This window comes from Scatophagus argus, chromosome 16 (genome assembly GCF_020382885.2).
Source record: "Scatophagus argus isolate fScaArg1 chromosome 16, fScaArg1.pri, whole genome shotgun sequence".
In the NCBI taxonomy this organism is placed as follows: Eukaryota; Metazoa; Chordata; class Actinopteri; family Scatophagidae; genus Scatophagus; species Scatophagus argus.
The window spans coordinates 16,719,501-16,781,540 of record NC_058508.1 but is presented as its reverse complement, the minus strand read 5'-3'; the positions used below and the strand labels follow the sequence as shown (position 1 = coordinate 16,781,540).

At 40.0% G+C, this 62,040-nt stretch overlaps 6 protein-coding genes across 9 annotated transcripts; 2 read left to right on the top strand and 4 right to left on the bottom strand.

The window, feature by feature from the left end:
* Positions 1-4,048: 4,048 nt before the first annotated feature.
* Positions 4,049-8,199, bottom strand: pla2g10 (phospholipase A2 group X). Its single transcript, XM_046415609.1, has 4 exons — positions 8,095-8,199; positions 6,935-7,103; positions 6,175-6,281; positions 4,049-4,955 (listed from the first exon to the last, which is right to left on the bottom strand). The coding sequence occupies exons 1-4, from the start codon at positions 8,156-8,158 to the stop codon at positions 4,807-4,809; spliced, it is 489 nt and encodes a 162-aa protein (XP_046271565.1). The 5' UTR covers positions 8,159-8,199; the 3' UTR covers positions 4,049-4,806.
* A 2,929-nt stretch (positions 8,200-11,128) lies between these two features.
* Positions 11,129-23,219, top strand: zc3h7a (zinc finger CCCH-type containing 7A). 2 transcript variants are annotated; one of them, XM_046414060.1, is made up of 23 exons: positions 11,129-11,284; positions 12,629-12,732; positions 14,184-14,223; positions 14,431-14,634; positions 16,038-16,196; positions 17,635-17,715; positions 17,919-17,972; positions 18,056-18,095; positions 18,201-18,544; positions 18,670-18,922; positions 19,058-19,092; positions 19,189-19,333; positions 19,477-19,635; positions 19,914-20,119; positions 20,309-20,409; positions 20,550-20,731; positions 20,882-20,955; positions 21,138-21,271; positions 21,358-21,463; positions 21,552-21,660; positions 21,759-21,892; positions 22,263-22,426; positions 22,524-23,219. In XM_046414060.1, exons 2-23 carry the CDS (start codon positions 12,665-12,667, stop codon positions 22,711-22,713), a joined length of 2,982 nt encoding a protein of 993 aa, XP_046270016.1. In that variant the 5' UTR covers positions 11,129-11,284; positions 12,629-12,664; the 3' UTR covers positions 22,714-23,219. The 2 variants fall into 2 exon arrangements, with proteins under 2 accessions (XP_046270016.1, XP_046270015.1); XM_046414059.1 differs by having other exon boundaries at positions 21,135-21,271.
* Positions 23,220-23,531: 312 nt separating this feature from the next.
* On the bottom strand, positions 23,532-26,037 carry rmi2 (RecQ mediated genome instability 2). Its single transcript, XM_046414067.1, has 2 exons — positions 25,637-26,037; positions 23,532-24,321 (listed from the first exon to the last, which is right to left on the bottom strand). Exons 1-2 carry the CDS (start codon positions 25,923-25,925, stop codon positions 24,170-24,172), a joined length of 441 nt encoding a protein of 146 aa, XP_046270023.1. The 5' UTR covers positions 25,926-26,037; the 3' UTR covers positions 23,532-24,169.
* Positions 26,038-26,655: 618 nt separating this feature from the next.
* ubfd1 (ubiquitin family domain containing 1) lies at positions 26,656-31,547 on the bottom strand. Its single transcript, XM_046414066.1, has 7 exons — positions 31,292-31,547; positions 29,225-29,497; positions 28,929-29,137; positions 28,782-28,847; positions 28,529-28,634; positions 28,355-28,437; positions 26,656-27,075 (listed from the first exon to the last, which is right to left on the bottom strand). The coding sequence occupies exons 1-7, from the start codon at positions 31,305-31,307 to the stop codon at positions 26,965-26,967; spliced, it is 864 nt and encodes a 287-aa protein (XP_046270022.1). The 5' UTR covers positions 31,308-31,547; the 3' UTR covers positions 26,656-26,964.
* Positions 31,548-32,491: 944 nt separating this feature from the next.
* LOC124072576 (UNC93-like protein MFSD11) lies at positions 32,492-42,015 on the top strand. The gene is made up of 13 exons (XM_046414061.1): positions 32,492-32,979; positions 33,553-33,608; positions 33,720-33,827; positions 33,914-33,993; positions 35,138-35,234; positions 37,013-37,071; positions 37,254-37,398; positions 38,415-38,464; positions 39,457-39,522; positions 39,612-39,737; positions 39,827-40,001; positions 40,108-40,243; positions 41,213-42,015. Exons 1-13 carry the CDS (start codon positions 32,890-32,892, stop codon positions 41,363-41,365), a joined length of 1,341 nt encoding a protein of 446 aa, XP_046270017.1. The 5' UTR covers positions 32,492-32,889; the 3' UTR covers positions 41,366-42,015.
* A 1,996-nt stretch (positions 42,016-44,011) lies between these two features.
* Positions 44,012-48,862, bottom strand: kdm8 (lysine (K)-specific demethylase 8). 3 transcript variants are annotated; one of them, XM_046414063.1, is made up of 8 exons: positions 48,740-48,862; positions 46,917-47,391; positions 46,196-46,368; positions 45,306-45,438; positions 45,148-45,198; positions 44,489-44,638; positions 44,301-44,393; positions 44,012-44,216 (listed from the first exon to the last, which is right to left on the bottom strand). In XM_046414063.1, exons 2-8 carry the CDS (start codon positions 47,370-47,372, stop codon positions 44,052-44,054), a joined length of 1,221 nt encoding a protein of 406 aa, XP_046270019.1. In that variant the 5' UTR covers positions 47,373-47,391; positions 48,740-48,862; the 3' UTR covers positions 44,012-44,051. The 3 variants fall into 3 exon arrangements, with proteins under 3 accessions (XP_046270019.1, XP_046270020.1, XP_046270018.1); XM_046414064.1 differs by having other exon boundaries at positions 44,301-44,456; positions 44,539-44,638; positions 48,721-48,826; XM_046414062.1 differs by having other exon boundaries at positions 48,721-48,824.
* Between the last annotated feature and the right edge of the window lie 13,178 nt (positions 48,863-62,040).

Genomic DNA, 62,040 nt, shown 5'->3' with positions numbered 1-62,040 from the left:
AGATCTTTAAAATTGAAATTGAAAGACAGCTGTCACGTTTTGAAGATTGCAGGTAAATCCACCTGCCCAATCTGCATCAATCAAGTGACTGGTAGCAATATTCTATTACGTCTCCTGTGAAAACATGTTCACATCACTTTGTGATAATTTCATGACAGGCTGATTATGCACGCTCAGCTGACACTCATGTAGAACGCCAGCACAGTTTCCTGGGTAACGCTCCGTAATGCAGCATCAATGATTTATATCTGGTTCACGCTGCAGCATATCATCATGTTCCATCTGTTGAAGTGACCCTTTGTAAACTGACACATGGTGAATGGAAGGAAACAACTGGAGGCTGATGCAGACTTCGCTACACTAGTGGATGATGTCCAACCTCTGACTGCCGTTGTTGTGAAGTAAACTGCTACATTTAGCACATAAATCAGTACCTTAGTCGTTGAAAATAAAACCCTGATGCCAAAATTGCTTCTGAAGGTAATTTGTCATAATGGGCCAATGCATACTGTCCTTATATTGTGGGAAGCGGGTGTAAGGCAGGTTGCTTAGGGGGAAATACGTTCCAATCCAACACCATTTCTGACATGAGCACTAAACAAATGGCTCATATGCACTGTGCTGTCAAGGCCATTGTGATTGACATCTATTAGCGAGCTCATGCTGCAATGCCAGTAGCTTGTTTCCACGGCAACCGGAGTGATTTTTTTTTGTGAATAGTTTCATTTATTATGAAAAGGCACTGAATCCAAAATCCATGAAAGTATTATGAGATAATACTTTATTTCTCAGTATTCCTCCCCAAGAGGACAATCACAGATTACTTGACAGATGGTGATAGAATAAATAAACAAATAAGGTAAACCTTAGCTGATTACTTGGTTAGAGTTGGTCAAACAAATCTGGAGGCAGTTTAAATTAGAGAGGAACATCATCTCGAAAGCATGTTTACCATAAGAGTATATGTACACCTACGTAAGCATGAGACAATCTCACAGCAGTGGAAATGAGTGTGGCTCATAACATTCCCTTCAACAGGATTAGGAAAGCAATTATCAGAACCCTTCGAAATAGTTTTACCTTTCACAGTTACTATTTAAGTTCCAGAAGTAGCGACAGAAAAAGTGTCTCCATTCCTTATGTTTTAATTATCAAACTGTTTTTTTTTCCTTTTCCAAGTCTTTTTGAAATGCACATGGAGGATTTGTGTGGCTAGCTTGAGCTGGTCAACAATTAAAACAAACAAACAAACAAACAAAAAAGCACCTTGAAAATTGGAGGTAATCATCCAGATGGAGTCACGTGAAACAAACACTAATTTGCTAATTTTCCTCTTAAGACTTCAATCTCAAAATATTGAGATATAATTTTGGACCTTACTCCTCATACGCCTCACTCTAACTCTGAGTCCCACCGGACATTTTTGTCTACTTCTTTTCTTCCTTCCTAAACTTTGTTATTGATCAGTATACTTAGTGTACTCTCATTATAGTGTCACGTATTAGTAGTTTTAGTATGATAGTATGATTTCTTATAATTATCATAAATATTAAACTGTAGCTGATATTTGTCTTCCATCTTGACCTTTCTGTATAGTATTTGGGCAAAATTACTTGTTTGCACAAAGCATTTAAAATTGTGCACATTTAAATATAATCTGCTTGGCCTGAGCGTTTATACAAGCATTTTTACCGCGGGACTTCTTTTGTTAACTCTTCATTTTACTCTCCTTTAATTTCTCCTCCTCTGCCACCTGCAGATGAAAGGACTTTCAATGAAAAAAAAATAACACAAAGGAGAATAAAATTGTAGGAGGGGAACAAAAGAGTCTGTAACATGCAGTATATTGGCAGCAGGTCCAGGTCTGCTGTGGGCTGCACACGCATTGATTTTCTTGTTTGCGTGGGTGGTTGCATTCTGAACTCTTTTCTTTTTTCCACAATAATGCATTAGATTTTAGACCATCAAAAACCTGTATTCAACTGCTTTTAAGCTATTATTTCTGAATGGTATGATTAAAAAATACACAGCACATCAGGAGATAGTTGAAGGCAGAGACTTGAAGACCATATCTATGCCTGAACATAACAGTCCAAACAGGAATACGGATCTTATGCTACTAAGAAGTCCCACTTTGTTCTGCACATGGTTGTTATTGTTTACGTTTTAAGCCGTTTAAGCCAAGACTTCACTGTGTGCCATCTGGCTCTCAGCTGGGGAGCCAAACAGTTGATTAAAGGGCGCAATTAGCGTGGAACAGGTTCTGTCAGCTCACCCGGCAGGGATTTAAGAATGCGCTCATTCATTGTGACAAACACGCAGTTACGCATATGTTGGATAACTGCATGGCATTTCTTTAATCACAGGACTTCCTCAAGAGCACCATACTGCTCCAGAAATATTAACATGAGGTCACCGGACTCGTTTTGTTTTTACCCAGGATTTGTACGTCATCTGCTGGCAGTCTCAAGTACTTGCTGATGGTTATTGTAACACTGGATTATTGTGTGGCTGATTCTCAGCACAGTGTGGACAGTTAAATTTGGTGCCGGACGCAGTGCACAGGAGGCAACTTGTCAGCCAGAAATGACACGCAGAGGGGTAGGATAAGGGTGAGATCACCAGCAAAGTCAAGAGTTGAAATCCCTGAAAGGCTGCTTCCAGACAGCTGGAACAGAGGAGAGGAATGTGCTCCCAGAAAACCACTCTGAGGAAAATCCTCATCAGCTTTCACAGGCAGAGGGGAAAAGGAAAGCACCAGCATTCAGGATAGCCTCATGGCCTCACAAGACATCTGTCTGGACGGAAATTAAATGTGAACCCCGTGTGATGTAAAGAAACATTCAGAGATTTACCGTTCAAACATCTCTCAGCAGCCCCGATGAATTAAACTGTTCTCTGCAATCAAAATCAAAATATGATTATATGAAATTAAGATATTTTTTACATGAGAAAGCGCAGCCTGTGTCACACCAGGAGGAACGATGAATGGATGAGGGCACTGCGTTTGTGTGAAGCCATTTTTCAGTTTCTGACCACATCATCTCAAACAGCTGCTGTACTGACTCATTCTGCACTTCAGCAAAGAAAAATACAACAAGTTGTTTTCAACCGTAGCACCGCAGAGATTAGAGGCAGAACAACATACACAGACAGGTAACCCGGACTGTGAAGCAGCCTCTTGGATGAAGGCTATGACTTCCCACTGAAGGTTGGACACAAGCGGGCAAGTGTTTGTAGGCCATGACCCAGATGCTTACTTCCAATCCTGGACTTTGGACTGTACGCCACTGCATTATCTCCCATCTCAGTTCAAAGTCATGAGCGCCGCGCTTGCTCAACAAACAAACGGTGTTTCCTGTGTGAAGTTTTAAAGCTCACTTGAGTGGTCACATCTGGGTTTTGAGGGTTTTGTTTACAGTGCTTACTGCCTTGACGGTAGGATTGTTTACCGGGTGTCAAAGGGGAAATGAAGGCTTTGACTAAGTGGGACTTAGTGTGGGACTTCCTCCAATTTGATCTGAAGGAGGTTCCTAAGCTGAACCCAAAACCAACTGTGGTGGACCAAAATAGAGTAATTTACTGCACGGAAAAGCATTTACACTCACAGTCTGTAATATGCACCTCGTTTACACTAACTTCAGCACACAAAATCTTTTTATTTGTAATAATGATTAGTTTTAGTCTCTCATTGCTCAGGTGTGTATACAGAAATGCTCAATTGTGTGCTTCAGTGTGCCCCAGTGTGCTTCAAAGAAAGTACTTATGGCACCATCTACAGGTGAATAGTTAGCATTAAAAAACCAGTGATGTCCTGCTGATTTGATGAGACTCTTCTGCAGAAGCATCCCACTATGCAAAAGTTGTAGATGTGAGATGCGTTTCTTATGTTTTGTACTGTAAAAAAACTGTGAAATAGCCAATGAGGGCGTGCATATGGTCATAATATCAAGGTATATGAGATCACTTAATTGCTATTTAGCGACTGCAGACTTAATGAGAAAGTTCCTGAAGCACAACAGTGTTTATTGAGATGCTATCAAACCCCAAAAGAAAGTGAACATGCAACACACACACTTTTTTGAAGTTTTTAAATAAGGTCTGAATCAGGCAGCTGTAGTTGTCGTGATCCTGAAACAGTGCAGACAACGTAGCTGAAATATCAATACATGGACTGTGGGGGGAAAAAAAGAAAAGAAAGAGACTCATGTCACAGCAGGCTTTAAAATAGAACTGCAGTGGAAACCTCAGTTTGCTTATTAGCTCACTACATTTCCAAATATCTTTTTTTAAAAACCCCAGTGAATGAAGTGTAGTCACAGGGAGCTGACTTCACCTTTATAAGGCAGGCATTGCCCTGCACAGTATTTCAACAAGCCCTGCTTGTGGTCAGGGCTGAATATCTGATCTTTCCCTTGCTGATTAACATCTGACCTGACCTTCAGTCTAAGATTTAGCTTTAGTTCCAGCAGAGGAACTCTCAAGCTGCCTTCTCTTTGAATGAATCTACTGCATCTGTATCCACAGTACTTTCCAGGCAGCCACAGGAAAATCCAAACTCATAATGAACAAAACAAAATATTTTGATAAGGTATCTGCAAAAACACAACACTGTGCTTTCGCAACTTAATTAAAATAGCCTGATAATTATGTATATTGAAAACAGTAGACACACACACTCACACACACACAGAAAATAAGCAAAAATTTAGTGTCTCTGACAATTTTACAGCATTGCCATAGTGATTATTACTGTAAAATGTTCTGTTTACAAAAGGCATACAAGATTTGCAGATCTTTATTGTGTCAGTAAATATTACACATTGGCTGTTCATAACCACAGAGGAAATCTGGCCATAGGGCATATTTCTGGATGAAAGGTGCTTTTCTCAAACATTTGGCAGCTTCTCTGTCACACTTGCACAGCAACTTTTCACATTTGTCCTTCAAATCATCTGCAAAGAAGAACACACATGTAAATTTATTACTGTCACTTGTCGTATGGTTTGCAAACTCAAAGGCTTGTTATTCTTGCTAAACTTGTTTTGCCTCCTAATGGTTCATTTGGGACATTTCTCAGAAAATTGGAGGGATTTGGCTGCTGTTTTGGGGACTATGATAAGTTAATTTCACGACTCATAAACAACACACTACTTTTGGCGCTACAATGTGTGTAAATGTGTGTGCTAAAATCATTAGCACTGTTATAATCAGCAACTACTGTAATTTATGGGGACAAAAAAAACAACATAAAAAATACACAATATAGACAAAAGTATTTGGACAAACTTATTAATTATTGTATTCAGAGGTTGGGCTTGCCCCCTTACTTCCAGTGAAGGGAACTCACCCTTTATTAGTCCCACTGTGGGACTAATAAAGGTTTCTCTTCTCTTATCTTAATACTTTACTTCAGCATACTGGGACATTTTGGACAATGCTATGCTTCCAACTTTGTGGCAACAGTGTGGTAGAGGCTCTGCTGGATTAGTCCAGCATGACTGTGCCCCAGTACACAAAGCAAAGCTCCATAAAGACATGGTTGGATGAGTTTGGTGTGGAAGAACTTGACTGGCCCACGCAGAGCCCTGACCTCAACCCCATCCAGCACCTTTGGGATGAACTGGAACGGAGATTGTGAGCCAGGCCTTTTGATCCAACATCAGTGTCTGACCTCACAAATGCTCTATTGCATGAATGGGCAAAAATTCCCACAGAAACACTCCTGCATGTTGTGGAAAGCCTTCCCAGAAGAGCGGAAGCTGTTAGGGCTGCAAAGAAGGGATCAACTCCATGTGTCCCAATACTTTTGTCTGTGTAGTCAAAGTTAATTTCACGCCTGTTTTTTTCAAGAATCATAACCAGCACACTACCACTGGCATTTAAATGTGTAAACTTCATTAAGGCTGTTTTAATTAGCAATTACTGTGGTTTATGGGGATGAAAAATATAAAAAATATATTGCAAGCTTCCTGTCTTTAGCTTCCAATAAGCTGTCTGCACACTGTTTTCATTCAAATTATGGGTGTCAGTAGATCTCAGCCAACCCGATCTGTGTCTCACTTCCAAGTTGACCCACATCAGTTTGTTACACTGGAAAGCATCACGTTTTCTTGCTGCCTTATTTTCCAAATACAAACACAAATCTCTGCATGAGCATTAAAAATGCATTACCGCACTCGGCTGTCTTGTCCTCACACGTCCACTGATACCTGTCTATTTTGGTTTGGCAGCCAAGTCTCTCTGCGACTCCATAACAGCAGTCATGTCTGTGACAACACCTGCAGATAGAGAGATTAACAGTGTGATAAATGTTTTATTTTCAGGGCTGAACTCCAGTCAAGACAGGGTCAAGGAAGCAGTAGGTGGATAGTCACGGCCCTGTGGTTTAACTCACACCACGGCTATTTTAAAGACAAGGCAGGGGTTTTCACAACAGATGGTTACCAGTTAACTGGTTTGAGGGGGTTAGACGGCTTGTGGCAAAGAAGGAAAAGATGAAGACGGCAATTAGGATTTGGGTGTGGAATTTTTGGACCTATTTTGAAGTACCCATTAGACCCTGTGAGCCTGCTGAGTTTGGTCACCATCCCCTCATTCCGTCCCATCGTCCAGCATTTGTGGTTCAGTCGGCTCGTTCACAAACGGAAACTGTGCGTACTCGAGCAGGGTGTAGGATGATTGGGAAGAACCAAAGGCGTCTGCGGAGGAGGAAATAATATGTACACACCATCCATAGAGTGGAGGGCTCAACATCACCACCTCCTGCTGAATTATATCTTCTGCACTGCATAATGTATAGGTGGACCATATATAGACTGTCAACTGAGGGTTGTAAACCGTTCGAGTACACGCTATCATCTGGGGTCCAGCTGTGAATTCTGTCTCGATTCTGTCAGGTTGGAGAAGAGTGTGATTAAATCTGCTTCCTCACCAGTCTGCCTTGTCTCTCGGCCAGCCTTGACCACCCACTCCGCAGTAGCATCCGTACATCACGTAAGACAAGGCAGATCTCCCTGTGCTGCATTTGATGATTCCTGCCAACTCCAGTAGCCCTCTTTTTGTCCGCTGAGACCTGCGTGTCGCCGCAGAGGCCACAGCCACTGCAAAGAGAAACAAACAAGAAAAAAGGAGGAGTAAACTCACATTTCTCCTTGTAAACAAGTCTTGGCTTCTTTCAACCAATCCACATTCTTCAGTATAGTTCTGTCCTTGTTTGTGTTTTTTTTTTTTGTTGTTGTGAAGATTTGATATATAACAAAGTATTCTGGGGTGGATGCAATAATAAAAACACTTCTGTAACAGTCAGGAAGCCATCTTTACATTATCAATATGACTTGTGCTTGACTGTTAAGTGTTCCTTTTCTTTCATCCACCCTTTATACTCCCTGTTGACACTGTGTTACACAAACCTGACCAAAACTAATGCAGTTACAACAGTTCAGTAATGAATCATACCATCATGAATGTTGTCTTGTTCAGTTTTTGTTGAGACCCAGAAGTGCTGTTTCAACTTTCTGATCTTTTTAGGGGCTGTGTTTTGTGTGCCCCGCCTGTACACAATCACCTCTCTGTTTTACAGCCTTCATGAAGGATTCATGATTTATTGAAGGACTGTTGTATTGGACTGCATTAGATCCAGCTGGGTGTACCTAATAAACTGGCAAATAAGCGCATGTATAAAGTTCCATCCATAAACTACAGAATCAAAGCATTCAGGAAACATGTCCATCTGGTTCTTCACAAGACATACGCCTGTGTTTGTACAGTCCAACTGAAACCCACAGAGCCACAGTACACGAGGACTGACATACCCACAGCTCATGAACACCAGAAAGCCACACTCCAAGTTCAGACATTTTTAAATGATGGGAAAGTTGATAATCTTAAAGGGCAAAATTCATTTTCTTTATTTGCACCTGCTCCCCTCTGAAGACCAGTTCTCTCTGAGCGCTTTCTCCATATGTAAACACAAGTGGTTTCCCTTCAAGGCTGTTACCTTGCACAGACTCCTGCTGTGTCTTTAAATTAATTTAAGACTACTGCAAGTCATCTCAAACTGGAGCTCCACTATGAATGACATGCTTAACTCACCAGATAACAGGAGAAAGATCCGGTAAAACGCAGCCATGGAATGCAACAGGCAGGTGAACTCCATACAAGTGTCGCTTAAACTCTGTGAGTGTAGCACTGAGTGGAGGGCTGTTTTTAGATGCTATTTGAATAATCTCCTGCGCATCACCATTGGCCAGGGGCTAATCCAGTGTTTGTCCAAGTGTGCGCCCCCTAGTGGAAACAGCCGGATTCTTTTCACTGTATCTTCTCAACCGGACCAGAGTTTGTGTGGTTGCATTTCCAGGCATTAACATGTTTTGTACCAGATGTAATAGATTGTTTTTCTACAGGTAACGATGAAAACATATCTATCTGTCACTGAGCGCTTGTATCATTTATGCATTAACAACACTCCTTCTTGCCCAAATGCTCTTTTGTCTTTGTTGTGGCTTCTAAAAATCACAGACAATAAAACAATAGGATGATCCTCAACACACCAAACACTATCAATTTTACAGGCTGGAGTCACTCGAGATGCTGGTCTTAATTCTAGATTGTGTGATTTTGAGCTTTCTAAACAGTCTGTGTTCAGCAGATTTACAGAATAGAGAAATGAATTAAACACATACAAACACTGAGCTCCAGGGTTAATTTTTGCTCACACAGCACCTTTCTACTTACTATAAACAGTACACAATTTATGGTTCCAGTTCCTCACAACAAATGCACCTAGACTTACAGATTATGGTAATTATACTCTAAAAATATAGTTTTCCCTTCAGACTCATGCCTCTCATTCATCTTCTTCCACTTGTAAATAAACATGTCAGCTGGGTGAAAAGAACAGGCCGTCTCTCCATAAAACAAACACTCAAACATAGTGGAGCTGTTATTATTGTCAGTGTGATTTACTGAGCAGCACTTCAAATGTCTAAGTTTAACAGCTGAGATTGTTTATTTGACAAATTGCACACCTGGTCTGAAAATGGCACGGATTGTTTCGTATCATTGCATTTCATCTTTTTATTATGATTCCTGAGCGTATATTTTTCGGCTCTGCCACAGTGGACTCTATTGTCATTCATAATGTGGTGAAGTCAGGGCGGCTAGATCACAAAAAAAACACACGCTTTGGGTTTTGATAACAGGAGACATATTCACAGTGTTTTTTTTATGATTTAGTTCCTCTGTGATGCTTCTGCACAGTGTGAGATAAGCGCCTCCTCCTGGCAGTTACTATGGCTGCCAGGATGGCTGCGCCGCATGAGAGGAGACAGATCCCTCTATCCCTGTATATCTGATTATTTTCCACCCAACCAATCCGTTGTCACAAAACATCCAGTCGACGTTTAGATTGCATCGAGCTGAACACCTGACTGCAAATCTTAATATCAATGTGAAACCAGAATAAGCTATAAATGTGCAATGAACTGTACAGAAAGCTAAAAAATCCCAGACTGTTTATGACGTTTAATACTCGCTTTTCTGGCATTAGCCTCCCAGAAGACTGAGCGTGGTGCAAATAAGAGATTGTGCATAAATAAACAACAACAACAACAAAAAAACCTTTTTCAGAGAAAGCACTGGACAGTCACAAAACACAGCTGCAAAAAAAAGCAAAATGACTAAACTCTGGACTGTTGTTTTCGGTTTGGCATAATAGGTTTGACATTTCACACACGAAAACTTCAGAAAAGGGAAGACCCTCTACAGAGTACCCTTTATTGTGGTACCATAGGATAATTACTGCTGTTTAACTGTCTTTTTTTATTATTATTTAAAAGCATTTTTTCTCACTAGATGTGCTGTAACCTAAATCGTATGAGTGAACTCTAGTAACATGATAATTCATCCAGTTAGCACTGTATGCAAACGTAACAGTTATTTATTTTAGCTGAGGACCATCTGAAGCTCACTCTTGGGGCGTCCCTGGAATCTACTCTGTGATTAACAGTTCCATATCACAGGAGCACATGATCTGAGAGTCTCGGTGTGTTGATAAAATCAGAGAACGAAATTCACTATCAGAGTGGCAGAAATGAGAGTTAACAATGAGAGGAGTTTTATAGTTTTATTGCTTCAGGGTATAGTGGTGTCATGATACACCTGTAATGATACACAATAACTGTGATATAAAAAAAAATGGAAAATTGTTATTGTGTTAATAATATGTACGCAAAACTATTGTGTAAATATTGTATTTACAACAATATTATTGTGGAGGAGAAATTGGAGGAGGAGGGTCACGCCCCCCTACTCCCCCTCCACACACACACAGAGACACACAGACACACAGACACACACACCCCTTCATTAGCCGGCTGATGTGTTAGCAAGGCATCTAACCCCCAATTGCTCCCCAGGCGGCTGATAATGGCAGTGCTAATGTGTGTTTCACTGCATCTTGCACGTGTGTGTTCAGTCAGTGTTGGGTTAAATGCAGAGAAGAATTTCAGTGTATGTAAAAATATACTGATAAGGTTTGAAGCTGAAGTTAATCCAGCTAAGATGGTTTACCAGAATATCTGGTTGCCTTTATGCTGTTCATTTAGTGTAACTTTTTTTGGTATGCTTTTGTACAATCATAGTTATTACTCTCTCTCCACCTCCCTGTACTTGCATTTTAAATACAAATTCGTTTGCCAAAAATGTGCTCTGAGGTGTTCAACCTTGGCAGCAACTAACTTGATAAGCTTCTCAGAGTGAAAATGTTCACATTCCAAGGATGAAATACATTTTCTGCATACTCACAATAATGCACATGGTGTCGCTCAAAGGCAAACACATTTGATCTACATTGTCAATCATTTTCCACAAGGAAATCATCCTCGTTAGCATATAAAGAAGCGAAATTAAATGGAACTACAGCAATGTAACAAAAAAACAACAACTTAAACGCATGCCTGAAAAACTTGTGTAAATATATCAGTAATAGACATTAGCGTTATTATTACAATCACAGAATTATGGGTTCATTGGTCGATGATTGTTGTAGTCGTGTTGTCATTTTTAATGTAGAATTTTGCAATGTCCTTCCACTCTGTGTAGGGGGCAGCACCGCACTGGAGTCGGTGTTGTCTTTCCCTCAGATGACAGAAGAAGAAGAGTAAAAGGGCGGCCTTCAGCGACACCGCACATCTAGCCAAGTTATTTTAGCTATAACGAAAAATCACTTTCCCTCCTCTTAGATAACCTACGTAAGGTTTGTTGGAAATAAAGACCCATTCATGTAAGTATGTCCGGCAGTTGCTGTTTAGTAATTATTGTGGTATATACCAGCTCTCGGGCAAAAGCTGAGCATATACTGCTCGCTATTGTTTGCGCTGGGGAACTAACTTGGACATGCCTATGCTTTGTTAGGTTCAGTCTACTTCCTAGAAACTTAGTCGGGTAACGTCATGTAGCTGGTTAGGTCAGTGTGTTTCCAGCAGCGTGGAAAACTGCGGGGTTTTATCAGTTAAAGAGTATGTGTGTGGCGGCAGTGGTTAAATTCTGTGGGCTACAAATTGATAACCTTCGCTAGCACATAACGAAACGTCTACACTCGGTGGTCCCCCAAGCCGTGGGTAACACACGTGCGCTAAATGTCATACGTCCATTATCGGACACGTCCCTGGATGTGGCGCTTCGTCACCCCTAAAACTTAACCACCGGTGACGTTTTTCTACTTGGTCATCCTGTCGTTATGAAATTGACATATTGTTAAGCGACGACAACTTGTAAATACAAAAATGTTCCTGGGATAAAGTTAATTTTATCTGTGATCATCAGGAAGGAAGGAAAGTCGCACCCATCTGAAGCTAACATCATCATCATCATCTTTCTGACTCATGAGTTGTAACCCAGATCCTGCTTAACAGCTGTATAAAGAAGTTTAAAATAAAATGATCTGAACAGTAATGGCTATGAAATATCAGCTATGACGGAGCCCGATTAATATATTGATTTGGCGGTTTTACGCGGTGTCTCTTCAATCCTTCTTACCAAAACATGATAACAACAGCATAAATGGCCGATACTGTTCCAAAACGATCGAGTGCTAACTAATGGGGCACCTTAGGAAAACGTTTTTAACTTGTACTTCATTAAACACTTGAATTTCTTAAAATACTCGAAAATATTCGTTCAAAGCTGATGCTGTCGAAATCATGTCCGATAATGGACCTTCCGCTTTCAGATGTTATGATTACAGATTTTCCGCGGGCCACTTAAAGCACCCTTTATCACCCACAGCTTCAAATAAGTAGGTAACTGAGTAATATTGACTTAATTGTACATTTAATAACTGTTTTGTTAACGTTGTCAGCTCGTATGCTAACAGAGATATTTAGCCTTAATTTCCGGAACTTTACGTGTGTCGTCATTACCAAATGCGGAAGCTGTAAACACCGAAGCCGGGCAAAGTAAACCTCATGATATTACAAACATGAATCATGATCTGCCAGTCAACCAGTTTGACAACCTGCTGATGGCATTATTGACAGCCAAGGACTGTTTTCATGCCGTCATTGTTTGTGGATTTAGCCAGAACATTTTTGGCAATTAATTTTTATGTTACATATCATCATTTAAGGTGCTGACTGAGGAGTGGGTATTAAAACACGCAAACATGTCCGGAGCGGGTCAGGACAGAAGAAGCCGCTGGCAGGAGATTCAGAAGGGCCTGCAGTTCATCCAGTGAGTGTCATGTTTTTTTGTTTTTGTTAATGTTTGTTAAAGTGATTATTTATGCGATATGTCATATCCTAACAGGACAGCACACATGTTCAAAATGTATGACTGTGATTCTGTATTTCCCAGCAATATTGGATTTCATCCTGTGTTGGACATATTGTAGAGGATGAGTAAAATAATTAGCTATCATTTTCTTTTAAGATCTCATCAGCTACGAGTATATGTCTGCAGCTGTTGCATTTGTTTGTTAGTGCTTTTAACGAAAACACTTGGTTAACACAGTAGACTGCATGATTCAAAAATGATTTGTCAGCGGGCATGGTTGTTTAGATCAGCTGGGTGTCGAGGTAGCAGCTGATTGCTGGATTTACTTTAGTTTTGTTTTTAGTGTGAGGTATTTTTTGATCTGATCCGAATTATGTTTTCGTGACTCTCAGTATGTTAACACATTAGAGCTATGCCAGGCAGCACAGTGTTGCGTTTCCTCTAATAGGACACGTCCTTTTATTGTTTAAACAAAAGTGATACTTAAAATACTACTACGCACGTCACTGTTGTGCAATCAACTTGATATTTCACTTATGACATGATGTATTGTTTAGCTCTGATACACAAAACTCCGCTTTCAATCAGCCTTGGTATTTTTAGTAAATACGTGGGCATCATTTATAATACGTCAACTTAAAGACTAAAGACTAATCAGTGATGCTTGAAGTATATCGGAAAGAGAGGCAGCAGTTTTAAAATGTGTAAACAGGAATTAGATTTAATCAAATTTCACCATTTCCTGTTTTTGGAACATGAAAAGGTAAGACTTTCATATTCAGGCAGTCTTTTTGTGTTGCTGTGGCTGTTTTCCTCACTGGTTGGGTTTGAAAAAGAGCCTCACTGAAAGTGTGATGAAGTAAACTAAAACTTAGTTACCCTGTAGTCCAGTGTCCAAAGGAGGAAAGACAACTTTAAATGCCAGACAGCAGCTGAACTAGAAACCAGCACATCAAAACACACATCGCAGTTCCCAGTTCATTCGTCAGCACCTGCACACACAGCAACCTGTCTTATCAAACCACACACACACACCCCTACACCTGTCTGTTTTGATGTCCCCGTGTCTTAAGTTTAGATGTGTTTTTAATGACAATGCTGAACAGCATACGCAGTATGAACTACAAAGTAGTACTACAGATAGTAACTGATGAATCACACCAATGAAACTGAACTTTAAGCTTTATTCTTGTTTCAAAGAACTGACAACTATGCTACTATTAATGTAAATATGAAGAATAAGATGATAAGGATGACCAAATGATGCCATGCTTTGTTCTGGATGAAATTTCATTAGCTGTGAATGCTACTGAAATCTAATCAATTCTGTTGTTTCTCACTCAATTTTATACAGATTTTTTTTTCTACAAACACATTCATTTGAAACCCAAAACTTATTTTGCTTTCAGATCAACCCTTCCATTTCCCGGAAGTCAAGACCAGTATGAGGTAAGCTGTGTAAATTTTAATATGGTTTTTCTGGCTTGTAATAACAAGCGTACTGCATTGATTTAAACTGATTTGGGGACCATGACTGGGCCACATGAAAGTCAACCTGTGATGTTTCACTTTCACAAAATAAGGCTGCCTAAATGAAAGGACAAACCAGCGGCACTCATTATATTTTGCACTGATTTGCTTCTTCTGTATTCTCAGGTGTTCATTAAGGATCTTGTGTGGAATCTTTTTGGAGAAGGAAATGACGTGTTTAAAGAAGGGGAATGGACAAAATCCATCGAGATGTACACCGAAGCCTTGAGTATTGCAGACTATGCTGACTCTGAAGAAATCTGTATTCCATCAAGTTTACTGGAAAAGCTGTACGCAAACAGAGCTGCTGCGTACCTAAATATTGTTCCAGTGAGTAGGTGGTGACTGTCACACTTCAACCACTTTTCAGTTTCAGTGCCAGGTCACTCCGAGTCCCCTCCCCCTTTGCCTCCAAAACACACAGCTTACATATCTTAAACAGTATGAATAAAGCTAAAACTCAAGTCTCAACATGTCAGAATAAAGCAGGAAGTAGGTTCTTAAATGTTTCTACAGTTTCTCAACAAGAGGTCTTTAGTGTTCTCTGTTGACTTTTTACAAGAGACGCGGCTAGATTAGTTCAGAGACCCACATATCTACACTGACGGAAATAATGCCGAGCAACTGATGTCTCTTTGTTTGATTTGCACTCGACTGACCTTCTTTCTCTGCACTGAGTTGTCAGTCATACCTCATCATTTTGCAGTTTTCCTGCCCTCATTTATGCTGTAGTGTGTGTATAAGAAAAGCTTCAGGGCCCTGGCATTATGCATGTAGGCTCAGTGGAACAAAGCCACCGTTAGTGCCAGCTAAACTTGTGCCTTTTGGCGTCCTCTTAGTGATAATATGAAGCCATTGTATCCATGGTGACTATGAGGCATACAATCTTCTCATCTAACGCCGGGCAACAAAACAAACAAACGTTTCTCCCAACGTTACAAACTATCCTTTCCAAAGAAAAAAGGTTGGTGCTCTGAACTGTTGCCAGTTTATTTACCAGCCTCTTCTTTCTTTTTTTTTTTTTTTTTTCAAATTTAGTAAGGAAGGAATGGAATCTGAAACCAGTTTAAGGTTCCATGAGATGTGCAATAATTTGGTTGTGATGGGAAAAAAAAATGAATAAAAAAGAAAAATTAGGTCGTATATTAATGAATTACTTTTTTTTTTAATATCAAATAATAGCTGAAAGGTGTGAGTTGCGAGCGCACTGAAGTCATGCGATGCACAGTGACTGCTTTCAAACTCTGCAGGATCAGATCAGAACGTTTGAAGGGTCATTTTAAAGTACCGGTACTATGAGTCATTTAATCAGTGCGGTAAATAATTGCGTACTGAAAGACCAAGCAACACAGGCTGAACCTGTATACACTTTCTACCCCCACATGCACTGTAGTGATAAATCCTTTTATCTGTATGTTTGGGAGTCTTATGACAAATCCACTGTTGGCATGTCTCAGATCATTTGTCAGAGAAACTTGAATATAGGGGAAAAGTGATGCTTTCAGAGGAACATTCAGTCCCTCTTCGCTGTCATTGTTTCTGGCTGCTCTGAATCATGTTATGAAGCAGTAAAAAACACTCTCCTGTCTTCAGGGAAACTGCACCCATACCTGACTCAACCCACTGAACACGTAAACTCAATTTATGATCAAATAGCAGGTTATTTGTTTTGTGTTCACTACGCCACTTTGGTTACATGTAGCTTCTCTGACCATGGGATATGTTTTTCTTAGGGACTGTATGACCAAGCTTTAGAAGATTGTGAAAAGGCTCTCCAGTTGAACGAGGGTAACTACAGAGCACTGTACAGAAAAGCAAAATCTTTGAAGGAAATGGGGAGACATCAAGAGGCCTATGAAGCGGTTGCCAAATGCTCTCTAGCAGTGCCTCAGGTAAGACACATCTTCCACTCATTTTTTGGTATCTGCAGATTTGACAAAAACTAAAGTGGATACATTAAGTTCATTTTCACATTGTGATCGGTCACCCACTGAGCCAGCACTGAAAACACTTGTGTCATGAATATCACCAAAAGAACCGTTTCTAAGCCAAAAATGCCGACGCATCTAATAAGGAATATCATCCATGTTGGCCTCAACTTCACTATTCAGCAGACCACTAATGTTACAGCTTTGTAACCATCTTTGTACAGTGTTGGCAAACTAACGACTGGCTGTTACAGCTGTTAGGTTATACAGAGTTGCCAAGTAAATCATTTCCTTCAGTTTCACCATTTGTTGACAATGCAGTCTGTGATAAAATAATTCATCCTTGATCTTATAAAGTTGTTGGAGTGGTCTGGGAGTAAAATGCACGCCAGTATTTTTTTTTTAGCTGTCATCACAAATAAATTTAATCCAGTGGGTCAAGACATCCTCAGATTGCTAAAAGCTTTGTATTGGCTTTTGTCTGGTTTTAATGCTTACAGATGTTGAAATGTGGTCCCTGTGGTATCACGCTTACAATTGTGCAAATGCCCTGGTCCCTTGAAATATCCAGCCAAAGTTGTTTACTTTACTTGTACCTTGCACAGTTTTCACCAAGGTGGAGGACGGTCCTCGAGCTGGAGGGGGTTCTGTGTTACATAGTGAAGTTGATAAGTTTTGGAAGGAAAGTCTGGACTACTGATAGGACACAGGCAGTTCAGAAACAGCATTTTCAGTAGTACCAAACAGCTCCTTTTGGTGTGGATTTTGGGTTTATAATTCTGCAGACAATTTACATACACAAAAAGGTACATAATGCCCTAAAGGAAAGGGACAGACTGAAAAGCCTAATATGTTCACTTTAATCAAATGGCTCAAATGCTGTCCAGGCTACCTGTGGGAAGAGCACACACCCAGTCAGATCATAATGTTTATGGCTTGTTGCCTGATGCAGAGTGCAGTGCCTACATTAGAAGACCAACTCAACATTAAAAAGACAAATTTCAGGTGAAATGGGTTTGGGTCCAACTTCGGTGTAATTAATAGTCATATTTAATTTGTGTTTCAGATGTTCACATTTTACGGTTTACGAGACCTTTTGGCTGTGGCCAGTGCTGCTTAATTACATTTCTGTTGATTGTGTCATTTTAAATACCTACCTAGAAACTAGGGAAGCAGTGTGTCTGACAGCTGAGTAGCTGTGCTTTAAGAAGTTATGGCCTCACAGCTCCATCACACTGCATCACTGTCCTACAGTGTTGTATAATTCTGTGTATGCAGTCTGGGTATGCTGAGGTGGGAATGTTTGTTTGAGGTCTAAGGGCAGTTTTCAACCAACAGCACTTCAGAAGGTTGATGAAACAAGAGTTTGTTTGAATAAATCTTGTTGTTTTTGTTTCCCCAGGATGCCAGTGTCACACAGCTGACTCAGGACCTTGCCAAAATTTTGGGACTGAAAATCCGTAAAGCTTATGTAAGGAGTAAGGTATGTGTGTCAGCAGGAATGTCAAACAGTCATGACACTTGGTACATTTAGTTAAATGTGTTAGTTTTCTAAAAATGAGTTCTACATCTTACAGTTGACCTCATGACACATTTAAACCTGTGCTCTCAGATTTATGGCTTCTTCTGCATCATGAACACGGAGTAGCAATTTAATTAAGGTAATTTTTTTCCCATTTTTAATAGCCTGCCTTGAATGCTTTGCGAGGATCAAGTTATCAAGATGCATCATGTGACAAGGTAAGCAACAGCATTTCCACCACAAAATCTTAAAATCGACCACATTGTGCATTGTTCACTGAATTTACTCTGCATTTATTCAGTTTTCCCATGGCTCGTCTTCAGTTGAAGATATAGAAATAGGTAAGTTTAATGCTTAATACAGCTTGCAATTGATCATTAAAGGGAGCAGGACACCAGTCACACATCCTGTTTTGCCCTGACACGTGTGTGTGTGTGTGTGTGTAGAATTACCTCAGATGACCCAGGATAGTGGCATCACAACTCCAGTCCCAGCTCCAATCCAGTCTCCAGTGGTGGTTCACCAGCCTCTAAATGAAGCAGTGGTGGATGAACTTCCTCCCAACAACAGCATCTCTTCTGTGACCCCGTCTGAGCCGCCAGGCTTCGAGTCTGTTTCCCTGCCTGTGTCTGTGTCCACGTCGGTCGCTCTTCCTGTGCCCACATTTGTTAATGGGTGCAGAACCAGTAAACCTTGCCCGATACTTCAAAGCAGTCAAGATTTTGATGCGGACATCATTGGGGACGACCTAGATGATCTACTGGACCAAGCTGGCCCTGAATCAGCCATGGTTAGTGAGCGTATAGAGAGTTCTTGGAAGTTTGGAAAAAGCTTAATTTAAACAGTTTGTTTTCAGGGATAGGAATATGCTTGGCTTTAACTATAACTGTGTCTTTTGCTTGTCTCTTCCTTCAGGTTATACCCACAGTGAAGGGACCTCTTCCTTTGCCAACCAGTATTGCCTCGGGCAGTTCAATGTCGAGTCCATTCCTGATGCCATCTCACATCAACCCGTTTCTCAACAGCAGTGCCCAGCAGTGCACTGTAAACCTGCCCCCGCTGTATCACAAGTCGGGGTCAAGTACTTATTTTGGTATGGACACATTTGACTCTCTCCCTCCACCACTGGACTCCTTGGATAGTCTCACCATAACAGACTTTAAAACAGGTATTCTACTTTGTCGACTGCTTAATCCTGGGGCTACAATTAGTATTATGTACAATACAAAACAATACAATACAAAAAAATGTCAGCTGACCAACACTTCTTGTTCAATTTGTGTTTTTCTCCCCTCTCTTAAAGTTCCAGATTATGCTCCAAATCCATTCATTCCACAGGTAATTTGTGTTTACAGTATTAATAATTAGATATCACCAGTGTAGACCCTGTTACAGACTTATGTTCTCTCTTATTTGATTTTTTTTCTTAAACAGCTGAACAGTATTGAAACCCCAATGGGAATGGCTGTGGGTATGCCTGAAGTGAAGGGTCTTCCCGCTGCTGTGGATTTAGCCAAGAACCCCTTAGCTGAAACTCATGAATTCAAACAAGCGTGCTTGATGTGCTACGTCAAAACTGGTGAGGAATTGTTCTTCCAGTCCAGTTATGTGTGTGTGTGTGTGTGTGTGTGTGTGTGTTTGTGTGGGGTCAGTATCTTAAATGTTTGGTCTCATGTTACTTCTACTACTACTGTTATCATGATTATTATTGTATATCCACAGGGCCTGGTGTGTTAGATTACACACTCCATACAGAGGAGCACAAATGCAAAAAGGACGCTTTGCTGGGTAGAATCAAACATTCGCCGGACAAAACGTGGAAGCTCATTCGGCCCAGACCGACAAAAACCCAATATGTTGGACCTTATTACATTTGCAAAGGTAACAAGTGTATATGTTTTTGTTGTATTAGCCTTTATATTAATTTATATGCATTTTCATTAACCTTTTTTTTTATTCCAAACCCCATCATGTTGATATTTCATTTAAAAAAAAAAAAAAAACCCCACCATTTACCTACCTACACTTATTTTTTACACATAAATATTCACATGATGTAAGGAGCATTTGTTTTCTGTGTTTTGGATAATTTTTTTTTACAATTTGCATGCATGAGTCATGTGTGGATAACACTGAAGTGGTTACCTGTGTTGTTTCAGAGGTGGCTGTTGGGAAGGAGTGCCTGTACCCTGGCCACTGCACATTTGCATATTGCCAGGAAGAGATTGATGTCTGGACTCTAGAACGAAAAGGGTTTATCTCCAGAGAACTTCTCTTCGATCCCTACGGGCCCAACTCCAACATCAGGTTAACTGTCCCCAAGATCTTGCAGGAGCATCGTGGGATATTCATGTTTCTCTGTGGAGTAAGTATTTACTTCCTCACAATGAACATTTTTAGGCACTGATGTTGCTTTGTCCAGAGACAAACTGAAAAATAGGGCCATTAAATGGAAAAATGTTAATGTCATAAATGTCACTGCTGTAGAAAATCTTTGATGAAAATTTTTAATAGACTACTGAGATGTTCTAAGTGCATATTGTTTGATTTGCAGGTGTGCTTTGACCACAAACCCAGAATTATCAGCAAGACCAACAAAGACGATTCTTCACTTTGCTCTCATCCGGTGACAAAGCATGACTTTGAGAAGTTTAAGTAAGTCGTTTCACATTTTACAGCTCTAAAACCACGAGTTTGCTTATTGTCAAAGTAATCTAATGAACCAAACCAGACCTTGTGCAGAAAAGTTAGGAAATGAGAGCGGGATACACCTGTTGTCCTGTTTGTCCGTTTAGGTGCCTGGTCCACATTTTGAAAGAGAACACGGTCCGTTATTCCAAAATCAGACCGTTGAGTCCTCACTGCCAGCTAGATCTTTGTCGGCATGAAGTCCGCTACGGCTGCGTGAGAGAGGACGACTGCTTCTATGCCCACAGCCTCATCGAGCTCAAAGTCTGGATGATGCAACACGAGCTCGGTAAGACCGCTTTTTAAAATACCTGTTCAAAGGAACATTTTGGAAGAAGTGTATGCAGAGGTTCTTCTAAAACGTTCTTATATTTCCCCGCTAGCCAACAAGAAAACCCTTTGCGATATTTTTTTAAAAACATTTTATTCTACATCATAGGTATCACTCATGAAAATATTGTGCAAGAGGCAAAGAAGTTTTGGAATGCAACTGCTTCATTGCAGGGCGCTCAGGTAAGGCTGTGTCTCTGTCGCTCTCTCTCTCTCACACACACACACACACACACACACACACTGACTGGCAAAATGCAGAATTAGATTTTATTTTGCCTACATTGAAACAAGACCAGTTGTATCTCTGTTGCTTTGTGCTGATCAAAGATTTTGACCAGATTTGAATCAAATCTCCTCAGCAGATTTCCAGTGCACAGAGGAGGTTTGGGCCTCCAAATCTGAAGATGATGTTTGTCTGTGGCCAGTGCTGGAGAAATGGCCAACTCAGCGAGGCTGACAAAAGCAAGAAGTATTGCTCAGCTAAAGCGCGACACACGTGAGTATTCGCACAAACATGTGAACTGGTGAAACAGTGCGACCCAATAAGTTGCCACAAACTCAGTTTCAGAGTTTCTGTCTCAGGTGGGCAAAAGACAGGCGGGTGGTGCTTGTGAGTTCCCATGAAAGGAAAAAGTGGACAACAGTCAGACCACTTCCGACCAAAAAACCCATCCCATCTCAATTTGAGGTGCGTCAGACTTTTTACCACCACAGGTGTTAGTTTATGATTAACACAAATCTGCAGCAATGGTCAACAAATTATTCTCCTTTCTCAGATTTGCATGCATGTGACAGCTGGCAAGAAGTGTCAGTACATTGGGAACTGCACGTTTGCTCACAGTGTAGAAGAAAGAGACCTTTGGACCTACATGAAGGAAAACAACAGTGAGTTTTATCAAGGAGATGGGCTCTCGTACTTGGCAAAATTGAATTAGTATGTGATGCACCAGACGTGGTCACACTTATTTTACCTTCTCATTCAGTTCCAGATATGGATCAGCTTTATGAGCAGTGGCTGCAGTCTCAGAAGCCTGGCTGGGGTGAAGAAGCCTCCAGTAACTCTGTTAGAGAGAATGGCAAACAGATCCACATGCCAACAGACTACGCTGAAGAAGTGGTGAGTTTAAAAGTCGAGCAGATCTGACCCACTGCTTTGAGGTCTACACAAGGTTAGTGTAGAAAGTGATCAGTGGAATTTAGTGCCAGATTTTAGTTTATTTCTGTTTTGTCAGTTTAGGATCTTAAACTGTTGGCAGCTGTATTGCAAGTCTTTCTTTATATAGATCATCATTTTGTTGTCATAATCCATCAGTACAGTGGAGAAATATCAGGCTAATTGTTAATTTGCGTTAACATTTTTCAGAAACCTGTTTTTAATGTGGTTATTTTCCAAGCGCTATAAAATAAAACGTGATAAATTTAAATGTGCAACAAACAGACGGTAATTAGTCATCTGTGTAAACGAGACGGCTCTGCTGTTTTCGCAGGCTGGCAATCACTGTTGGCTGTGTGGTAAAAACTGCAACAGTGAGAAACAGTGGCAGCAGCACATCACTTCGGAAAAACATAAAGACCGAGTGTTCAACTCTGAGGATGATCAGAACTGCTGGCAGTATCGATTTCCCACAGGCACTTTCAAAGTTTGTGAGAGGTGAGCTTTATCGGCCACAGAATACTGCACGTCTCTGATTACCAGTCTGGTTCCGCTAAGTTCTGATGGTCTGACATTCGACCTCGTGTTCTCACAGGTTCCTCAAAGGCACGTGCACAGAGGAGGACTTGTGTAAGCTGGCACATGGGGAGCAGGAACTAAAAGAGTGGATGGAGCGCAGGGAATTCCTTTTGATGAAACTTGCCAAAGCCAGAAAAGATCATCTTATAGCACCAAATGACAATGACTTTGGAAAATACAGTTTTCTGCTTAAAGACATTATATAATGATGCGATGGCAATACTCAAGCTCACTTGCAGGTAATGCAGTATTGAAACAGTCTTGAGACGGGGGATCCTTCAGGGCCTCTAAAGGGTGCGCAGGAATTAGCCTGATCACAGCATGATTTTAAAGAGGGGTGTTCGGGTTCGGCCCTCTGACTGGTGGCTGGTTTACTCTGATGTGAACTACAGAAGTGTTATTGTTAACAGCAAATACTGAGTGCAAGACACTTGAAGCTTCGCTATGCGCCATGATTTCAGTAGAAAATCTGAAGATGGTGATGAAAATAGCATGTGTAAACCTTGATCAGAGACGTGTTCTTACAACTGACCTAAAAAAAAAATTTGATTTCTTTTCATAAGCAGTTTGTATATGTTAATGAACTTTACCCTTCAATAAGTTTAAAGTATCGAATACTTAAATTGAGAGTTCAGTTGACATTCTCACTTTCCATTTATCCAATAGTGTTACCAATGTAATGGGCACCACACAAAATAAAGCCTCTTTTTTTAAAATCCGTGTCTCAACTTCTCTGTGTCTTATTACACATCTGTAGCCAGTGGTGGAACAAGTAAGACCACACAGTGTTTATAATATGTTATTGTTATTATTTTACTGGTGCATTAATATGTAAGCATTATGCAAATGGTTCAAGCCATACAAATGGCTTTGTAAACTCCACCTGCCATAATTGTAGTGGAGTAAAATGTGCAATGTTTCCCACTAAACTGTGAGCAAATGTGTCAAGTGCCATGAAATTGACACACTTGAGTATATAAACGTTCCACCATTGTGTCACAGGTAGAAATTAACTTAGATATCATTGTTCCACTGTTATTTTATTAGTCGTCCACACAAATCAAGATGGAGCAGCATATTTTGTCCTTCAAAAACAGGTTTGGGTCATGTCTAACAATATGTATAAATATTTCAATTATGTTTTTAATATAGAAAAGCATATGAGCAATCTTTAACAGTTGTATAGCCACTTGGTGAGTTACATTCGCTCTAATGAAAGATAAGCTAATGATACTTTAAGAATTTTTCTTCTCACGTCAATTTTAGTGATAATTTAAGGATGGTTCTTGGAGAGACAAACTGTGTGTTAAGTGCACCTCGGCTACACACACATGCAACAAGATAAACCCTCAAAACATGTACAACAATAAATCCTGCAATACGGCAGCCAAAGACAGAAATAACTTGTGTTATTTAAGCAGCATACTTTTGAGTGTAAATGCTATTTTCTCGTGTCAACATCTTTGTCACTCACTTGCGTCGTGCTTCCCGGTCATCAGGAGCGTGAGACCTCAGGAGCACGTGCTGTTCAGTCCCGTGAGGTCATTTTTCCTTTTGTCAAGAATCACTTCAGTACTGCATGCCCAGGTGGACACGCGAGACAAGAGCAGGCCGTCCTGCCATCAGGAAGGGAAAGCGTGTTTCCTCCCAACCGCTCTGCATTCAGGCCATCACCCGCTGCAGCTCCTCCACCTCCAGCTTCCACATCCGTCTGTGAAGCGCGGCGAGCTCGGAGAGGTCTGCCATCTTCACTGCACGGATGACTGGCTCCGGAGAGACGGCCTGGATGACACCCATCACCATGACATATTTGCCTGCGAAAACAGAAGCAGGTGGTCAATTGTTCAGCGACAATAGATTCAAGGAAAAAGGAACGGCGATAATAGGGACATGTGGCTGTTTTTCAGATAAAAATATTCAGGTGCGGTCATTACTTTGAAGCCTGCTTTAGACACACAATTTGCAGCTGTTTGTTGCAGAGTGATGTGAACTGAATGATTAGACAGCAGACTACGCTGAGGTCGGATCTCAACACTAAACTGTAATAGAAACCAGACAGAACTGTTAAGACGTTTGGCATCAATCACAACACATTTTTATAGAGTTCATCATTTATTATCTTTAAGGGTTTCTATTTATCTGTGTTTATCATATTCGTATGCTGCTGGGAAATGAATAAAGAGTGTAAAATAAATATAAAATAAAAATCCTTTGTTCATCTGCCAAACTGCAGTAATGCCTAAGCTTTTGAAGATGGAGTGATAAACCGTCCATGAGAGGGTGTTAAAGCCTTAACAGACCACAGCAGATGCTTTTACTCGTCAAGCGTAGTAATAATATTAAAAATGGTTCTTAGTATTGTGCACAGGCTACTTAGCTCAGGGAAATGACATTAAGAAGGTCAGGAACCTCTTTCTCCAGCTTTGCTTTTTTGGCAGCAGCTTATTAGCAGTTTTAAGAAAAAACTTGAAATACTTCCTGACCGACTGTGGTTAAATCATTTAAAATTTCCAGTTACTAGATATTAAAGAAAATGTTTGTTTTCATACAAAAAAATGAACAAAACAGCATGAGGTTTCACAAATAAATCAGACATGGAACTATAGGTTATCAATTATAATTATAGGTTAGTCAATCAACTGAAACTGCAGCTATTTTGATAATTGATTGATCATTGTAAGTAATGCTGCTTTAGACCGTTTTGTTTTACTGTAAATATAAATAAATATTATCTTGTGAGTTCTAGACCGTTTTTTGGACAAAATAAGAAATTTGAGGACATCACTTTGTGGCTGTACTGAGAAACTGGGATGGGAATTCACAGACTAAATGGTTAATCAAGAAAATAAAGGGCTAAATAATCCACAATAAAATGAATCATTAGTTTCAGCCCTGTCGTGCATGTTCACAAATAACAATAAAACTAGCAGAGACCATTTTGGCAAACTGTGGGCCCGGATCTGAGCCCCTAAGGGCCTTGAGGCCTGGTTCAAGTACTGTTAGATCCACTCTTCTATTTCTGTAGAAAAGTGAACCATAACTATAAAACACCTGAAACCTAAATCAGTGTCCAAATCTGAATATGGCATATGTGCAAGTCAGACATCAACTACAGTCTTCTTTATTTACCTTGGGACAAACATGGCTTCCCTTTAGGGATGTTGTTGACGCCTTGAACAGCAAAGGTCCCCGTCTCGTCCATCAGCAGCGCAGTGTTCCTGTCCAGCTGCACCTCCAGCACAGTCCCCTGCATCCACACCAGAGAGACCTGCAGAGAGCGACCCATACCCAGCCGGATAACATGTCCGTCCCCGCTGTCGGCTGTCCCCCGCTTCTCCGCCGTCCTCAGTTGACTGGACGACACTTTAACGGGCGGCGGGCGTTTCCTCTCTGCGGCTGTTGGCACCGTTTTGGACATGACCAACGGCTGCTGTCTTCAAATGGTACTCAAAGGCTAGAAAACGTTGCATTACTCGCCTGCTCCGGTTTACGCTTGCCTCCCGCCAAACATTATGTTGTGGCGGAAGTGGTGGGTGTGTTTTTCACGCAGCAACCCCTTGAGTTCCGGTCTGGAATACTTCAAAGTAAGAGCATCGCCTGAGGTGCCCGGAGTGCAATTTCGTTTTATTTTAGTTCTTTTCTGTTTTACCGTCCGAAAGTCTGGTGGATCTTTAAAAACACGCTTAAAAACTATTTATTCCTATTATTTATTTCCCACAGTTTCTGTTTTTCTGTTTGCCATAACATTAAAGAATTGCAAATCTTGACTTTACACTTTTACTCCACACTGGACTGCATTTTCTTATTCATTAACAGTTTAGGCAATTTGAGTTTTACTGGTGGTGTGAACTGCAAATTCAGGGAGGTGATTAATATCGAAATGCTGGTAGGAACCTTTTGAATTTTACTCACTTACAATACAGTTTAGACTAACCTGACATGTTTATCATCTCCTGCATTCAGAGGTGCTCTGCAGATTAAATCACTTTATGTGACACACACAGAAACAAATGGAAGATAGTTCTGTGGCCTGAGACCAAGATCAAGCATTTTCACTGTCATACTAAAAGCTATGTTTAATATAAGCTAAACACACCACATAAATTGAATCATAAACAAATGTAGAAAAACAACAACGCCCCGGTGCATTCATTTCATTAAATAAGTTTTATTTCTTTAAGAATAACTGAAGAAAAGTGTTAGCAATTTCTGTACAATTGTTTCATCGTTTTCCCTTGGATTGGTTGAAAACCTTGAATGATCAACAGGGCTGAGAAATTTTATGCTGCCACATAGTGCACTTTAAACCTAAAAACAATACGATCAAGTCCACAGGCATCTGTCCGTTTCCTTCCAATATATTCAAAGAAGTTCCATAAGCCTCACTGTTGAATCCAGTTTGTTTTCACTGGCTCCTTCTCTCAATCCCAGTTCATCATCATCAAAAAAGAGGCACATTAGAAATACTGCCATTTTCCAAGGACTGTGTCTTTGATTGCATCGACAAACTGCGCAGGCACCCAGTAGACCCAATATTGAGAAGCTTCCGTTGGACCCAACTGAAAAGCCTACAAAAGTGAGAAAGGAAATCACAGTTCATCAGGTTTAATGGTTTTACAGCTCACATATTCAATAAACAGGTCTGGCTGCAACATGACATCTGTAGGGATCCAGTTACATCTAACCACTTAAAATTAGGTTAGCTGAAATGACATGTAAGATTTAGATTTTGAAATGTATGCTACGTAACCTGTAAGCAAGAAGACCTGGTTGCTGGGAACATTGTACATAATATAGTGCCTCTCAAAAGACCTTTCACTGAAAAAGACCGCCTTCGCAGTACGTCACAGCCCCCTCCAAAAGACATTCTGAAATGCAAGATTGTGGTTTTGATATGCATCCGCGCTGTTGTTTGCTTTTACAAAACATCAAGCTTACTCCTTTCCTCCTTGTTTTCAACACATGTGGCGCACATTTCATTCTTGAGCCAAACAATTACGACACAAAGTCACTGTACTTCCACTACACTGCACTGCACTACAGGTCTAACAACCCATTGGTTTAGATAAGTAAAGTGGCATCCGTCGTCAGTCTGGTGTACATACTGAGTTTCATATCATTTATCACAGCTGAACTGCACAGTCTGATCTCACCTACATGTTCAGTCAGTAGAAGGTGGTAGTAAACCACAAGAAGGCAGGAACATCTGGTAATTACCTTAAATATTCACTCATGCAGTAGCTTAGATGTTACATTTTAGGACCAACATTTCTGATTAAATGCACTTGTGGCCAAATGCCTTGACATTCACTACATTATTTTATTGAACAACATTCTCCTAAACCTTATACTCCTAAAAAAAAAATCTCCCTTGATCTCCCTGAGACAACTCCATTCAATTAAGTTACTTGTTCTGGGACTTCCATTTCACTGACAATGAAGAACAGAAGTGCCTCTAGACAGAAAGGTTAATCTAGAGAAAGCACTGACATTTCCCACTTCACTGCAGAGCCCAAAACAGCAAATGACGACCCCATCACTCCAATGCACACATACTACATCAACTCCGGTGAACAGCTCAACCAGAGCTCTTCACTTCCACAATCAATCCTTTGTAGACAAAGCCCAACCAAAATTAATACATTTAACTTTGTGTAATGATTTGCAACAAACATATCTGTTCCTCAGCTCTTACAATTATCACAAAAACTTCATTGTCTTTATTGTACTTAGTTGCATGACCCATGTGCACACTTGTGTAAGCCTCAGAGTGTTTGGCATTATAACTTTTATGACTTTTCATAATACAGACAAGTCTGACAGGCAGGAAGCCGCAAGAAGACTTACCATCATGTGATAGTCCTCATGGCCTTCAATGGGTTCAGACACTACATTTTTAATGGAGCCCATTGGGACCTTCTCTGTTCTCTCTGTAGAGAAAAACACACAAAGGAACATTTAATCGTCACTATGTTTGTGTTGCAGTGAATCTGGCAAAAGCGAGGCCAGCTGTAATCTCACCCTTTGTTCCGATCCACAACTGATCTTGCTCCAATTTGAATGTGAGTCTAACTTTTCCTCCGGATTTGTTAAACATTCCGGATAAAGGCACTGTTGGTAGTCGTTCCTGTTGGCGGGAAAAGGCAGTTAGTTACTGCGTCTGGTATAAAAATGATCAAGTCAGCACGGATCTGTGAAAAAGGCTTTGGAGTCCTGTGGCAGTCAATACAAGACAAACAGAATTAAGGACTGATCTCCCTTCATCTTCTCTCACCTTTGTTCCTTTAATAGCTGGCATAATGTCATCTGGTTTACCTTTGTCCAAAACTTTCCTGTGTTGCTGTAATAACAGTGAAGTTTAAAAAATCACAAAATTCCATAGATATTTTGCTGTATTCTGGAGAAATGTCATTAATTTCACCTTTTGCCTGCATAAAGGCTCCTTCTTGTTTTCTTCAGCTTTAACCTCCTGCTGAATGACCTCTTTGGGTGTATTCACAGCTAATACGTCATTTATTGTAGATCCTACCACCATTATTTTTGCACCATTTGTAATCTTTATTTCACGTAGTGTCTTGTCCTCTGGAAGCAATCCTTTGTACATCACTTTCTGCATTGCCGGTGGAAGACCTGGGAAAATAAAGTTTTGATCTTTGCAAATCGCTTTAAACAGTCACTAAAACATTTAGCTGGAGGTGAACTACTGCATTCTCTTACCAGTAAGAGAATGGATGCTCTCTTTTAGTTTGGCTCCGGTGTTATCAATAGGAATTTTCAAATCGTATTTATTTTTATTCCAGATAATCTTCAATTCCACCATCTCCCGCTTTTCATCTGCGTCGTCCCCGTTACTAATACTAGAGTCCTGAGTTGTGGTGTTTCCTGCATCTGTGTGAGACTTTGTTTCTGTGTCACCTCTTTCCGCATCTTCACCTTGTTGCTCAGCTTCTACTGGCTTTGCCTCAGTCTCCATTATGACTTCTTCACTCCCTGGAAGAAAATGAAAACATTTATTTAGATCCAATAAAACTGGATGAAATATAGTGGACAGTTGTTGTAACAAGACATGCATGATAGCAGTGTATCATTTCCAGTCCCAAGCACGCTGTCTTCACTAAGGGACTATTTTTTTACAGAGAGGCACAGGGCACTGATAGAGATCTTAGTCACATGGTGACTAACAATCACCTGAAGCTCAATATCAGCAAAACCAACAAGATTACTGTTTGTCTATTGGTGTGTAAGTGTACTGGGACAAACAAAAAGAGTCAACTCCTCGAATGTGTTCACATGCTTGGCCAATAAAGCGGATTATGATAAAACACAAATTCTAAAACATGGATGCATCACACACATCTTTAACCCTGTAGCACAAAAGATTTATGCAATCACCACGCATGTTTGTTTTGTGAGCTCAAAATGACCTTTGCCCACCAAATTCTAATCAGCTCATCCTTGAATCCAATTGGATGTTTCTGCCAAATTTCAAGAGATTCACAAGAATGGAACAGACTGAAGTAGACCCCAGAGCACACGATGCCTCTGGCCACAGCTACTGCCAGTGCAGAAGCATAACAACAGAATGGCCATTAATCCCTAAGAAACAGCTCAATAAAATACAACATAAACATAAAAGATGTTCCAGTGACCGTAAAGACGGCTAACGAACAAACTGACCCAGAGACAAAACATATGCTGGTATTCCTCAGGCTGTGAGACTTCTGAATTCATCTTTGATGCTCCGCCAAGAGTTAATGTTTATAACTTGATTATTTATTTATTAATTTAGAGTAGCATAAGGCACTACATCTATAAATCTGTTAAATAATCTTATTCTGGATAATGATCATTGAACTGAATCTTGAACCTAATGTGGGTGGCTTACAAGCTCTTGGGGAAAACCCTGAACGCTCTTCTATTTTTTATTTTTTTAAACTGCACCTCAAATTTTAGACAACCTTTAGGTAGAAATTTAATTTTAACTTTATACAAGATTTGTACCATTTTTAAATTTTCTTATTTAATAAACAGCGGGTTGGTTGTTTTTTTAATGAATAGTTTCTCAACGATTCATATGGCTGTCTTTTAAAATACAACAATGTAGCTGTTGCGATTCCCCTTACTTACAATACATTACTAAGGTAACGAAATGTGACGATGAGTCAACAGAAAAAGTCTGCTGTGAAGTCTGGTTTCGGTTTTTCTGTCTCTTGTGTTATTTCTAGCTCTTTCCATCGCTGATTGGAAGCAGTTCTTACTTGTGTCTTAGTTAAGGCGATAAAGAAGAGAGCGAGCCCCGGTTCAACCGAAACAAGTGTGATTTTTGAACGAAACTCTGTACTCGCAACACACATCATCTCCTAATACGGTTGGCCTTATTGGTTACAAAACTGGTAACGTGAACGTACCATACTGTACGTTAGTACTTCGTTCTTACTATTCGTAACATCACCATATTTAGTTAGCTCGTTGGCAGCAAAAAGTAACGTTCGCCAGTTGAAAAATAACATTGTTTAGATCTTCTGCCTTAACATTAACTTTAGTCCTAAACAAATACAGCTAAATTTGACTGATGTTAGCTATCGTTCACGTTAGCTAGCTAGAACACTGATGAACATTTAAAGAATCACGTTACGGTGAAACGTATACCTACATTACACCGTACAGACAATGTCATATATTAACATGCCAATTACAAACATGTATAACTTCATTAACAGTGCTTAGGCTTAATGTAATGATATTAAGGAAATACTGCTGTAACGTTATTTTCTCAGTACCCACCATCCTGGGTCGCCATGATGATTGTGTACAATCTGTTGTAGGTTGGTGCAAAGAGATACAGAGAGCAGGATGTATTCAGGAAGCAAAAGTAGACCGCAGCGAAAGACGTGTTGAAGTCCGCATTTTTGTGTGACAGCACAGCAAGCGCAAAAAATATGATTGTTTTAAAAAGGTATATCGAGAAAACTATTCTTACAGTCACAACATTAAAACATTTGTACTTTAGCCGGTGGACAGGAAAACAGAATGGGAATGCGCATGCGCCCTCGAAACTAACCGAGATAACTGAAAATAAAGTTATTCTTTGTCAAAGTCAGTTATATTTATGATAGACCAAATAACTTGCAAATAAAATACTGTCAAATAACCGTTGCACGTGAGAAAGATTCCCATTAGAGTCAATGACAACACGAGCAAAGTTGCAACATACGGGAATTTGAGCAAACCCGGAAAATAGTGGCTATGCATTCTCTTACTGTACTCATCTTTGTTCTTGTGGCAGCAAAAGCACACACCGAGAGGTGGCACTTTACTCAATGGCTATTGGTTAAGTTTGTCTTCTTCATTGATATTGTGTGACGTGTGGGGTTTAAAATGCTGCATTATCGCCAGCTACTGGATGCTATGGAGCGTGTCCAATCATGACAAATAAATTGCACCATATTCTTCTGATTAAGACCCTACCATCCTGAGTGAGAGTCGACTATTGACATGGTAGAAACACTTTTAGTTGGGCCTACTTTCGCAGACAATCTTATGGTCTTTGTATATGTCACTGATACCACCTATGCTACGTTATATTTTTGTTTCAAAATTTACAAAGGGCTGCTATTTAATGGCATTACAGTAGTTATTGTTTCACATATCCGGGCTCACTTAATGGGACTTAAATGGGATCTGTAGTCAAAGAAAAAGAAATGCTGTTAATTTGGTTTGCTTATCCTGCTTGATATTCCATGGTCGCCGTAGCCTGTTCGCCATCACTTTGTGCTTCTCTTCAATATGTGGAAACTGAAGATATGCAAATAATATTACGGCTTTCGCGAGCTTGTTCTCGATGTCCTCTAATTATCAGTCAATCAATGAGACCGAAGTTAATTTAATTTAAACGCATGGACAAACGACTTTTTCTTTCCTCTTTTAATTGGAAGGATATTCCTCCTGGTTACCTCTGGAAGGCAGCAAAGCTGAACGCGTGAAACTCACCGCAATTCGCACAAGAAGAAGAAGCAGCGGGAGAGGAGCGAGGACAAACGGAGTAACCGAGGGAGGGAAAGGAAGACCTCAAAAAAACTTGTTTTAATAAAAGTCACAAGTTGTCATGCGTACTTGGCATGACAGAAGGGAAGTGCCCCAATAACAGCGTTACTCTGTTGCTATTCGCGTCCCTCACTGTCCACCGCACGGCTGCTGTTTGTGTATTAAAGCGTAACTAAACAGTAAAGTCAACTTCAGAGGCGCGACTTTGTTCGGATGGCTCCGTCCGAACCGTTCATGGATCCTTATGGGAGTCTTTCTTAGACTAATGAGTCAGCACGTTATATCGGCGGCAATAAAAGAAATGTAAAATGTACTGCTAAAACGGATAAGAGCACGACATGGCAGACAGGCGGACGTTCAACGTTGTGATTTTGGGTTTGGGTTTTCTGTTCATTTTTACCGCCTTCACAACCTGCGGGAACGTTGAAGTAAGTTAAACTTTATTAGCAAGTTTTTAACTCATCCGAAGAAGTGATTTTTATATTGTAGGTTAGATTTGTTTGTTCCGTTGACTCTGAAAGCTCTTTTTCCGACTGCTTACAGAAGAATATTTTATTGTTTTTGGGTGGAACAGACCGTGAAGCTCAGCTCTGTAAAACTCTGTTAAATCTCGAGGATAATCTCATAATGTTCTTTGACACTTTTGTATCTGTTACGGGAAATTATTTCGGCCAAACAAAAAAAATATACAGCGTCATGTTTATGATAATTAATTAATGTTGTATAGTCGTCGCATTTCTATTCTACTGTATTTTTTGAAAGTTTGTTTCCCAAATAATTATCAAATAAAAATTGATTTGTATTTGACCGCACAGTTTGGCATTAAAGAAAATCTTACTGTGAAAAGCCACAGATTTCCAGTGGGCAGTAGGAAGCAGGTCAGGCGCATCTCGTGTTTCTAATTTGAGGACACAATTAGAACTCATTTTTCCTAATCTAACCCTGTGCTTCATCCACCACCCCACCCCACCCCATCTCACCCCACCCCATCTCATTTTCAGCAAACTGTGGTGAAGAGCCTGGGCAATGGCACTTTCAGTGGCAGTGGGTATCACAGGTAGGTCATGCACATTCATAATTCAGGAAAAATCTCGCTGTCCATCTTAAAAGAAGCAAATACGTTCTAGAGCGAAGCAAGAATAATAACCCCTTTTGCTTTCTTTTACAGTCTTGGAATCATTTATGGGGTCTTTTCTTTCTCCAATTTACTTGCACCAACAGCTGTTGCAGTAATTGGACCAAAATTTACCATGTTTTTGAGTGGCATACTCTACAGGTAAACACTGTTATGGTGATTAAATACAGGATGTCTCTGAGGCTGAGACGTGTTGCTTGATATTGTTCTCTGTGCTTTCTGTCCAGTGGGTACATCGCCGTGTTTATCCTCCCTTCGACATGGGCCTTTTACTTAACCTCCGTGCTGATTGGCATAGGAGCAGCCAGTGAGTTCCTCTCCCATTAACTTCACTGTAACATCACGTATCAGAAATTCCCCAAATGACAGAGACGATTCCGCTCATTTGAGACAACTTTGTTTTGGTTCTTCAGCTCTGTTTGTTGTCAGGTACTCTCTCGTACATTATGGTGAAGACCTGGAACATATATATATATATATATATATATAGATATATATATATATATGAGATTGTACATGGGATAGTACTCACATAAATTTAGCCTGTTCTGTGTGATTTCCTTTTGTTATTAATGTAAGAACTAATGTAATATTTTTTCACTTCTGTTCACTGAACCTTCCCTAAAACTGTTTGGAGGCCCCCTGTGGAGGCCTGCCTCCCACTGTGAAAACCTCTGCTTTATGACAAAAAAGAAAATCTTCATATTTCAGAAGATGAAACAGGGAAATGTTTGGAATTTTTATTCGGAAAATGACAGAAACAGTTAGTCTATTATGAAAATAATTAATAATGAGTTCCAATGAGTTGACTAAATGATTAATCTACTAATTGTTTCTGTTTGTTTTTTTTGTTAAAAAGGGCAGGTTTCCATTGTTAGTTTGGCTCCTACTTAATAACATCTCTTTTACAAAAACTGTGCAAATAAACATTTGAGCAGGTTACAGTGTGTTAACTATAGTCCAAGATACTGAGGCACATAAATACTTGGACTTGGTTCCTGTTGGTTTTTGCAGCCTGTACATGCTCAGTTTGTGTCTTCAGATCCAAATAGTGTTTAATCATGCATACAGGGATTATCATGACTGGGATGTGTTGATGCATAAAAACAGTATATCCCAAATTAGACCTTAAATGGGTTTGGAGCCGTTGCCGTAAATAGTGTGGAGCACTTTGAGCCTTCTGAAGGATGTTGGTGAAAACACAGAGAAATCAGCCATCCGCTCAGCATTTACTGGAAAAACGAAGAAAAATGATTTTGGGGCTGTTTTTAATGTAGCCGCAAATCATTGCAGTGTAATGAATTTTTATCGTGTCCCAGGGCTACTGTGTGGTTAGATGCATTACTTACCAACACGGAAAAGATAATTTTTCACTTCATGCCGGCAATTAATTGACTGGTTAATTCCCTCCCCCCCCTCCCCCTTTCAAATTACTTCTCACTTTTCCACAGTGCTCTGGACAGCTCAAGGGCACTTTCTTGTGGAGAACTCGGAGGCTTCCACCATCAACAGGAACACAGGAATGTTCTGGGCTCTCTTACAGTGCAGGTACTGACACACTAATGTTAGCCTCCGCTTCCCCAGTCCGTTCAGTGGCAATAGACACAACATTTTAATACTCAGATTATACTTTCTATAATATTTTTTTGTTTTTGAGAATCTATAAAACCTCCTTATTTACTTTATGCCAAGTTTAAAATAGCCTGCATTGTGTTATTTCTTCTCATCGTTACATTCAGTGCTCAAAGCACAATTCATCACAGTGTTTTTCTTGTTTTTTTTTTTCTCTCTTTTTGTTTGATGCAAGTTGATGTAGGATATAATTACACTGCAGCAGCCAAAATACTGCCCCGTCTGTATTTTTAGCCTGACAGGATATTAATGTGTGCTGTATTTTAAAATTACAAATTATCATCCGTCAAAAAATAAACAGACCTAAACTCAAAGACCAAAGACTCGAATGAAAACAGCACAAAGACAGCATATTTAATGTTTTACTTCTTTAATGACCAGCGTGCTTCAAACCAGGCTGGACCAGTTCAGAACACGGACCCAGAGCACGTCGTGAAACCATTATCGGCTCACACAGTGCATTTACAAATGATTGCATTCAGTATTTATTTACGTTTTACATGGCGTCTCAGCTTTTTTGGGATCAGGGTTGTAAAACAGACTTCTGCAGGTGAGAGTTTTGGCCTTTTCATCTCTTGCATTTGGCTCGCTGTTCTTGCACACTGGCTCAGAGGACTAATTTGTATTTGTTAAAATATGCAAATTGATTTAGTATAATAATTACTTTGGCTTACACCTGCGCCAAAGCTCACAAAAGGGCAATGCTAATCTGACTCCGCAGTGATCCTTGCCACAGTAAACTTATGAATCACTTCCTCACAGCCTGCAGACACACACACACACACACAGAATGCAGTTACTGTTATCTTTTATGAATAACTTGTTATCCTTCACTGAGGTTTTGGGACCGACTAATTGCTCATCTGCATTTTTTAGTTTAGGTGATATGTAATTAAAGACCAAAATAGACTGCAACATTTTAGAGGGCCTCGCTGTTCATCATGAAAGGAAAATAAGCAGTTTTTAAAAAATAAAAAAATAAAAGAAGTATCCTCAGAGGAAGAAATGCAGATTATCGTGTTTAGAGAATCAGCGTTTGATCCGACCAAAACAGTCCACAGTCCTTCTTGTTTTCCAAACTTGATTCCAGATAGCTTTGTGTTGCCAGCGTTAACCACTTATTTAAAGTTCAAAACTTTAAACTGTGAAAGCCCCAGAGTCCTCCATCAGAGATTTGACTCACATAAAAAAAACTTCCTGTACACAACAAACTGCATGGAGAGTGTGTTAAATCTTATGTTAAATACAGTTAAATCTTATGATAAGACCTTATTGCTATGACTATGACAAACATTTGAGGAAGGACTTATGTGGTCCCTGATTGGTCAAGAGGTGACTTGATCAAAACTGTTCAGTCCAATGAGAACTGCTGGCTTGGCTCATCACTGTGCAGTAGTGTTTCCCTGCCTGTGCCTTCCTGTTCGGCTGATAGACTTTACACAGATTTTTAAATCACGTTTGTCGGGTCAAAGAAAGTTTTCGAACTATAAAAGTACCAAAATTATGACTGAAACAGGTACTGAATTTACCTCAAGGTCAGCTTAACGAATTTGAAAAGGCTTTAATGAGAAAAAAAATTAATGAGAAAAATATATTTCTTTGAATTTTTCGTGCTGCATTGAAATGATATACTAAAGTCTTTTTGTGTTTAAGTCATTTATTCCCCCGATTAACCCATTTTGTCTTATTTACAGCATGCTGTTTGGCAATCTCTACATTTACTTTGACTGGAATGGAAGAACAGAGATATCGGGTAGGGCTAAACTGGATTAAGTAACGACGTGACTATAATAGCAAAATCTAGTGTGATGATGAAAGCAAAATTTCAAGAGGATAATGTGAGTGATTGGACATTCTGAGTATGCTCTTGCTTAATGTAGTTAATATATCTTGTGTATTTTACTTAAGCAGTTTATTTTAATCTTCCCCTCTCAGACGGCAGCAGAAAAAAGATTTTTCTGTCCCTGTTGGTCACTTCCATAGTCGGTACACTCAGCTTCCTGGTGCTGAGAAAGAGCCATCATGAAGAGGAGATGCTCTCTGAAGAGGAAGGGCAGTCACTGCTCTCAACTCGCATGATGTAAATGAATATCCTTATTATGTGTTTTTCACAAAAAACACGCAGAACGTATGAAAATGCCTGCTGAAAATGGGAACAATTTCACTATTTAGTCATCACTTTCATAACGATGTTTTAAGCTACATATATACATACATTAGAGTGAACACGACAAAAAATGTTAATTTCCCTTTCATCCAGTTGACTGTGTTAAGCTATAGCCAAAGCATCAAATAAAAAAGATTACATTTTCAAACAACCCACCTTTGCGAAATGTACCGCTGCAGTTCTGCAGGCGTTTTAAACCACTCTTGTCCTTCCTAAAAATGACACCAATCATTTTTTGCCAGATCACTACAATTTTGACAGCGAGGCCTCATCATTGCACTTCATTCAAGCGGGGTGCAATCAGACACATTTGGGGGCAGCTGGAACAGAGATGTTCTCTTTGGGAGTGATAGCAGTTAAAGACCCCAAACCCTCCAGGCGGGGCCCTCAATTTTATTTCAGGCATATTTCAATTTTTATGACTTGAATCATGAGATGAAAAAAAAAAAGAAAAGAAAAATATGGCTTGTGTCAAGTACCACTAAAAGCCGTGGGAAAAATACATGGCCAAAAAAATCCCATATGCAAGGATATGTGTTAGACATTTGAACAGAAACAGTGATGAGACTGAAATTTGTAGATGATGGAGAAATCTTGTTAGTATGCTAACTTTGGACAAAACTTGTTTCCTTTTGTGTGGCAGCAGATTGTGTTTACAAACTGTTTTGGTGCCTCAGAGATGCAGGTATTTGATCGTTGCTCATTGGCTCAGTTTGAGTGTACAACAGCGTACCATGGAATCCTACGGGGAGCCATCATTTACTGTGAAAGACTTACTCTTCACAGTGTGTTGGGATTTTCAGGAATCTAGCTAAATGCTTTTTGAATGTAAGTTACTTGTCCCTTTGAAGGAAGTTTTATCATTGTTTGTGTTTTCAGTTTATTTTTGTTGATTAACTTCTAACATTTTTCTGTTTTCTGTTGTTTAGGTATAAGCACAGAGCACACACTGCCATGCAAGACGCCAAGTCAGAATTCAGTAAGTTTTATCAGTGCTTTTAGAGTGGATATCACCTGTTTTGTTTCATACTTGGGATCATGCATATGGATACATAATTAACCATGTGTAGTAACAAGACTAATGATTGGACCGTGATTGTCTGTGTGCAAATTTCATGGCAATCAGTATTGTTTAGATTCTGTATTTTAATCTGGATAGGAGTAGTGGACCAAGCGACAGACTGACATCGCCATCCGCTGAGCCATCCGGCTGGCATGGCTAGAAATGTGCATACAGTAGAAGTGGTACTGAGCTTTTTCCTTGGAGTGTACATTTGTATCATCTAAGATACACACTTTCCTCAGCCGATACCTAAAGGACAGAAAAGGCACTAAAGATTCAAGAGAAATGTGTTATTTTCCTTTTCTTTCTCAGTTGTTCGGCCTACTGAAGGTAACCTCTGGTTGTCCACACTTCACTGCTCTTAGTCTGAAACTAGCAGGTAGTCACAGTTTTGTTTTTGTGAAAATTGCTTTCATCAAAAACTCTCCTAGCATTACAACGCACTGCTAGACTTTTCTTTAGATCATATCTCTTGTTTGTCAACAGGAAACTCTGCTGCACTTGCTCCTGCCTTCAGTGCAGCCCGGAGTTGTTTGGATGATCAGATTACTCTTTGTCTTTGGTGTTATCTTGTGTGCATGTAAACTTTTGTACACCGGCCTTAAAGGTATCAGGTTTATCGAAAATGCACACTGATTTATGTCAAGAAAAGGCGTCTGGGCATACATAAGCAAATCTGGAGGGAGTTCTTTTAAAATCTGAATTGCTCTTGGGTGGTTTTTCACCTGCATTTAAATGTAGCTTATTGAGACAGAACATTTTTCATCTTTATTCTGCATTTAACTTTAGTTGTCGGAGGGTAATGGGACCTTTGCATTTTTATCTGAACTCAAGTTAGATAAGTGGTAGGAATATAATATGCATTTATTAGCAATTTAAATCAGTGTATTGTGTGTCCTCCTGTTCAGAAACCATCCTGCAACTTCTGAAGGCTAAAACTATACTGCTCCTCGGTCCCTGCATGGCATACAGCGGTAAGTTGAATGGGGAATTCTTTAATATAATAAATGTCTTAGCCTCCAGTGAAGGCTTGCAGCTACAGATTGAACTCCTTGTTCTCCAGGCCTGGAGCTATCTTTCTACAGTGGAGTGTATGGGACGTGTATCGGAGCAACTACGCAGTTTGGAGAGGCAGCTAAAGGCTTGATTGGGATCTCTGGGATCGTGGTAGGAATTGGAGAAATTGTGGGTAAGTTTGTGTTCCTCTATCAGAGCATGCTCAGGTGATTTAAAGTCACTGGATGTAATTCAGTTCATAAATACAGTTTGTCTCATCAGGTGGAGGCTTGTTTGGATTGTTGTTTAAGAACAATCGCTTCAGACGGACCTCTGTGGTGTTTCTGGGAATGGTGGTCCATTTTGTGGCTTTCTACCTGATCTTCCTCAACATCCCAGATGATGCCCCTGTTGTCTTTCATACTACCACCCTAAAGAAGCCATATTTAACCCCAAGGTAGTTCATTTCTCTATCAATCTAACAATAAGTACGAGCGAGACACGGGGAAGACCAGTCACGATTCCGTTTTGTTTTAATGAGAACTATATGCTTTCTCTCTCAGTGTATCCATTGCCCTGCTGTGCAGCTTCTTGCTTGGACTTGGGGACAGTTGCTTCAACACACAGCTCTATAGCATATTAGGCCGTGTTTATGCTGAACAAAGCACACCTGCTTTTGCCATCTTCAAATTCATCCAGGTAATCCCAAGTTGCCAATTCTCAGACATTGTTAGCAGAGCTGAGTAAAGCTGGGTTAAAATGTTGTCTTGTCAAGTAGGAAATAAATTCACCTGGAGCCCCATTAAAAAGGAAAAGAACAAGCTACACATTTGCCACTTAATCTCCCCATTTTCTTTGCAGCAAAATTGAGTCTCTAAGAAGAAATAAACCTAAGAAATTGTGTTACTTTTCAACTGAAATTAAATTGCATTGATACAGCATATATCTGCTGTGTAATTCAGTCATCCTGTTTGAGAAGATATCAGCACCCAAAAGGGTAAATGTGTTTATTTTTTTTCTTAATAAAAAAAAATTAATATTATTATTGTAATAATCATAAAAATAATAATATAAGTATTAACAATTAATAAAAAAATAATAATTATTATTATTATTCTACTTACACAAAATGAATTGCACAAATTTGTTGCTTGCAGATTTAATCAGTAGTATTATAGCATTATAGCATCAGCTAGTATTATACTGCTAGCCAGCTAGCTAGTATTAGCTAATGCTCACACTAAAACTCTGAGTTGGTTGAATACTCCCCTTCCAGTTGACTTTTTAATAAAGTTGGAACTATCTAATACAAGTGCATTGTTCATTAGTTTCTGGTTAATGACATTTCCTCGGCTGTTATCCTGCTTATAGCACGGTTTCCGCGGAAGGAAAAGACGTTCATTAATTACTGATTAGGGACACCTCTTTGGCCATTTACACATTCATTAACTTCTCCAAAGCAAACAGCAGGACTGAAGCAGTTAGCTATGGGAAGTCGTAAGCTAGTTAGTTACGACGTACTAACGTTTGCAGCTTCCGACCTGCTGTTCTTAGTCACGCTTGGTGGGTAGGAATACAGTAAAACGTACCACTGGGATCTGTAGTGTGACAATGGAACGGTGAACTGCTTTATCAAAAGCAAATGTAAAACCAATGATTCTTTGTCAGTCTGTTTTTGCAGCTGTGGCCTTCTTCTACAGTGGTTACCTCCTGCTGATGTGGCAGCTCCTGCTGATGGTGGCCCTGGGCTTCACTGGAACACTCTGCTTCTTCGTGGTGGAGAGGATGGAGAACATCTCTGTAGATTTGCAGGAATACTAGGAAGATGACGTTTCAGGATCAGCATTGATTTATTTGTGAGACAGAGACCTAATGGGAGGAAGTGAAACCATCAGAAAAATAATCCTGTGTCTTTTATTTCATGAAGGGTTATTTTAAAATCTCTTTTTTAGTATAATGCACTGAAGATCATACAGATTTGGATAATAGTCATATTCAAAATTGTTGATACAACCGAGCTGCCTTAAGAAAACTTTTAATTGGTACTGCATGGTTACCAATCAGCTTAGACTGTACCATACACACCTTTTCTTCTGATTAATGGACACTACTCAGCATCATTGTTTACGGCTGCACTGTAAGTCTTTATTGTAGACTAAAAATTAAAAATAGCCACTTGCCTTATCTGATACTCACCTGCATTGCTTCCAGTTCAGGTCTTGTAATTTGTAAGTTGAAAATATTTGAAGTATCTAAAACTGTTGCTTTGTAACTTTTAAAGTTGTTCATAGTTTGTCAGAATGATTGACATGAGAAAATAATGCAATATTGTTCCTGTCATGCTTCAGAAAAATGTTAACCAATTAATGCCTGACAATCAGTGTTCTTAACGCTCTGTTTTGTAAATTTTGCAATGTTTTTCCACAGATTTGTGGATGTTTTGTGATGAATAAAGTTCTATGCATTTTGCATTTTTAGCAATAACTGGAGAGCAATAAATATACATTTTGTAATATCCAGTGACCACATTGTTCACATAGTGTAAATGTAAAACACAGTCAATGCCACTGAAAACTGCTGCCATAAAAGGTTTGGCTTAAAGGTAACAAAGAGGAACATTTACTGAGTTCATGCTTATTAAGTTTCTCAAGGCCAGACAGGGGAAGCAGGTTTACTGAATTAATCTGGATAACTTTACTGAGAAACACCTGGAACTGTTCTTTTTTCCACTCTGTGTTTCAGGTTTAAGTGGATTTACTCACCACAAGGCAGCCAATGCACACCCAGTAGTCACTTTATTGTATTACAAAACAAGATAAATCTCCTGGATTTAATCCTGATTTGCCAGATTTGAAAATCCATGAGGCCATTAATCAAAAGAGGAGCAGGGGTAGATGGTCTAGGTGGAAGAGAGAGGGCTATAGGCCCAGAGGTCCCACATTACTTCACTGGTAATTGAGTATTGATTACATTATAATGAGAGTAAGCAGTTTTGTGTGATCTTAAGTCAATTGTGCCAGATACTTGACAATAACAAAGCACTGATGGGCTAAGTGAAGTATACAGCATTTACTCACAAAATTAAATTCTGGCAGGGTTCATATTATTGGTTTAGAGAGAGATAACCTTGTAAGGAAAGTAACTGGGTTTGGATAAGTCTATTAACTGAACACTGGCATGGCTAATGTAGCAGCTATTTGTTATTCCACAATGTTTCTCAGAAGAAAATAGTAAAATGTAAGAAATAAATATATAGGAACATATTTTAGTTGCAGCACTATTACAGCAGTTGGGAGAAGTACATGAGATGTTCATCATTTAGTATACATTAAGAGCAAATATTTATCACCTTTACAGGCACTTGAAGAAAACAGCGACTTCAAATTAAATCACTTTTTACAAATGGTTTCCATTTGCAGCAAATTGCTCGAGTTGGTTTTAGCCATTTTCTCAAACGTGAGACTGTTTTCTTCGTACTGCCATTCTCACTCATCCTTTCAAAATCGGGAACATGGCAAACTTAATTCAATTTGATTTCAGTTCCTTGAGCTGCGGTGTTTACTAAAATATTCCCACACAACTCTTCACCCTCTTCAACAAGCATTCTGCCTTGTGCAGCCTTGATTTCCCTGAGCAGTACTTTAGCAGACTGTGAATTTGGCTGAAAAGCAGATCAAATGTGTACATCAGTGCTAATCTACTTCATTTTGTCACATCCTCACATACTTCATGGTTCTAATTAGAGAGTTTGATGGAAATGGACCTACGGGATACACGACTGGGGCTTGTCAAAGGTCTGTTATCTGAAATGAAGCGCTGCTGTCTTTGTAGTCAGGTGTTGTGTTTTTGACGCCTGACAAGAGCTGAACTGTCAGAGCATTTAACCACTGCGACTGTTTCTGTTTGAAAGTCTGTCTGTGCCCAGGGGATTAATTCATTTCATTTATTAATTTTCATCTGTGACCTCCTTGATTACTTCAAACTGTCAGTTTAACCAGAAACCCGTGTTTATTATCACATTTCTGTACCTGTAGCTCACTTGGTTATTAAATTTGACGACTTGCCTCATTTCCATGAATTATGGAAATCACACATCTGAGGATATTTGTGGGAATAAGGTTTAGAACACAATTAAATAAGCTAATTTGAAACGAAAAACATATCCTATCAAATTAGATGACAAACAAACCTCCTTAAATTACATGCAGGATGAAATTAGCGCAACACATTTTGATCTGCTCTTTTGTTTGTTCTTTTTTCCTGCTGGTAGCTTTCCACACAATGGATGTTGTTGCAATCACCAGCAGCACAATTAAACTAATCATTCAGCAGTTTGTGTTCATTTCTCATGGATCAAAGGTTTGTGTGATCAGTAGCTGTCCAAAAATTTAAGACAATTAGCCTTGCATTAGTTAAAAACCCTAGACTGATTTCCCTCCACAGCAGCAAAAAACAAGTAAAATTTGTCTCCACAAAATTATCTATATTTTTTATTATGGATCTGCAGTCATGACCACCAGAAGCTGACAGAGAAACTGAGCTCTAGGGATCGGACATAATGCCAGTGTCGGACAGGGATGAACAGGACTTCTCCAGGCTGTAACACACATTCAAGATACGGAGCCTTGGCAAACTCTGGGAACTGCTCTGTGTCTGGATTCTCCACCTCCACCTGCATGGAAGGAATCAGAAACTGGAAATGCTGCATACATTTGCAGGCTCAACATGTACTATCTCTATGGACTGTCAATCCCACCTGACTGGTATTGTGAAGGAGTTGGGATTGATGAGGGTACAGCTTGTCTGAGTCCTCCGGGGAATACAGGCGAATGTATTTGCTTCCCACCACCTGACGGGTTGAGATCCCATGTGGTAAACAAACTGCGATCACGTGACAGATCTTGGACACTATCTGGATTCATAAAGGAGACTTGTTATCGTCACCTGAGCCAGGAAGTTCTGCTGTGGGTCTTGGTGAAGAGGAGACACCGTACCTCCGGGGCCAAACCACGCATTTACAGTAATATCGTCTTCGTCTCCTTCGCCAAGGCAGCAATAATCAGGGAGGCGGATGTCTTCCTTCAGCTCGGGTATCTAAGGCAACATCAATCAAACAAAATCACACCAAGAGGGCATTTAAGAACCATTCAACTTACTCCCAGGAAGTAACAAAACAAATCTCTTTTTCCTCTGGATTTGTTTTATGGTATTTAAATTATTTTTAGCCACACTAAAAAACACAAGGCTAAAGGCACAGCATCACTGGTCTGCTGTCCACTAGAGCAAATAAACAAATATTGAATGAGTGATGACTCCTCGTTTGGCCTCATTCTGATTTGTCAAACAGTCCAAAGTACCTAAATTTTAGCTTGACAAGGTGCCCTTTGTGTAAAGTTCAGTCCAGACATTGGACTGACTTATATGGTGAAATCTCGACTAAAAAGTCAATACTTTTCAAAGCAATGAGGTTTGTGGACAAAGCTGTTTGAAAATTCTATTCTTCACAATACATCAAATATAAAGCGTTTAAAAAGCCGTCAACTGAAAAACTTAATTATTACTGTAATGAACACACAGTCTGAAAGGTATATGCAGTACCATACCTGATCAAAAAGCTGGTGCTGAGCGAGGTAACCCAAACACTTTACCCCGTCCTGATTTTGATCCGCAGAGCAAACCAAAATTACAACATCACGTTAGAAATCTCATCGAGGTCTTTCATCTTTCTTTGATTGTTTGACTGTGATGAGGATGCACTTACCTTATTTAAAATGTACTGATCAATAAATTCATTGACTGTAAGCAGCGTTTGTGACCACTCCTCGTCGGTGTACCTGGATCCCACCTCCACAGGAACAGTCCGACAACCAGCAACAGATCTTAAATATTCTATGCTTTTGCGGGAGAGGAAAGAAAAGGAATGAATTAAACACTACTGTGCCAACACACCATAGTTCAGGATTCTACTACTGCACAAAAATATATTATGTGTGTACTTCTGGATGTCCTCCTCCACCATCATAGCAGAGAGTGAGAAGCCAGCAGCCGTATGTCAGATGTCAGAGTGAATAGTCAGCTGTCAGCAGTCAGCAGTGAGAGGGAGGACAGTGAAGGATATTCTTAAATGGAGAAGCAGTTTTATCAGGCTCTGGTCTCTGATAAACTCTAGAGTCGAGGTATGAGGGGTGTTGTGACAAGCAAACCAACTTCTTAGAGCAATTAAGATTAAAACTTACACTAATAAATAAATATGCATGGCTGTAAATTGCATGTTACATCCTGCAGGTTTTTCTGTCGTCTCAGCCAGTTAAGTGCACTCAGCTGTGTAAATCAGTCTGATTACATGGCTGAAGTGAACATAAGCAGGGTGTTTCAACATGATGGAGAACTACTGCTGTATAAGCTGATATTAATAGCTGAACACTATGCTTACAGAGAGAAGTGATTTTCTACTTTAAAATTTTACTTTAGGAGACTCTGATTTAATCATCATTTAATCATTTTCTGGCAGAGCTTTGGTAGAGAGCTTGACTGAATGAGTTTAACACACCAATAATAGATTAGTTATAATAAGGATATTGTCATCTGGACAAAAATATGCAAAATGATCCTGATGGATGATAAAGAACAAGACACAATACAAAAACAAACCTCCAGGGGTGTTCATTTAGAGCGGGCCAATGGTCAATGATCCCTTCTAAAATCACTGGTTTGAGGGGGAGCAGGTAGTTGGCGTTGAAGCTCTCCAGAGAGGGACACTTGATCCTGGGAACTGCCAACTCCTCTTTGATCACAGGGATGTGTGGGCACTCGATCTTTATTCTCTGTTAATGCAGCCAAAATAGCAATTGTCTGTCAAGTCTTTAATTCACTTCTAACACTGAGCTGCAATGTGAAAAATAACAAGACAAACTATTTATCTGTGATCTTATCTGTCGACAGTAGAGCTGAGATGCGTAGTCGATTAGTCAGTAAGTCCGTTTTCAGTTTCAGTTCTATCAATTCTCAAAAAACTTTCCAAAGGTTTTTTTTATGAAGGGTCCTTGTAAATCATTCTTTGCCACCAACTTTGAATCATCACGAATCTAAAATCTTTCCACACATATTTGCACCACTTAAAATCACTCTGCTAAAACTATGGGAAAACCACCTTTCTATGCTGTTCACATTGGATACAAGGTTCTCATAGTGGCCACCTCAATTACACCAGCAGTACTGATATTACTTCATGATAATGGCTTCATCTAACACTGATAATAAATGTGACTAAGGTATTAGTTTAAAGCCCCAGTAAAACAAGGTTATAAAAGCTGCATTTAACTTCAACCTTACTGAAGCATCACATAGAATAATAAAGAAAAATTCCACTGACCTTGAAGTCAGCACGTTCACTATCGTCACTGTCTTTAGTCCGTTCTCTGACTTCACTCTGCAGAATCTGAATGATAACCTGAAGTATGTCATCCATGATGGCTGCACCCATGAGCAAACCCATGTCACAAGTCCTTACAGCCTGGAGGACCTCATCTGGTGACGGGTCTTCACGACACAGAGCAGCCACTTTGAACAGGCATCCATAAGAATAAACACGCCTCCATTCTTTGTCCACGTGGCGCCAAGTTCCAGTGTTGAGTTTCTCCCATGAAAAATCCAAAATGATCTGAGCGTTAAGCATTCGGCTGGTGCTCGTAGCGTCGCCGTACAACTGCTGCCGGGACCGTTTCAGCATTTCCACCACACTCGACTCCACTTTGTCGCTGAACTGCAGTGCAAACCGTTCCTCATTATGAGGCAGAACAGCAGAGATCTTTGACCACAGTGTGGCCATTGATGAGAAGATCTTTATGCTGTGGGACAGACAGTGAAGGTGAGGCAGGACAACACTTGTTCAGACCGAATCCCTAATGATAATGCACTTCTAATTTACATGTGCACCGTTTGAAGATTAATGACCTCAACAATTCACTGTGATTTTCAGAGTCGAATGTTCGTCATTTAATCTTGTTCTGTGCTCAGCTGGTCATCGGTGCTCTGGTGTCACGGTTTGTTGAAACTGTCGCCATTGTTACATACACACTCAGGACGCTTGCCTGTCCTGTCACTGACAGCCTCTTTGCTGCAGTGAAACAGATGTAAGCACATAATTTCCAAATTGGCGACCACAAAACGCAGGTGAGGACATCACGAGCCAGAACTGTGAGCGTGTGACACATGGGCAGTTACGAGACTCCGCCACGTGGTTTATGACACCGCCAAGTCTGCTTCCATGTGACTCCATTCATGTTTGGATGCTCTGTGCAGCTGGGCACGATGCCCAAGTACGAGGCAGCCAACTTTGAGCACCTGACTCATTTTCAGTACAGAAGCACAGCCTCATGATCTTTGAGACAGACTGAACAGAATTTACATAAATGGCAGCATTTAATATGCCACATACCTGAGGTCATTAGCAGTGTGAGTGCAGTTATGACCCTGCGGTACGCTCCAGCAGTACTCATATCAGTCTGATATTCTACAGAGTCTCATCAGCCGAAACATTTGTGCAACCTTTGACTTTATGGGTGTTTTGTAGAAACAACAACACAAGCAGAAAACCCAATTATTCAAGATGTTTGGGGAATTATGGTCCTACTGTGAGATTTTATAACAGAAGTCATTAAAGGAGAGTGGATCTTCACTGAGCCCTAATCCATTTTCAAATTCAGTGCAGGGAGAAAGATAATGATGTTTTTCTTAAAATTCTCATAAACTGGATGTGCGGAAGTGGATCCACTCTACGCTAACACGTTTATCCCTCAATTTCACAAACAAGCAAAGAGATGCACTGAAGGATCATGTCAGCTTCGGTGCTCACAATAAGGAGGAGCATAATAACTAGAATTTAAAAACAAAAATACGTAAAAATATGATTATATATTTGGTTGGATTCTGAATCTTTAAGTAAATGTTATTTTTGGGTATATACACATACAGTTTGATTCTGTGCATAAACGCCAAACAAAATTCTCTTTACTTTCTTTCATCGTAAAATAATTTTGAATATGGCGTTCAGAGGGAAACGCTCTGCTACGAAATGCGAACCGTCTTTGCTGCATTTAACGTGAAACGTAACGACCATATAAAGTAAACAGTCTGGCATTTGGCCACATTTTCATACACCGCTAGCTGAAATATACCTGATATTTTACAACTTACAGCGTTGACGTCTCGCGGACGGCCAATCGCTAACAGTCGCTGAACGGCAACAACTTTACTACCTGTGGCACAACAAAAACATACCGGAAGGAAACTCGGACAACGGAAAAATGGTTCCACGTAACGTTCACGTGTCCAAAAATGGTGAGAAAAATACGTGGGTTTACAGTTATTGCAATTAAAGCAGTTTATATATGTCGACGTATTTTAATAGCATACCTCTCCACACACACACACACACACACTAGACACACCTGTTTTTCAAATGTTGCCAGTATCCCACTGTGCACCCTCCTACACTTTGCTCCTACACTGTCCCATCTGTCCACAACCTCTCAGCCTTGAAGATGCATAAAAAATGTGTTGCTCTCCCTCATTTCAGCTCTTTCTTTTTATAGATGATCAATCAGCTGTAGTAAAGCTCAGTCAATTAAAATAAAGCAGCGCTCCTTTAACAGCACAGCCTCATTTACATACACTGAGGGCGACACATGGAAATAATAATAATAAAAAAAAACCGTCTTAACAGGCGAATAACATCCAATCATTAGACAACAATTCCTTCATTGTGCTAAATTATGGTGCAATTGTCACGCAGACATTTTCCCCCCATTCTTTTCATTGCACCTGCTACTCAGAATGTTTTATGTAAATATAGATTTTCCTAGAAGGCTGATTGGTATGTATCTGCTCATGCATCGCTAAAATAATAATTGGCTTTGTCTTTTTGATGTCACGCAAAGATATTTGAGGTTTTCGTAATCAGTTGCGCAATTTTGCTGAAGCGGGCGGTGGTTGAAGCCTGAACAAATATGATAGGAAACCTTCGGCAGAAAAGTCTCGAATCTATAAACACACAGCACTATTATCAAATGTCAAACACTCTATGAAATTCAAATAATCTCGCTGCAAACCGTGGAGCTGTTCCTATATGTAAAGCAGATGGAAACAAGAGAGAGACAGCATGCCTTTCCAGGAATCACAGGGGATTTTAAAATGTTTCATGCATTTCTGTTCATTCTCACTGTATAAACGGCAGAATTCTGGTGGCTCGGTCTATTGTTCACTCACTTGCATGGAGGTAAGAAATTACCTTAGAGGCCCCTATGCTGATTTTTTTCTCTTTTAAGCTTGTGCTATTTCTTTTGGAATAGAGGGACCAAGAGGAATAAATATCTCCTACATAATGTAGAAACAATAAAGGAAAGATTGGACAGCAGATGAACCTACCAGAGTGCCTGATAAGCTGAAGGTTCAACCTGAAGAGGACGCTAATTGTGTGCAACATCAAAAAAGATCTTTCAGGCCAAAAAACAGCCTGCACTGCAGTTGAAAAAAAAAATCTGTGCATAAACATATTGTAAGACAGAGGGACCTGGTCTCAGCTGGTCAAACAAATTGTGTTTGTTATTGTATGGGATGCTGTGGGACGCAAACTTCACATCATGATGTGAATACTGTGTTTGCGTACCTGCTTTTGTGAGCAGGTGGGGGTGGTCCCAGCAGGACAGGCCAATGTATTATTCAGATGTGTCTGACTCTGTGGTTGTAAGATGGTGTGGGGCTACACTGAAGGTCAGAGGCCTGGCAATGCTATTCTTCCCTGTGCTGTCAGCACTGACTTCATGCACAGGCTGTCCTCCCAGATCTCCATCAGGAGGGGTCACTGACCTTTCCCTGGCTTTACGTGGAATCGGAGGGCAGGCGCTTCCTGTATTCCTGCAGGGCGTCGTTAGCTGGTGTCACTCTGAACATACTCAAAGGTTTATTTCAAAGTGATGTACGTGCTATATCTTCGTTTTCCTAACATAAAGGAGGATGAGAATGAATCCTCAGCTATTTCAAACGCTGATTAGGAGAACCTCACCACTTTTTTTTTTTTAAAGGATTTTATTGAGCAGAGAAACCAAAAAACGGTTATCTAAATGCTTCTCCAGAACCATACTTATTCTACTTATCTTATTTTATTTTGTGTTACCTTATTCTATTTTATTTTATTTTATTCTTCTATTATATGTTACTTGTTACGTTCTATGTATGCACCATTCAGCAAGACAAATTCCTAGTAATGTGAAACCTCTTCACTTACAATGGCAATAAAGTCTTTCTGATTCTGATTCTGTCCATTTTGACCAACTGAAAAAATTTTAGATTTTTGTTTGCTTTTATATTTTAACGAAACAGACATTTTGTGAATTATGCTCACTCCAATTTGTTTTTTTGCCGAGCATTAAAATTGAAGACTCAAATTTCACTCTGTGGTTTGCAAAGGTAAATATTAAGCTGGTACAAGAAGCCAGTTAGCTTAGCTTTATTGTAAGGAGCTTGAAACAGCTAACCTGGCTCTGTCCTCTGTCACAAAATCCTTCTCAATCACCAATTCACACATTTTATCTAATTTGTTAAAAGCTCAGTCGAATATAAACAAAACAATGCTCCTGGGGTCTTGCCACTGTTGTGTCAAGTGACAAGAAGGGCAGCCAGCAGATACTTAAGGAAATAACTGTGGAGAAAGTCAGAGAAACCACTGATATATGTTGTTTTTATGCAGATAAAGTGAGCCAATTAGTGAGCTGGCAGACAAATTGTGCTACCTAGACAGAGCACGGCAACCAGTTCCCAGTCTTTGTGCTAATGCTGAGTCAAGGCAAATATTTTCTGGCCAGACATGATAGTGGCATCAATCCTCTCATCGAACTCTCAGTAAGAGTGCAAATAAGCTTAAATAAGTGACACAAAATTTTGTTCTAGTCCCTAAATTGAGAATTTAAGAAAGCAGTTCAGAAAATAATCCCCACCACGAGTTCTGTTCTTGAGCCTTCAGCTGCATCACATAATCTTCCTCAGCAGACGGACCTGCCTGAGTTGCTAGATTGTGTGATTTGATTGAAAGCTCCTGGGCAGCAAATGAATGGACCTTGTTTTGACATTGTTTTGCCAGCCACTGTTTTCAAAGTCAAGAATGAACCTCCAACTTCATCTTTCAATCCACTGCATATTAATATTCACGATGACCTTGAGGGCCGCGTGCTTGGTTTGCTTTTGAACAAAAGGGAACTCGTGTTTCATAAAAGTTCCCACAGAGTAAACCGTTGAAACTGTACCCCTGTACAAATAGGAGTCCTTCATGACATGTTGTTTGGAATTTTTACTGTGCCTGAGTTTGTGCAGTAAGCAATTAATTTGGTTGGTGTTATCATGATTCCCTTTGAACCTGCTTGGCTCAGCAGTGCTGGAACAAAAACCCACAGCAGGAGCAGCAGCAGCAGCGACAGCAGCTCGGGTTTCGCCAGCAGCCGAACAGTGCAGCAGGGCATCGTAGACCGTGACTGTCGGCAGTGTATTCCCAGAGGTCTGCAAGGGCTGAACCACCGGGACACCACAGGAGGGATGTAATCACCACCATTATGCTCCAGGTGCTGCTGAAATAAAAGATGGAAACAAGCCTCCGGCAGTGTTGCCATGGATTGGAATCCAATTAAACACTGTTTAGCTCGACACAAACTGCCAGTCGTAGCCTGTTGACTCATGAAATTAATGCATTGTCGTCGCACAAAGAAACTGTTGCAACAGAGAGTGCAGCATGACCCGAGGCAGGATCCATTCAAACTGCTGGAGCTTAATTCTTGGGTGATGTAAATTTCATTTGGCAATTGAAGTGGCAGAGACACAATAGAACATTGCATCTGTAATTCCACAATCTGGGCGTTTTTGTCACTGCTCAGCTTTGAAGGTCATCTGTTTGCTTAAGCCTGCACACAAACACACATAATGTCAGTACTTCCAAATGCAGTGTCACGTTTATCCCCAAGGCAATTTATGCATACATAAAAACTAGTGGAGGTTAAGGGTTGCTACATTCCGTGGGACCCTGGTAATGGATATTTGGTAATACCCTGAGGAGGTAACAAATGAGAGGTGTAAAGTTAAATGTCCTGTGAAATCATCAGGAGATCTGAAGCAAGCTGCCTTTCACGGCCTCTGGGAGGTTTCCACAGACAATTATCTTGGGCACACCCAGCCCTCAGTGTGACTGCAGGTCATCGTCGCGGGGTTGCTCACTTACAGATGTTGCTGGTATAAGTCAGAGTCAGGGATGACGGAGCTGTCCCCCGGGTCACTGCGGAGACATGGGCTCGCCAGCTTGGCGTTCCTCCACAGAGCGATGTTAGTGGAGCGCTCTTGCCTGCTTGCCCCAAGCAGGTGCTCAGTTCCAGTGGCTTAATGTGGGACGCCAGAGTGCAGGCAGTCCGTCAAAACCACTTTGGATCAAATTAATGCAACCAGGTGTGCCCCTGCAGTCGGGGCTCAGGTGACACCTGCTACTTCCCTTTAATTAGAGCTCAAACAGCTGTTTCAGGATAGACAGAGAGGGAGAGGGTCTCTAGGTTAGTTTGCTGCCTCACCGCTTGATACAAGTCACATTTGATTATTGCTGCACATTCTGGGTAATGCTGAATCATAAATCAATACCTGGCAGTCGGGAAATATCCGTTCTCGCCCTTTAGTAGCAAATAAAACAGTAATAATGACACTGAATGTGTTTGCTGGCTTGAATAAACCCCCTCATCCCCCATGCATTTATGAGAAGAGTGGGGCACTTCTGGCCAAAGAGACTCTCTTCTGACAAATATGACTCACTTGCTAAGCAAGGTGAAGATAAAAGTGGAGGCAGTCTTCACCTCGTTATTCTCGTACTGTGGAGAATCTTCAGGGGGCTGCAAGCTCTGAGGGTAGTTTAGGTAGCTTTGATCTTTCTTGGATGCAGTAATAACCATAGTGCAGATGAAGAGAGAAGGTATCCATCTTGAAATATGATTTCCCTTTGGTTCTTTAACAAGGCTAGAAAGAGGTGGGTGGTCAGCTCCAGGGGCTCTGCAGGAAATTCTAAGCTCCTGACAACGTGCGAGTGTAGAGCACGTACATGCGACTGTAGGATCTGAACAAAGTGATATTACCCCAAATGTTTGGGAGCCCCCTGCAGCTGGGGATCCTGGGAGTTAGTACTGAAACTGTGTGCCCCCCGTAGTCTGAAACCCTGCAAGTCACAAGGTGGAGAATCTGTATCATAGTCCCACATGAGTAGAAGATTTTATTATTTAATATTTCTGTCTCTGCATGCTGTCTTTACAGAGCACGCCTGACACTGCAGACACAGGTTTGATTAATACTTCTGCATATGTAAATATCCTACAGTACATGTATTTTTTATCATATCACAACAGTGTACGCTCATTCTGGGATTTTCACTTTCTTGTGGATTTAAAAGAAATCTTTAGGAAAAAGACAAAAAGATGTGTATAAAATATACAAACTCTCTGCTCTGAAACAGTTCAAAGACCAGTTTAACATAAGAAGTTCATTTACCAGCAGAGAGCAGTATTGTGGCAGCAAAGTCCCCCCCACCCCACCAAAGCTTAATGATTTAGCATGCAAAGAGGAAACAGAGATAGTCGCCTATCTCATGCTTTCTTTGTTGACAGTGTTTTGACTCCAAAGACTTTTCATCAGGTCCTATTTATGAATGACATCCTCAACATTACAGAGTGAGGCTGTAAAACAGAGATTAAGACTTCAGAATCCTGTCAAGTGGCAGACAATTATTATTAGCTATGTACACTACAGACTGACTCACAAATTTACAAAATTTGCTATACTCTCCTATAGAAACCAGAATGATTTCTTAAGGCAAATAAGGTGTGTCTGACCCAGTTTTAAACAGAAAATGCCAAATGGTGAACCCCTTACTGAAATAATTGGCATTTCTAAGGCTAGATTGAATGCATCCAATCCCCTAAACGAGATATATCTAGAAAATACAGCAGGTTTGTTGCTGCTTGTTTGTTTGAATCACATTTCCTTGTTGAATTTAAAAATAAAAAGAAAGATTTCCTCATTAAAAAAGAGATGTAAAATGTGTTTTTGTACCTTTCACATGTGCAAAAAAGGATTCTTTATCCTGTTCTTTGTATTTCCTTGCACAGGCTCACAAAGGTGACAGAAGACCATAAAGACACCCAGAAATGAAAATGAGCACGCTCAAAAAAACCACATAATGGTGTATACACCCGAGTCAAGAATGCCTTTTGGCAGTTTGTGAACAAATAAAAGCTGTGTGTGTCTGACACCAGCACACACTACCAGCTTCAAACTGGGTCAGCAGTCACCTCTACTTGTGAAAAGAAGCGTATTCTTTATTTGCGCGCCAGTTGAAATGTAATGCACTGGGTGAAAACATCCACAGAGCTGGATGTCAGTTTATGGGAGGGTAAGTGTTAGCCCTTGTTTGCAGTGGAAGGAAGAGGATGGTTAATTTTCGTGGCACCTGTGACCTGCCACTGTTTCTGTCACAAACAAGTGCCTTGGTGAATAAGGAGGGTAAGAGGAAAATGTAGCCTGGCAGAGTCGTTTTTTTTCTTTGTCCCTACAGTTTCCAGCGGATGTATGCAGAATGCTGCCAACATGTCATCACATGGTATTGATCTGGGAAACCTGAAGTGCTGATTGATGACTTCAACTCTGCATTCTGAACAATGAGTCTCCTTTTCATTGCCTCTCAGTTCAGTCCTGCATATGTGAGATAGATGCTCCATTGCATTTGCCAATAACTACTATCATTACAAACCCCCTTCAAAACACACATTTAGATTAGTTTCCTTGCATTGTTTCAAGAATGCTTTGCAGGAGTTAGAGTCAAAACATGAATAAAGCAGAGCAAAGTAATTCGGTCCTTCCACCACCTGCCTCTGCAATGAACAAATACACAGACACGTCCCTGAACATGCCCAAGGGCTCTTATCACATTCAGCTGTCAAATGGGTACTGATACATCATCCAAGTTCAGTGTTCACAATCTGACACTTTGACCTCTCTGAATAAATCTGAGACATGTGTGAATGAGCTGAGTGTGTATTGCTTTCGTTTTTGATTTTACAGGTAAGGATTTCCATAATTGTAAAATATGAGAAATCAGAAAAGTTCACTTTTCTCTTTTGGTATTCATACACGTTTATAGAGTGTGCGTCTTTGAGCGTGTGCATGTTACGCTTTGTATGGCAATTATTCTCTTACTGAGGAACAATTCAACAAGCACAGTGTTTTACCAGTCTTTACTTTACTTATTTTTTTCCCCCAACACAGCAGATTTTTAAAAATTTTCTGTCACATAAAAATCTTTCCTCTCTTTGCTCCTCATCAAACAATTTTTTTCCAAGCCCTGCTACCAACAAAATAAAAAAAAGGAAGACCCCCCCCCCAAATGGCTATATTACTGGTAACCTTGGAAACTGAAGCTTTGTTTGAAATGGCTGTAGCACCATTTTTCAAAATTTCTGATTATTCAGATTTTCTCCACAGCTTTCATGTATTATGTTGTTAAAGTTAATATACAATGGGTTCACTCAACTTTACATGTGCTCTTGCCTTACCAGATTAGTCAGGATTCAGCGGCAGCTCTTTGAAAATCAAATGTTTGTAACATAGCTTAATATGCTATACATTCTTGCATGTGATGTATACTCTGAATAAATCTGGTAAAACAAGAATCAATAAACAACGACACTTAAACCCCACAGCTAAACTGGCTGAATATCCGCTGTCCTCGATAAGCTTCTTATAGTTCCTTTGAAATCAGAACCCAACCAATTCATTAGGGTTCTCAGTCTAGTTCAGAGAAGATTTGCCTTGGCTGTTTTTGACATTGAAAATAGTGATATACCTCTATGAGAAGTTCAGTTTTTGACAGCATTTTAACTCCATTGGTTTTAAAAACACAGAATTTTCACAGAAAGTGTAATTGTGACAAAATTCATGACACACTTTTATTTGCAGTAAAGTAATGAGGATGTATCAGTTCTGCAGTAATCAGTAACATACTTTGTGGACTTAATCCACCAAAAACAGTTAAATGGTGAGTGGGAAGACCCTTTGATTCTCTGTCTGGCCACAGAAAACATTTTGATTTGCCATATTTTCCACTGGTGAAACACTGAGATGAATCCTTCACTTGCGGGATGTGAAAGATTTGACAGTTCACTGACTACAGGCAAACTTGGCAAGCCTCACCAGTTTGTGTTTTAGCTCAGAGCTAGAGTCTATCCAGTATAACAAGCCGAAGCCTCTCCTCTTATATGCTCCCTCCCAATCTTGCTGTTAATGCTGAATAAAACAGAAATATTGTTATTCATTATAGCAATATTGTAGCAGAGAATAATTCATGTGAAATCACGGAAATAATTCCAGCTGTTAACCTCAAGTTATTTTTCAGTGCAGTTGGTGACTCTTCACCCAGAGCAAAAAAGAAAGAAAAAGCATCTAAAATACATGAAGAAATAGGAAGATGAAGCAGCATCAAGCTTCATTTTGTAATTATTCAGACACTTTAGCATGTATGGTTATCGAAAAAATCATCATCCTCCTCTATCACTGGCATTATCACAGTAACTTAAATGTCAGAGCAGTGCAAACACTACAAACACCAGCAATCAATCACCTGTACAGACACACAACATCTCTTCACAAAGAAAAAAAAGCATTCATGGCACCAACAATATCAGTAATATATATATATATATATATATATACACACACAAATATCTAACAAACAAACAAATCAAATAATTAAATGCACACTAGTACACACCTACATATACAATATCATAAATATACCTGTGCCTGCAAAATAAACACATATCTCCCAAAATAGAGAGAAGAATAATATTATTATAATACTATTAGGAATCTCCCCTAAATTACCACTAAAAATGTGTATTTTATTTGAATACCCCTCAGACACTCTCACAAAATTAAATTTGGAGTCTCTCCAACTTGATTTCAGCTGAAAGTGATGAGGAGAATATATAAACAGAAGCAGCTGACAGAAAGAAAAATGCAGATATCATAACTTCCCACAACTGAAAGAAAAACAAACAAAAGAAAAACAAAAAACATGCCACACCTCTGATGACATCTTACCATTGGCAGATTTGATTTCTTGCAAGTCTATAAAAAATCATTGTGCTGTTTTCACATGGCTCATAGAATTGTTTTCACCTTAAAGGATAATGCCAGAGTAATTCAACCATTAAATGTCAAGTCAAGTCAAATTTTATCCATACAGTGCAAAATCACAACTTGCCTCAGTGAAGCTTTACAGTCTGTAAAATGTATGACACCGTCTGTCCTCAGACCGGTTCAGGTGAGGAAAAATTCATTTAATAGCTAGAAAAATGGAAGGAAGCTCTTGAAAGAGCCACAGAGGAGAGATTCCTCTTCCAGGATGCACACATGTGCAATAGATGTCACATGTGCAGAACAGACAAACACAATCACAGAATATAAAGATTACAATGACAAAATATGTGATTCATGGAGATTATAACATTTATGTCAAGAGTGTGGATGCAGGAGGACTTCAGCCAAACAGGATTTGAGCCATAAAGCTGGTTAATTTATGTAGGGGTTGCAAAACAAAATCTATTTATTTATTTTTTCAGTCGTTTGTGCCAAATATTGTATAGCCTGTTTTTATACATCTTTATGTTTATGCACATATGGTGCTACATTATATCTTCTGTAACTGTTCAATGACTGGCAATCACCAAACAGATGTTGGTTTCGGTCATGTGCACTGCTGCTCATCTTCTGAGCTAGCATCATCATACTCAGATCCAGGTGTCCTTCTGAAGAAGCCAGGGTCATGAGATGTGTTACATCTACATTTTGAACAAAGGCTAGTCATTGTAGTGCACAGGTGTAAACAGTAGATTTATTGGGGAGATTTGCATATGTGTCATGTGCTGGTGAATGCTATCTCTCACAATGATGTGTGTTTATGTTTAAGACACAAAGCCTTCTATTGAAGAAATTATGATGTCAATAAAGGAGTAAGTCAGGTGACAGCAATATGGTGCTGAGACTATGGTTCATTTATCACTTCCCACCACTGGTTGTGTTCATCAACAGTCATGATGACGAAATTCCCTTAATCTTAGCTAAGTACACATTTGAACTAAAACTAACCTGCTGGTAGAGACATCAAATACGAAAACGCTTTTCTCAGCAAATGATTCGGCTGTTTTATTTGAAGGAATTGTTGGCTTGTTAATATAAGATTGTATCAAATTGGCTCAATATAAACTACAAATGAGTGGCTCATTAATGTGTTTTTAATTGTTTTCAGAAAACTGGGGATTTATTGCACAGAGGAATTCAGACTTTGGCAATACTTGTTAGTAGGACGTTGTTTTTGGGCTTCTCTTTGGATTTGATGACGCTATGAAAAAAAGAAGAAAATATCACTAGTTTTATTCTATAATCTATTTATGAATACTGTGTATAATGTCTAAAATACCTGCCTTTTTTCTCCATTTACACCCTGAAAAATAGGTATTATTTACACAACACAGTGAACCAACTCAGTCCACAGATCTGATCAGAGGTATTTCAGTCCCTACTTCAATTTATAAGCTTTGCATTGTTGCCTCACATTTCATCTTTTTTTCCCAGAGTACAGTACACAGGGGCATGATTACCTCTCTACCTGTGTGATGGAGACATTTCCTCCATGACTTGGGGTCCCTTCATGCTTTCATTACAACACAACCATATATCTTCCCCATATCTTGATGGTGTATGGGGAGTGCAGCAACCATCTGGGGAAGCATACAGACATACAACACTGTATCATTTGTGGCAACCTATCAACACCAGCCTCACCATTTTAATTCTGATTTAGAGGAAGAGGAGAGTGGTTGGGTGGAGGTGCTGATGATATGATCCCCTTCACGCTGGGCCCACAGAACAAAAGAGACCACTGAGACCAACTCTCTTCGAGGAGACACATGAATCATCTCTGACAAGGCTCCTCCCCCCACGGTGTTGCCACCATGAATTATCCACCTCTGTAAAGGCCTTGATCAATTAGTCAATCTCTCAACTGCGGCCCTCAATTAACAAGGTGATTCCCAATGCTGCTGGCTCCTAACATGTTGTGCATTACTTGACGCTGCCAATTAAAGCAGTGCTCTGCCATAGCTCTCAGAGCTGATACGGGTAAGCATACTGAGGGATCCATCTATAACCACTCTGCGCTTGTGAAGCTGAAAATGAGGGAGTAGAAAGCATCTCTCTTAGATTGATGTGCTCAGGGATGCTGTTAGAGAATTGATTTTGTTATAAATTCAGAGAGAAGGTGCCAATCACCTGTGTTGGCAGCCAAAAACACCCAGTCTGAACAGAATTTGAAAGGAAAGCAGGGGCAAAAGGAGATGTCTGCGGGTTCAAACAGAATACAGATTGGCAGTGGGATGTGTGGGCCCCCAGTGCTCCTGAGCAACATACCACAACCCTAAGTCCACTCCAATAGACCGTTGCATGTGTCAGGGGGACTCTGGTGCGTGAGGCTTGCTGTAATTGGAGAAATCTGTTCCCTTGGCCTGGAGCTGCTGAGACTGTTACATGTTTGAAGTCATAGCCCTGGCAAGATGTCCTCTATTTCCCACTGCTGGTGAGCTGCACTGCTGCTTGTCCAAGAAGCTCCAACCTCTGCACTCTCACTGCACCTTGAACACCCTTTGACATTTGCACTCATGAATTGCCACAGAGCTACCATCATGTTCGAGTGGTCTACACTAATTCCCGTTTCTGTCTGTGAATTACAAAGAGAATTTGAAGAAATTACAGTTGTGCTATAGAGCTTTAATTCTGTTTTTGTTTAGTTGAATTTAAATGTTCATCTTTGAACAGTGTCTTTTTTTTTTCAAACTTAAAGGACTGATTCAACATTTTGGGAAATAATCTTGTATGCTTTGCTGAAAGTTAGATGAGACTGCTTACACTCTGGTTACTCTGTTAAATAGAAACCTACAGTCTGCAGATGATCAGATTAGCTGGGTACAAGAGCCTAGAAATGGGCAAACATCCAGCCTGGGTTCAAAACAATATCCAACTGCCAGCACTTTTGCTGCTCATTAATTAACACTTTATATCTTCTTTCTTCAGTCTGTACAAAAATTGACTGATAAAAATGGTGTGTGAACTAGCTAAGCTAACCGAACGAGGTTCCTGCTGTATATTCACAGTGTGTCAACTTTCTCATCTAACTCCAGGCAAGAAATTGATTAAGCATATTTCCTAAATTGCTTAACTGTTCTGTTAAACAAATCTAAACAAAGATGGAAATGACTTACTGCTTCTTTTTTCAGGGTTGCCAGTTCTGGATACTTGGTAGGAGTGAGATTTTGGTGCCATGGCCATAATCATGGATACATGCACACACACCTAATCACATGCACAAACTTTTTTAAATTTACTTCCTTAAAAAGTTATGATTATGAGTTCCATAACTTCAACAAATGAGGCCACAAGATTCTTCCACCTGACTGGTACTTTTTCTCTATTTTAGCCAACACAGACAGTAAACTGAACCTGTCCGACCTACTGAGTTGACTACACCAGTGGCTGGACTGATTGAATGGCTCCTGGGAACCATGCAAAACAGAGATCAGCATTGTCCACCAGCTGGAGAATTTAAAATCTTCTGCTCATAGAATCTTGGGTTACATATTGTAACCAACGTTTGCTTGGTTTACTGTATACATAAAAAAAACCAAAACACTTGTCTTGTTAATCTGTTGCTGTTTTGATGAGATTTGTTTGGGCAGCACAAGTGTGTGTGTATGCGAGTGTAAGGCTGAAGGTGAAGGCATGTGTCACACACCAGAGGCGTTTCAGTTACCAACCCTGCTATTTCTTCAAACAATAAGCAACAACCTTGAAATTCAAAGAAAGTTAAAATATATCATAAGCATATTTTTTAGACTGACCATCATTTCCCTCCCTCATTTTATTGTGCTGTTGTGAACCAGAAAATAACACATACGTTTGTGAAAATAAAATCGGTCTGGGTGCTGTTACTATGTATACAAATACAAATCCCATTCTCTTGCTATGAAAGAGTTCAGTCATATTGCACCTGATGAAACCACGAAAGCTCTTAAGTGAATCAAATAACATACAGTACACTGAACATTTCAGGCTTGTCTCATCTGCATACTGTGGGTGGTATTTGTTTGACTCATTCATTCAGCACAGCAGAGACAATGTGGGAAAGGATATGGAAGGAAAATGTCCTGCAGGTCTCAGGTGATCTCCACAGAAGTGCTAACCCATGTAATAGAACAACTGTGTTCTCTCAGCTGGAGAGCACAAGACACATGAATGGCCACTCAAATCCTCGCATTAATATTAGAGTTGATAGACTCCCATCAAAGCTGCTGGGCCAGATGCATTACATTTCCTGG

What these genes read in the sequence shown, in the direction of transcription:
- rmi2 (XM_046414067.1), bottom strand. Translation starts at nt 25,925, where the DNA reads ATGTCCAAAACGGTGCCAACAGCCGCAGAGAGGAAACGCCCGCCGCCC. An exon ending in GAAGCCATGTTTGTCCCAAG is followed by an intron (nt 24,322 to 25,636) that starts GTAAATAAAGAA and finishes CTGTTTTCGCAG; the next exon opens with GCAAATATGTCATGGTGATG.
- ubfd1 (XM_046414066.1), bottom strand. An exon ending in AGCCTTTATGCAGGCAAAAG is followed by an intron (nt 28,848 to 28,928) that starts GTGAAATTAATG and finishes CTGTTATTACAG; the next exon opens with CAACACAGGAAAGTTTTGGA. An exon ending in CAGCTATTAAAGGAACAAAG is followed by an intron (nt 28,635 to 28,781) that starts GTGAGAGAAGAT and finishes TCCCGCCAACAG; the next exon opens with GAACGACTACCAACAGTGCC.
- kdm8 (XM_046414063.1), bottom strand. Translation starts at nt 47,372, where the DNA reads ATGGCCACACTGTGGTCAAAGATCTCTGCTGTTCTGCCTCATAATGAG. An exon ending in GTGAACGTGCTGACTTCAAG is followed by an intron (nt 46,369 to 46,916) that starts GTCAGTGGAATT and finishes CTGCATTAACAG; the next exon opens with AGAATAAAGATCGAGTGCCC. An exon ending in ATCAGTACATTTTAAATAAG is followed by an intron (nt 45,199 to 45,305) that starts GTAAGTGCATCC and finishes GATCAAAATCAG; the next exon opens with GACGGGGTAAAGTGTTTGGG.
- LOC124072576 (XM_046414061.1), top strand. Translation starts at nt 32,890, where the DNA reads ATGGCAGACAGGCGGACGTTCAACGTTGTGATTTTGGGTTTGGGTTTT. An exon ending in TGGAAGAACAGAGATATCGG is followed by an intron (nt 37,072 to 37,253) that starts GTAGGGCTAAAC and finishes TTCCCCTCTCAG; the next exon opens with ACGGCAGCAGAAAAAAGATT. An exon ending in CTGCTCTCAACTCGCATGAT is followed by an intron (nt 37,399 to 38,414) that starts GTAAATGAATAT and finishes TCTGTTGTTTAG; the next exon opens with GTATAAGCACAGAGCACACA.
- pla2g10 (XM_046415609.1), bottom strand. Translation starts at nt 8,158, where the DNA reads ATGGAGTTCACCTGCCTGTTGCATTCCATGGCTGCGTTTTACCGGATC. An exon ending in CCGAGAGACAAGGCAGACTG is followed by an intron (nt 6,282 to 6,934) that starts GTGAGGAAGCAG and finishes CTCTATCTGCAG; the next exon opens with GTGTTGTCACAGACATGACT. An exon ending in GGACAAGACAGCCGAGTGCG is followed by an intron (nt 4,956 to 6,174) that starts GTAATGCATTTT and finishes TCTTCTTTGCAG; the next exon opens with ATGATTTGAAGGACAAATGT.
- zc3h7a (XM_046414059.1), top strand. Translation starts at nt 12,665, where the DNA reads ATGTCCGGAGCGGGTCAGGACAGAAGAAGCCGCTGGCAGGAGATTCAG. An exon ending in AGTTGAAGATATAGAAATAG is followed by an intron (nt 18,096 to 18,200) that starts GTAAGTTTAATG and finishes GTGTGTGTGTAG; the next exon opens with AATTACCTCAGATGACCCAG. An exon ending in CATAACAGACTTTAAAACAG is followed by an intron (nt 18,923 to 19,057) that starts GTATTCTACTTT and finishes CCTCTCTTAAAG; the next exon opens with TTCCAGATTATGCTCCAAAT.